This window comes from Hordeum vulgare, chromosome 7H, assembly GCF_904849725.1.
Source record: "Hordeum vulgare subsp. vulgare chromosome 7H, MorexV3_pseudomolecules_assembly, whole genome shotgun sequence".
Classification (NCBI taxonomy): Eukaryota; Viridiplantae; Streptophyta; class Magnoliopsida; order Poales; family Poaceae; genus Hordeum; species Hordeum vulgare.
In genome coordinates, this window is record NC_058524.1 from 146988638 (window position 1) to 147060726 (window position 72089).

A 72089-nucleotide genomic window follows, 5' to 3' on the forward strand; every position below is an offset into this window, starting at 1 on the left:
AAGCTACCACTTTCTTTTCTTGCATTTGAACTGCACCAAGACCTTGAAGAGAGGCATCACAGAACACTTGGTAAGCTTGGAGTCAACAGGAGGAGTCAAGACTAGAGTCGAAGTGAGCTTCTCTTTGAGTGTGTCGAAGGCCAACTGACACTCTGGAGACCAGACAAACTTCACAATCTTCTGAAGAAGGTTGGATAGAGGCATAGCAATCCTGGAGAAGTTCTCGATGAACCTTCCGCTATAGCTTGCAAGACCGAGAAAGCTTTGAAGCTGCTTCACGTTCCGAGGAGGTTCCCACTCAACAATGGCCTGCACCTTTGTAGAGTCAACTTTGATGCCCTCGGCAGAGATGATGTGCCCAAGGTACACAACTTCCTTCAACCAGAACTCAAATTTGGAAAACTTAGCATAGAACTTATGCTCTCTTAGCTTATCAAGCACAAGCCGGAGATGTTCTTCATGCTCTTCCTCAGTTTCAGAAAAGACCAGAATGTCATCAAGATAAAGGAAGACAAATTCATTCTTGAATGGGGAGAAGATATAATTCATCATCCGGGCGCAGGTCGGAGGAGAATTGGCGAGACCAAAAGACATCACTGTGTACTCATAAGAGCCAAAGCTTGTGCTGGAAGCAGTCTTGGGAATGTCTTCCTCGCGAATGTGGATCTGATGATAGCCCATCCGGAGATCAAGCTTAGGGAAAATCTTGGCCCCTTTCAATTGCTCGAAACTTGTAATGACTAAAATGCGGCACTTTCCTTATTTGGGGGCGAGGCCTCAAAAGGGGAAAGGGTCGCATCTAAGCGTATCACAAGCAGGATAACATGGCCATTACATAAATAGAGAGATGAGTATAAGATTCGGCTTACACTCGCCACATGCTAGATTACAGTCCACACAAGCATTCATTATTCATACATAAGACAAGCTCCATCTGCGGACAAGATAAACGACAAAATCATGCTATCCCGCCTAACTAGTCCTACGGTGATGACCAAGTGCCTCTAATCCTCGGAATACGTCACATACAGTCTTCTACTGTCTTCGTCGAACTCCCACCTCAGCGGGGTATCCTCACGGACGTTTGCATCTGGAGTACTTGTACCTGTGGGTGGTTTTAGTAAACTATGAGCCACGATGACTCATCAATCTCATGACCTTCGTAGCGAGTCTAACTAAGTTAATGTGTGAGGTAGGGTTAAGTGTTTGAGTTTGCAGCACCCTAAGAATATATGGTGGCTAACTTACAAAGAACAAAAACAAATTATAATGGTCTACGTAAGACGGTCGAGATCTAAGAATGATCACTTAGTGATCCTCAACACCTACTTACGTCATTCGTAACCCCCACCGTGTTCTCAATCATAGAAGGAGCTATGAAAGAAACAATCACGGTTATGCACACAATTGGCAGGTTTTATTGAAGTTATATGTTGTCTAGAACCGGATGTTAACAAAATCTCCATGTTTGCCACATAACCGCGGGCACGGCATTCTAAAAGATTTAACCCTGCATGGGTGCTCCAACTAATCCATCATAGATTACCACATGCCGCATAGTAATCCTCGACAACGAATCTCGCGATCACGTCAGATTCCCTAGAGGAAAACCTCAACTCTGAGAAGACCCAAAGTCTCACCGGAATCCCAATGCGCAAGATATATCGCTAAGGCAAGTCAAGTCCAGCAAGACCTCCCGCGTGTCGACGATCCTGATAGGAGCCGCGTATCTCGTTCTCAGCACACGACGGATGAGTCAAACTACTATTTAAACCAAACCTCGAGTTGCCCCGCGGTGGACCCATAGTATGCTCATTTTGGACCAACACTCATGAGGAGCACTGGCACGGGTTGTTGATTAATTCCTCAGGGTAGCTATTCCCCATGCTTTTTTATTTAGTTGTTAGCAAATTAACACCAAAGTAGGGTCCTGCCAGACAAGCCTTAACACTAAAGGATTTATCAAGGGGGTCCCGATAACAACCCCGAACGTGTTAGGAGCGCTCAGTTATGGAACAAAACACTGATAACCGAAACGAAGGCGGCAACAGTGGAACAAATCACCCGACAAAAGGCTAGGCCTTCCGCTATGTACCAAGTATATAGGTGCATTAATTAAATAGCAATAAATAGGATGATATCAAATACCCATGTTTGTTGGAAATATGCCCTTGAGGCAGTAATAAATTAATTATTATTATATTTATTTGTGCATGATAATCGTTTATTATCCATGCTAAAATTTTATTGATCGGAAACATAAATACATGTGTGGATACAAAACACTGTCCCTAGTAAGCCTCTAGTTGACTAGCTCGTTGATCAGAGATGGTTAAGGTTTCCTAACCATAGACAAGTGTTGTCACTTGATAACTTGATCACATCATTAGGAGAATGATGTGATGGACAAGACCCAAACTGTAAACGTAGCGTATGATCGTGTGAGTTTATTGCTACTATTTTCTGCATGTCAATGTATGTGTTCCTATGACCATGAGATTATGCAACTCCCGGATACCGGAGGAATACCTTGTGGGTTGTCAAACGTCGCAACGTAACTGGGTGACTATAAAGTTGCTCTACAGGTATCTCCAAACATGTCTGTTGGGTTGGCATGGATCAAGGCTGGGATTTGTCACTCCGTGTAACAGAGAGGTATCTCGGGGCCCACTCGGTAATACAACATCACAACAAGCCTTGCAAGCAATGTTACTAAGGAGTTGGTTATGGGATCTTGTATTACTGAACGAGTAAATAGACTTGCCGGTAACGAGATTGAACTAGATATTGAGATACCGTTGATTGAATCTCGGGCAAGTAACATACCGAAGGACAAAGGGAACATCATACGGGATTAACTGAATCCTTGACATAGAGGTTCAACCGATAGAGATCTTCGTTGAATATGTGGGAACCAATATGGACATCCAGGTCCCGCTATTGGTTATTGACCAGAGAGTGTCTCAGGTCATGTCTGCATTGTTCTCGAACCCGCAGGATCTGCACACTTAAGGTTCGGTGATGTTTCGGTATAGTTGAGTTATATGTGTTGGTGACCGAATTTTTGTTCGGAGTCCTGGATGAGATCCCGGACGTCACGAGGAGTTTCGAAATGGTCCGGAAACGAAGATTGATATATAGGAAGTTGGTATTTGGATTTCGGAAGGTTTTCACGCATTGCCGGTAGTGTACACGGAGTGACGAATGTGTTCCGGGGGCCCACTGGGTGGGCCCACCAAGCACCTGCTGGGGAACGTCGCATGGGAAACAAAAATTTTCTACGCGCACGAAGACCTATCATGGTGATGTCCATCTACGAGAGGGGATGAGTGATCTACGTACCCTTGTAGATCGTACAACAGAAGCGTTAGAGAACGCGGTTGATGTAGTGGAACGTCCTCACGTCCCTCGATCCGCCCCGCGAACAATCCCGCGATCAGTCCCACGATCTAGTACCGAACGGACGGCACCTCCGCGTTCAGCACACGTACAGCTCGACGATGATCTCGGCCTTCTTGATCCAGCAAGAGAGACGGAGAGGTAGAAGAGTTCTCCGGCAGCGTGACGGCGCTCCGGAGGTTGGTGATGATCTCGTCTCAGCAGGGCTCCGCCCGAGCTCTGCAAAAACGCGATCTAGAGGAAAAACTATGGAGGTATGTGGTCGGGCAGCCATGAGAAAGTCGTCTCAAATCTGCCCTAAAAGCCCCATATATATAGGAGGAGGGAGGGGGACCTTGCCTTGGGGTCCAAGGGACCCTCAAGGGGTCGGCCGAGCCAAGGGGGGGAGGACTCCCCCCCCCCAAACCGAGTTGGACTTGGTTTGGTGGGAGGAGTCCCCCTCCCTTCCCACTTCCTCCCTCTTTTTTTTCTTTTCCTTTGATTTCCTTCTCTTGGCGCATAGGCCCCCTTGGGGCTGTCCCACCAGCCCACTAAGGGCTGGTGTGTCTCCCCAAAGCCTATGGGCTTCCCCGGTAACTCCGAAAACCTTCCGGTAATCAAACGAGGTCATTCTATATATCAATCTTCGTTTCCGGACCATTCCAGAAACCCTCGTGACGTCCGTGATCTCATCCCGGACTCCGAACAACATTCGGTAACCAACCATATAACTCAAATACGCATAAAACAACGTCGAACCTTAAGTGTGCAGACCCTGCGGGTTCGAGAACTATGTAGACATGACCCGAGAGACTCCTCGGTCAATATCCAATAGCGGGACCTGGATGCCCATATTGGATCCTACATATTCTACGAATATCTTATCGTTTGAACCTCAGTGCCAAGGATTCGTATAATCCCGTATGTCATTCCCTTTGTCCTTCGGTATGTTACTTGCCCGAGATTCGATCGTCAGTATCCGCATACCTATTTCAATCTCGTATACCGTCAAGTCTCTTTACTCATTCCGTAATACAAGATCCCGCAACTGACACTAAGTTACATTGCTTGCAAGGCTTGTGTGTGATGTTGTATTACCGAGTGGGCCCCGAGATACCTCTCCGTCACACGGAGTGACAAATCCCAGTCTTGATCCATACTAAATCAACTAACACCTTCGGAGATACCTGTAGAGCATCTTTATAGTCACCCAGTTACGTTGCGACGTTTGATACACACAAAGCATTCCTCCGGTGTCAGTGAGTTATATGATCTCATGGTCATAGGAATAAATACTTGACACGCAAAAAACAGTAGCAACAAAATGACACGATCAACATGCTACGTCTATTAGTTTGGGTCTAGTCCATCACATGATTCTCCCAATGACGTGATCCAGTTATGAAGCAACAACACCTTGTTCATAATCAGAAGACACTGACTATCATCGATCAACTGGCTAGCCAACTAGAGGCATGCTAGGGACGGTGTTTTGTCTATGTATCCACACATGTAAATGAGTCTTCATTCAATACAATTATAGCATGGATAATAAACTATTATCTTGATACAGGAATTATAATAATAACTATACATTTATTATTGCCTCTAGGGCATAATTCCAACAGTCTCCCACTTGCACTAGAGTCAATAATCTAGCCCTCACATCACCATGTGAATTACATTGTAATAAATCTAACACCCATACAGTTCTGGTGTCGATCATGTTTTGGCCGTGGAAGAGGTTTAGTCAGCGGGTCTGCTACATTCAGATCCGTGTGCACTTTGCATATATTTACGTCCTCCTCCTCGACGTAGTCGCGGATGAGGTTGAAGCGTCGTTTGATGTGTCTGGTCTTCTTGTGAAACCTTGGTTCCTTTGCTAAGGCAATGGCACCAGTGTTGTCACAGAACAAGGTTATTGGATCCAGTGCACTTGGCACCACTCCAAGATCCGTCATGAACTGCTTCATCCAGACACCCTCCTTAGCCGCCTCCGAGGCAGCCATGTACTCCGCTTCACATGTAGAATCTGCTACGATGCTTTGCTTGGAATTGCACCAGCTTACTGCACCCCCATTAAGAATAAATACGTATCCGGTTTGCGACTTAGAGTCGTCCGGATCTGTGTCAAAGCTTGCATCGACGTAACCTTTTACGGCGAGCTCTTCGTCACCTCCATACACGAGAAACATCTCCTTAGTCCTTTTCAGGTACTTCAGGATATTCTTGACCGCCGTCCAGTGATCCACTCCTGGATTACTCTGGAACCTACCTGCCATACTTATGGCCAGGCTAACATCCGGTCTAGTGCACAACATTGCATACATGATAGAGCCTATGGCTGAAGCATAGGGGACGGAGCGCATATGCTCTCTATCTGCATCAGTTGCTGGGCACTGAGTCTTACTCAACCTCGTACCTTGTAACACTGGCAAGAACCCTTTCTTGGACTGTTCCATTTTGAACCTCTTCAAAACTTTATCAAGGTATGTGCTTTGTGAAAGTCCTATCAGGCACTTTGATCTATCCCTATAGATCTTAATGCCTAGAATGTAAGCAGCTTCTCCTAGGTCCTTCATAGAGAAACTTTTATTCAAGTAACCTTTTATGCTTTCCAAAAGCTCTACGTTGTTTCCAATCAGTAATATGTCATCCACATATAATATCAGAAACGCCACAGAGCTCCCACTCACTTTCTTGTAAATACAAGATTCTCCAACCACTTGTATAAACCCAAATGCTTTGATCACCTCATCAAAGCGTTTGTTCCAACTCCGAGATGCTTGCACTAGTCCATAAATGGATCGCTGGAGCTTGCACACCTTGTGAGCATTTTTAGGATCGACAAAACCTTCGGGTTGCATCATATACAACTCTTCCTTAAGGAAACCGTGAAGGAACGCCGTTTTGACATCCATCTGCCAGATTTCATAATCGAAAAATGCAGCTATTGCTAACATGATTCTGACGGACTTAAGCATCGCTACGGGTGAGAAGGTCTCATCGTAGTCAACTCCTGGAACTTGTGAAAAACCCTTTGCCACAAGTCGAGCTTTATAAATGGTCACATTACCGTCAGCGTCCGTCTTCTTCTTAAAGATCCATTTGTTCTGAATAGCCTTGCGGCCCTCAGGTAGTATCTCCAAAGTCCACACTTTGTTCTCATACATGGATCCTATCTCGGATTTCATGGCTTCTAGCCATTTGTTGGAATCTGGGCCCACCATTGCTTCTTCATAATTTGCAGGTTCATTGTTGTCTAACAACATGATTGATAAGACGGGATTACCGTACCACTCTGGAGCAGCGCGTGATCTCGTCGACCTGCGTGGTTCAACAGAAACTTGAACTGGAGTTTCATGATCATCATCATTAACTTCCTCCTCAACCGGCGTCGCAACGACAGAGGTTTCCCCTTGCCCTGCGCCACCATCCAGAGGGATGAGAGATTCGACAACCTCGTCAAGTTCTATCTTCCTCCCACTCAATTCTCTCGAGAGAAACTTCTTCTCGAGAAAAGTTCCGTTCTTAGCAACAAACACTTTGCCCTCGGATTTGAGATAGAAGGTGTACCCAACTGTCTCTTTTGGGTAACCTATGAAGACGCACTTTTCCGCTTTGGGTTCCAGCTTTTCAGGCTGAAGCTTTTTGACATAAGCATCACATCCCCAAACTTTAAGAAACGAAAACTTTGGCCTTTTGCCATACCACAGTTCGTATGGTGTCGTCTCAACGGATTTCGATGGTGCCCTATTTAAAGTGAATGCAACTGTTTCTAATGCATAACCCCAAAATGATAACGGCAAATCAGTAAGAGACATCATAGATCGCACCATCTCTAACAAAGTACGATTACGACATTCGGACACACCATTACGCTGTGGTGTTCCAGGCGGTGTTAACTGCGAAACAATTCCACATTGTCTTAAGTGAGTACCAAACTCGAAACTCAGATATTCACCCCCACGATCAGACCGTAGGAACTTGATCTTCTTGTTACGATGATTTTCCACTTCACTCTGAAATTGCTTGAACTTTTCAAATGTTTCAGACTTGTGTTTCATCAAGTAGACATAACCATATCTACTTAAATCGTCAGTGAAGGTGAGAAAATAACGATATCCGCCGCGTGCCTCCACGCTCATTGGACCACACACATCGGTATGTATGATTTCCAACAAGTCACTTGCACGCTCCATGGTTCCGGAGAACGGAGTCTTAGTCATCTTGCCCATGAGGCATGGTTCGCACGTGTCAAGTGAATCAAAGTCAAGTGACTCCAAAAGTCCATCAGCATGGAGTTTCTTCATGCGCTTTACACCAATATGACCCAAGCGGCAGTGCCACAAAAATATGGCGCTATCATTGTTTACTCTAACTCTTTTGGTCTCAATGTTATGTATATGCGTATCGCTATCAAGATTCAATATGAACAATCCTCTCACATTCGGTGCATGACCATAGAAGATGTTACTCATAGAAATAGAACAACCATTATTCTCAGACTTAAAAGAGTAACCGTCTCGCAATAAACAAGATCCAGATATAATGTTCATGCTCAACGCAGGCACTAAATAACAATGATTTAAGTTCATCACTAATCCCGATGGTAGTTGAAGTGACACTGTGCCGACGACGATTGCATCAACCTTGGAACCGTTTCCTACGCGCATCGTCACTTCGTCTTTCGCCAGCCTTCGTCTATTCCGCAGTTCCTGCTTCGAGTTGCAAATGTGAGCAATAGAACCGGTATCAAATACCCAGGCACTACTACGAGAGCCGGTTAAGTACACATCAATAACATGTATATCAAATATACCTGATTTTTCTTTGCCCGCCTTCTTATCTGCCAGATACTTGGGGCAATTGCGCTTCCAGTGACCCATACCCTTGCAATAGAAGCACTCTGTTTCAGGCTTAGGTCCAGCTTTGGGTTTCTTCGGCGGATTGGCAACAGGCTTGCCGCTCTTCTTCGAATTGCCCTTCTTGCCTTTGCCGTTTCTCTTGAAACTAGTGGTCTTGCTCACCATCAACACTTGATGCTCTTTACGGAGTTCAGACTCTGCGACTTTCAGCATCGCAAACAACTCGCCGGGAGACTTGTTCATCCCTTGCATGTTGTAGTTCAACACAAAGCCTTTATAGCTTGGCGGCAGTGATTGAAGGATTCTGTCAGTGATAGCTTCTTGCGGGAGTTCAATCCCCAGTTCAGCTAGACGGTTTGAGTACCCAGACATTTTGAGCACATGTTCACTGACAGACGAGTTTTCCTCCATCTTGCAAGCATAGAATTTATCGGAGGTCTCATACCTCTCGATTCGGGCGTTCTTCTGAAAGATAAACTTCAACTCCTGGAACATCTCAAATGCTCCATGATGCTCAAAGCAACGTTGAAGTCCCGGTTCTAAGCCATACAAGACTGCACATTGAACTATTGAGTAGTCCTCCTTACGTGCTAACCAAGCGTTCTTAACATCCTGATCAGCCGTAGTGGGTGGTTCATCTCCTAGCGCAGCATTAAGGACATAATCCTTCCTTCCAGCTTGTAAGATTAGCTTAAGATTACGAGCCCAGTCTACAAAGTTGCTTCCATCATCTTTCAACTTAGCTTTCTCTAGGAACGTATTAAAATTCAGGATGACACTTGCGTGAGCCATGATCTACAACACAAATATATTCAAAGTGGACTTAGACTATGTTCAAGATAATTAGAGTTCAACTTAATCAAATTATATGCTAAACTCCCACTCAAAAAGTACATCTCTCTAGTCATTTGAGTGGTTCATGATCCACTTACACTATCCCAAGTCCGATCATCACGTGAGTTGAGTATAGTTTCAGTGGTAAGCATCCCTATGCTAATCATATCAACTATATGATTCATGATCGACCTTTCGGTCTCATGTGTTTCGAGGCCATGTCTGCACATGCTAGGCTCGTCAAGCTTAACCCGAGTGTTCCGCGTGCGCAACTGTTTTGCACCCGTTGTATGTGAACGTTGAGTCTATCACACCCGATCATCACGTGGTGTCTCGAAACGACGAACTGTAGCAACGGTGCACAGTCAGGGAGAACACAATTTCGTCTTGAAAATTTAGTGAGAGATCACCTCATAATGCTACCGTCGTTCTAAGCAAAATAAGGTGCAAAAAAGGATTAACATCACATGCAATTCATTAGTGACATGATATGGCCATCATCACGTGCTTCTTGATCTCCATCACCAAAGCACCGGCACGATCTTCTTGTCACCGGCGCCACACCATGATCATCCATCAACGTATTGCCATCGGGTTTGTCGTGCTACTTATGCTATTACTACTAAAGCTACATCCTAGCAAAATAGTAAACGCATCTGCAAGCACAAACGTTAGTATAAAGACAACCCTATGGCTCCTGCCGGTTGTCGTACCATCGACATGCAAGTCGATATTTCTATTACAACATGATCATCTCATACATCCAATATATCACATCACATCGTTGGCCATATCACATCACAATCATACCCTGCAAAAACAAGTTAGACGTCCTCTAATTTTGTTGTTGCATGTTTTACGTGGCGACCAAGGGTATCTAGTTGGATCGCATCTTACTTACGCAAACACCACAACGGAGATATATGAGTTGCTATTTAACCTCATCCAAGGTCCTCCTCGGTCAAATCCGATTCAACTAAAGTTGGAGAAACCGTCACTTGCCAGTCATCTTTGAGCAAAGGGGGTTACTCGTAACGATGAAACCAGTCTCTCGTAAGCGTACGAGTAATGTCGGTCCAAGCCGCTTCAATCCAACAATACTGCGGAGTCAAGAAAAGACTAAGGAGGGCAGCAAAACGCACATCACCGCCCACAAAACCTTTTGTGTTCTACTCGAGAAGACATCTACGCATGAACCTAGCTCATGATGCCACTGCTGGGGAACGTCGCATGGGAAACAAAAAATTTCTACGCGCACGAAGACCTATCATGGTGATGTCCATCTACGAGAGGGGATGAGTGATCTACGTACCCTTGTAGATCGTACAGCAGAAGCGTTAGAGAACGCGGTTGATGTAGTGGAACGTCCTCACGTCCCTCGATCCGCCCCGCGAACAATCCCGCGATCAGTCCCACGATCTAGTACCGAACGGACGGCACCTCCGCGTTCAGCACACGTACAGCTCGACGATGATCTCGGCCTTCTTGATCGACGGAGAGGTAGAAGAGTTCTCCGGCAGCGTGACAGCGCTCCGGAGGTTGGTGATGATCTCGTCTCAGCAGGGCTCCGCCCGAGCTCCGCAGAAACGCGATCTAGAGGAAAAACTATGGAGGTATGTGGTCGGGCAGCCGTGAGAAAGTCGTCTCAAATCTGCCCTAAAAGCCCCATATATATAGGAGGAGGGAGGGGGACCTTGCCTTGGGGTCCAAGGGACCCTCAAGGGGTCGGCCGAGCCAAAGGGGGGAGGACTCCCCCCCCAAAACCGAGTTGGACTTGGTTTGGTGGGAGGAGTCCCCCTCCCTTCCCACTTCCTCCCTCTTTTTTTTTTCTTTTCCTTTGATTTCCTTCTCTTGGCGCATAGGCCCCCTTGGGGCTGTCCCACCAGCCCACTAAGGGCTGGTGTGTCTCCCCAAAGCCTATGGGCTTCCCCGGGGTGGGTTGCCCCCCGGTGAACTCCCGGAACCCATTCGTCATTCCCGGTAACTCCGAAAACCTTCCGGTAATCAAATGAGGTCATCCTATATATCAATCTTCGTTTCCGGACCATTCCGGAAACCCTCGTGACGTCCGTGATCTCATCCGGGACTCCGAACAACATTCGGTAACCAACCATATAACTCAAATACGCATAAAACAACGTCGAACCTTAAGTGTGCAGACCCTGCGGGTTCGAGAACTATGTAGACATGACCCGAGAGACTCCTCGGTCAATATCCAATAGCGGGACCTGGATGCCCATATTGGATCCTACATATTCTACGAATATCTTATCGTTTGAACCTCAGTGCCAAGGATTCGTATAATCCCGTATGTCATTCCCTTTGTCCTTCGGTATGTTACTTGCCCGAGATTCGATCGTCAGTATCCGCATACCTATTTCAATCTCGTATACCGTCAAGTCTCTTTACTCGTTCCGTAATACAAGATCCCGCAACTTACACTAAGTTACATTGCTTGCAAGGCTTGTGTGTGATGTTGTATTACCGAGTGGGCCCCGAGATACCTCTCCGTCACACGGAGTGACAAATCCCAGTCTTGATCCATACTAAATCAACTAACACCTTCGGAGATACCTGTAGAGCATCTTTATAGTCACCCAGTTACGTTGCGACGTTTGATACACACAAAGCATTCCTCCGGTGTCAGTGAGTTATATGATCTCATGGTCATAGGAATAAATACTTGACACGCAGAAAACAGTAGCAACAAAATGACACGATCAACATGCTACGTCTATTAGTTTGGGTCTAGTCCATCACGTGATTCTCCCAATGACGTGATCCAGTTATCAAGCAACAACACCTTGTTCATAATCAGAAGACACTGACTATCATCGATCAACTGGCTAGCCAACTAGAGGCATGCTAGGGACGGTGTTTTGTCTATGTATCCACACATGTAAATGAGTCTTCATTCAATACAATTATAGCATGGATAATAAACTATTATCTTGATACAGGAATTATAATAATAACTATACATTTATTATTGCCTCTAGGGCATAATTCCAACAACACCAAGGGGTCCACGTGGGTTTATTGGATGCGCAATAAGGCATAATGGGCTGACAAAGTCATCCAAGGAAAGCCCATGAGGAAAAAGGTGGAAAATCCAAAAGATGTGGGAAATTAAGGAAGGAGTCCTAATCCAAGTGGGATTGGAGGAGGACTTCTCCCTCCTCCACTTCGGCCGACCCAAGAGCTCCTCCCTTGTGGCGCAAGGCCTGCCCCCTCCCTCCTCCTATATATACTAGAGGTTTAGGGCTGTTTGAGACAACTTTGCCATGTGCAACCCTAAACCTCTACTTCGTAGTTCTTCCTCTAGATCGGTTTTCTACGGAGCTCGGGCGGAGCCCTGCAGGAATAGATCGCGACCACCACCGGAGTGCCGTCGCACTGCCGGGGAACTCATCTACATCCCTGTCTCTCTTTCTGGATCAAGAAGGCAGAGATCTTCATCAAGCTGTACGTGTGCGAAATACGGAGGTGCCGTCCGTTCGGCACTTGATCGGGACGGATCACGAGACGGTTTGTGGGACGGATCGTGGGACGGATCGTGAAGACATATGACTACATCAACTGTGTTTATTAACGCTTCCTCTTAGCGATCTAGAAGGGTATGTGGATCTGATCTCCCTCTCGTAAATGATCATCACCATGATAGGTCTTCGTGTGCGTAGGAATTTTTTTGTTTCCCATGCTACGTTCCCCAACAGTGGCATCATGAGCTAGGTTCATGTGTAGATGTAATCTCGAGTAGAACACAAAAGTTTTTGTGGGCGTTGATGTTCAATTTGCTGCCCTCCTTAGTCTTTTCTTGATTCAGTAGTATTGTTGGATTGAAGCGGCCCGGACCAACCTTACTCGTACGCTTACGAGAGACCGGTTTCCTCGACTAAGATGCAACTTGTTGCATAAAGATGACTGGCGGGTGTCTGTTTCTTCAACTTTAGTTGAATCGGATTTGACCGAGGCGGTCCTTAGAGAAAGGTTAAATAGCAATTTGCATATCACCGTTGTGGCTTTGCGTAAGTAAGATGCGATCATACTAGATACCCATAGAAGCCACGTAAAACATGCAACAACAAATTATAGGACGTCTAACTTGTTTTTGCAGGGTGTGCATGTGATGTGATATGGCCAAAGACATGATGTGATATATTGGATGTATGAGATGATCATGTTGTAATAGTTAAATATCGACTTGCACGTCAATGCTACGGCAACCGACAGGAGCCATAGGGTTGTCTTTAAACTAATGTTTGTGCTTGCAGATGCATTTACTATATTGCTAGGTTGTAGCTTTAGTAGTAATAGCATAGATAGCATGACAACCTCGATGACGGCATGTTGATGGATATCATGGTGTGGCACCGGTGACGATGAAGATCATGCCTGTGCATTGGTGATGGAGATCAAGAAGCACAAGATGATGGCCATATCATGTCACTTATGAATTGCATGTGATGTTAATCCTTTTTATGCACCTTATTTTGCTTACAATGACGGTGGCATTATAAGGTGATCCCTCACTAAAATTTCAAGATAAAATTGTGTTCTCCCCGACTGTGCGCCGTTGCGACAATTCGTCGTTTTGAGACACCACGTGATGATCGAGTTTGATAGACTCAACGTTCACATACAACGGGTGCAAAACAGTTGCACACGCGGAACACTCGGGTTAAACTTGACGAGCCTAGCATGTACAGATATGGACTCGGAACACAAGAGACCGAAAGGTCGAGCATGAATCATATAGTTGATATGATCAACATGGATAAGTTCACCACTGAAACTATACTCAACTCACGTGATGATCGGACTTGAGTTAGTGGATTTGGATCATGCACCACTCGAATGACTAGAGGGATTTCTATTTGAGTGGGAGTTATTAGTAATATGATTAGATAAACTCAATTATCATGAACATAGTCAAAAGGTCTTTGCAAATAATGTTGTAGCTTGCGCTGTAGCTCTACTAATTTTTATATGTTCCTAGAGAAAATTTAGTTCAAAGATGATAGTAGCAATTATGCGGACTAGGTCCGTAAAATGAGCATTGTCCTCATTGATGTGCAGAAGTCTTATGTCCTTAATACACCGCTCGGTGTGTTGATCCTCGAGCGTCGTGTGTGGATATTGCGAACATCTGACATACACGTTTTTGATGACTACGTGATAGTTTAGTGCGTAAATGCTTAACGACTTCGAACTGAGGCGTCGAACATTTTGAAACGTCACGGAACATATGAGATGTTCCAAGAGATGAAATTGGGATTTCATGATCGTGCCCTTGTTAAGAGGAATGAGACCTCCGACAAGATTCTTTGTCTACAAAGTAAGGGAGAAAAGCTGAATCGTTGAGCATGTGCTCAGATTGTCTAAGTGCTACAATCGCTTGAATCGAGTGGGAGTTGATCTTCCAAATGAGATAGTGATGGTTCTCCAAACACAATGCCACCAAGCTACTAGAGCTTCGTGATGAACTATAACATATCAAGGATGCATATGCTGATCCTTGAGCTATTCGCAATGTTTGACACTGCGAAAGTAGAAATCAAGTAGGAGCATCAATTGTTGATGGTTAGTTGATACGTCTCCGTCGTATCTACTTTTCTAAACTTCTTTGCCCTTGTTTTGGACTCTAATTTGCATGATTTGAATGGAACTAACCTGGACTAACGCTGTTTTCAGCAGAATTGCCATGGTGTTGTTTTTGTGCAGAAATAAAAGTTCTCGGAATGTCCTAAAATTTACGGGGACTTTTTTTGGAATAAAAGAAAAATACATGCGCAAAGATCCACCGGAGGGGGCGTGCCAGTGGGCCACAAGCCCACAGGTCGCGGCCACCCACCTAGGCCGCACCGTGAGGGCTTGTGGGGCCCACGTGGCACCACCGCCCCCAAACTCAACTCTATATCTTCCATCTCGCCTGGAAAAAAATCAGAGAGAAGGTTTCATCGCGTTTTACGATATGGAGGCGCCGCCACCTGCTGTTCTTCATCTGGATGGCAGATCTGGAGTCCGTTCGGGGCTCCGGAGAGGGGAAATCGTCGCCATCGTCATCATCAACCTTCCTGCATCGACAATTCCATGACGCTCTTCATCGTTCGTGAGTAATCTCATCGTAGGCTTGCTGGTTGGTGATGAGTTGGATGAGATCTATCATGTAATCAAGTTAGTTTTTGACGGGGATTGATCCCTAGTATCCACTATGTTCTAGATTGATGTTGCTACTACTTGGCTATGCTTAATGCTTGTCACTAGGGCTCGAGTGCCATGATTTCAGATCTGAACCTATTATGTTGTCGCCAACATATCTATGTTTTAGATCCTATCTTGCAAGTTGTAGTCACCTACTATGTGTTATGACCCGGCAACCCCGGAGTGACAATAGCCGGAACCACTCCCGGAGATGACCATAGTATGAGGAGTTCATGTATTCACCGCGTGTTAATGCGTTGGTCCAGTTCTTTATTAAAAGGAGAACCTTAATATCCCGTAGTTTCCATTAGGACCCCGCTGCCACGGGAGGGATGGACAATAGATGTCATGCAAGTTCTTTTCCCTAAGCACGTATGACTACATACGGAATACATGCGTACATTAGATTGACGAACGGGAGCTAGTTACTTATCTCTCCGTGTTATAGCTGTTACATGATGAATCACATCCATCAAACTCATCCATCACCGATCCACTGCCTACGAGTCTTTTACTACTGGTCCTTCCTACGTTACTTTTTCTAGGCTTGTCCCTTGCTGCAAAAGGGACTGGGCCACTCTACTGTTACTCTGTTGCTACTGCTGTTACTCTGCTGCTGCTGCTACTGCTGTTCCTTGCTACTTCGATGTTACTTGTTGCAAGATCTTTTCCGACACTGTTGTCGGGGAAGAATAGTTACTCACCCACGTGCAACCTACTGGCGCCATTGATACAATAGTTAGGAATAGTCTGCCATCAACAGATCGTTTCTGGCACCGTTGCTATCATACTACTTTGCTACTGATACTTTGCTTGCAGACACTAATCTTTCAGGTGTGGTTGAATCTGACAAACTCAGCTGCTAATACTTGAGAATATTCTTTTGCTTCCGCTTTGGCGAACCAACAAATTTGGGTTGAATACTCTACCCTCAAAAACTATTGCGATCCCCTACACTTGAGGGTCATCATTAGTAAAACCATTAGTTTCAAGAAAGGGCAAGAGTAAGAAGGGATACTTTATGAAAGGGCAAAACAGTTGCTGCTCTAGTGAAGAAACGCAGGGTTGAACCCAAACCCGAGACTAAGTGCTTCTGTTATGAGGGAAACGGTCACTGAGGCAGGACTACCCTAGATACTTGGTAGATGAGAAGGCTGGCAAAGTCGACAAAAGTATATTGGATGTACTTGATATTGATGTGTACCTTACTAGTATTCCTAGTAGCACCAGGGTATTAGATACCGGTTCAGTTTCTAAGTGTTAGTAACTCGAAGTTATAGCTACGGATTAAAAGGATACTAGCAAGGGTGAGGTGACGATGTGTGTTGGAAGTAATTCCAAGGTTGATGTGATCAAACATCGCACGCTCCCTCTACCATCGGGATTAGTGTTAAACCTAAATAATTTTATTTGGTGTTTGCGTTGAGCATGGACATGATTAGATCGTGTGTATTGCAATAAGATTATTCATTTAAAGAGAATAATGGTTATTCTATTTGCTTGAATAAATACCTTCAATGGTTTATTGAATCTCGATCGTAGTGCTAGACATGTTCATAATATTGATGCCAAAAGATACAAAGTAGTAATGATAGTACCACTTACTTGTGGCACTGCCACTTGAGTCATATTGGTATAAAATGCATGAAGAAGCTCAATGCTTTTGGATCTTTGTACTCACTCATTTTTGAAACATTTGAGACATGCAAATCATACCTATTGGTATAAACGCATGAAGAAACTCCATGTAGATGGATCGTTTGGACTCACTTGATTGTGAATCACTTGAGACATGCAAATCATACCACATGGGAAAGATGACTGAAGGCCTCGTTTTCCAGTGAGATGGAACAAGAAAGTAACTTGTTGGAAGTAATACATTTTTTATGTGTGCAGTCCAATGAGTGCTGAGGCACGCAGTGGATATCGTTATGTTCTTACTTCACTAACGATTTGAGTAGATACAAGAGTATTTACTTGATGAATCACAAGTTTGAAATATTTAAAAGTTCAAGGCTATTTCAGAGTGAAGATCGTAGTGACAAGAGGATAAACTGTCTACGATATGATCATAGAGATGAATATCTGAGTTGCGAGTTTTGGTACACAGTTAAGACAATGTGGAAATTATTTCGCAATTCATGCCACCTAGAACACCATAGTGTGATGGTGTGTCCGAACATCATAACTGCGCCCTATTGGATATATCGCATACTATGATGTCTCTTATCGAGATACCACTATCATTTTGGGTTAGGCATTAGAGACAACCACATTCACTTTAAATAGGGCACCACGTAATTCCGTTGAGATGTCGCCGTATGAACTATGGTTTGGAGAAACCTAAGCTGCCGTTTCTTGAAAGTTTGGGGCTATGACGCTTATGCGGAAAAGTTTCAGTCTGTTAACTCGAACCCAAAGCGGATAAATGCATCTTCATAGGATATCCAAAATAGTTGGGTACATCTCCTATATCAGATCCGGAAGCAAAGTTTTTGTTTCTAGAAACGGGTCCTTTCTCGAGGAAAGGTTTCTCTCGAGAGAATTGAGTGGGAGGGTGGCAGAACTTGATGAGGTTATTGAACCGTCACTTCAACTAGTGTGTAGCAGGGCGCAGGAAGTTGTTCCTGTGGCGCCTACGCCAATTGAAGTGGAAACTGATGATAGTGATCATTAAGCTTCAGATCAAGTTACTACAAACCTCGTAGGTCGACAAGGTCGCGTACTGCTATAGAGTAGTATGCTAACCCTGTCTTGGAGGTCATTGTTGTTGAAGAACAATGAACCTACAAGCTATGGAGAAGCGATGGTGGGCCCGGAGTCCGGCAAATTGCTGGAGGCCATGAAATCCGAGAGAGGATTCGTGTATAAAAACAAAGTATAGGCTTTGGAAGAACTACTTGATGATCGTGAGACTATTAAGTACATATGGATCTTTAAAAGGAAGCCATACGATGATGGTGAAAAGTCACCATTAAGAAAGCTCGACTTGTCGCAAAAATGTTTCCGACAAGTTCAAAGAGTTGACTATGATGAGACTTTCTCACTCGTAGGGATGCTAAAAGTCTGTTGGAATTATGTTAGCAGTTGCTGCATTATTTACGAAATATTCACATAGGATGTCAAAACATTATTTCCTCGACGGTTCCCTTGAGGAAAGATTGTATGTGATACGACCAGAAGGTTTTGTCGATCCTAAGGATGCTAACAAGTATGCAAGCTCCAGCGATCCCTCTATGGACTAGAGCAAGCATATCGGAGTTGGAATATACCCTTTGATGAGATGATCAAAGTTTTTGGTTTTATACAAAGTTTATGAGAAACTTGTATTTCCAAGGAAGTTAGTGGGAGCACTATAGAATTTCTGATGAGTATATGTGGTTGACATATTGTTGATCGGAAATGATGTAGAATTTCCGGAAAGCATATAGGGTTGTTTGAAAAGTTGTTTTCATAGGAAAACCTGGATTGAGCTACTTGAACATTGAGCATCAAGATCTTTAGAGATAGATCAAGACGCTTGATTGAACTTTCAATGAAATGCATGCCTTGACAAGTTTTTGAAGGAGTTCAAAATAGATCGGCAAAGAAGGAGTTCTTGGCTGTTTGTAAGGTGTGAATTTGAGTAGGACTCAAAGCCTGACCACGACAGAAGAAAGAGAAAGGACAAAGGTCGTCCCCTATGCATTAGCCATAGGCTCTATAGTATGCTATGTTGTCTACCGCACCTGATGGGTGCCTTGCCATGAATTTGTCGAGGGGTACGAAAGTGATCCAGGAATGGATTACTGGACAACGGTCAAAAGTTATCCTTAGTAACTAGTGGACTAAGGAAATTTTTCTCGATTATGGAGGTAAAGGGTTACCCCGATGCAAGCTTTGACACTAATCTAGAAAACTCTAAGTAGTAAACCGGATTCGTATAATGGACCAGTCATTTAGAATAGTTCCAAATGGCACATAGTAGCAGCATCTAAAAGATAACATAGATATTTTTAAAGCACACATAGATATGAAAGGTTCAGACTCGTTGATTAAAACCTCTCTCACAAGCAAGGCGTGATCAAACCCTAGAACTGTATGGGTGTTGGATTCGTTAAAATCACATAGTGATGTGAACTAGATTATTGACTCTAGTGAAAGTGGGAGACTGTTGGAAATATGCCCTAGAGGCAATAATAAAATAGTTATTATTATATTTCTTTGTTCATGATAATCGTTTATTATCCATGCTATAATCGTATTGATTGGAAATACAAATACATGTGTGGATACAAAACACTGTCCCTAGTTAGCCTCTAGTTGACTAGCTCGTTGATCAAAGATGGTTAAGGTTTCCTAACCATAGACAAGTGTTGTCACTTGATAACGGGATCACATCATTAGGAGAATGACGTGATGGACAAGGCCCAAATTATAAACGTAGCCTATGATCGTGTCAGTTTATTGCTATTGTTTTCTACATGTCAATGCATCTGTTCCTATGACCATGAGATCATGCAACTCCCGGATACCAGAGGAATACCTTGGGGTTATCAAACGTCGCAACATAACTGGGTGACTATAAAGGTGCTCTACAAGTATCTCCAAAGGTGTCTGTTGGGTTGGCATGGATCAAGACTGAGATTTGTCACTCCGTGTAACGGAGAGGTATCTCGGGGCCCACTCGATAATACTACATCACAACAAGCCTTGCAAGTAATGTGACTAAGGAGTTAGTTACGGGATCTTGTATTGCGGAACGAGTAAAGAGATTTGCCGGTAACGAGATTGAACTAGGTATGGAGATACCAACGATCGAATCTCGGGCAAGTAACATACCGAAGGAGAAAGGGAACAACATACGTGATTAACTGAATCCTTGACATAGAGGTGCAACCGATAGAGATCTTAGTACAATATGTGGGAACCAATATGGACATCCAGGTCTCGCTATTGGTTATTGACCAGAGAGTGTCTCAGGTCATGTCTGCATAGTTCTCGAACCCGCATGGTGTGCACACTTAAGGTTCAGTGACATTTCGGTATAGTTGAGTTATATGTGTTGGTGACCGAAGTTTTGTTCAGAGTCCCGAATGAGATCCCGGACTTCTCGAGGAGTTCTGGAATGGTCCGGAATCGAAGATTGATATATAGGAAGTTGGTATTTAGATTCCGTAAGGTTTTCGGGCATTGCCGGCAATGTACCGGGAGTGATGAATGGGTTCCGGGGGCCCACTGGGTGGGCCCACCACGCCCCAAGATGTCCACGTGGGTTTATTGGATGCGCAGTAAGGCGTAATGGTCTGACAAAGTCATCCAAGGAAAGCCCATGAGGAAAAAGTGGAAAATCCAAAAGTGGTGGGAAATTAAGGAAGGAGTCCAAATCCAAGTGGGATTGGAGGAGGACTCCTCCCTCCTCCAATTCGGTCGACCCAAGGGCTCCTCCATTGTGGTGCAAGGCCTCCCCCCTCCCTCCTCCTATATATACTAGAGGTTTAGGGCTGTTTGAGACAACTTTGCCACGTGCAACCCTAAACCTCTACTTCATAGTTCTTCCTCTAGATCGGTTTTCTCCGGAGCTCGGGCGGAGCCCTATAGGAAGAGATCACCACCACCGCCGGAGCATCGTCGCGCTGCCGGGGAACTCATCTACATCCCCATGTCTCTTGCTGGATCAAGAAGGCGGAGATCGTCATCGAGCTGTTCGTGTGCGGAATGCGGAGGTGCCGTCCGTTTGACACTTGATTGGGACGGATCACGAGACGGTTCGTGGGACGGATCGTGGGACGGTTCGTGAGACGGATCGTAAAGACGTGCCACTACATCGACCATGTTTATTAACGCTTCAGCTTAGTGATCTGCAAGGGTATGTGGATCTGATCTCCCTCTCGTAGATGATCATCACCATGATAGGTCTTTGTGTGCGTAGATTTTTTTTTGTTTCACATGCTATGTTCCCCAACAATGTTATCACATGGACCAGCTGGCACCTGCAACTAGCAATGCTAATAAATTAGTGGTTGAGCAAGCCTAACTTAGCTAAACAATATTTGCTAGGAGGGGAGGTGTTTGAGGTTTCATGGCCTATATATCATGTGGTAGGCAGCGGAGATGTAACGAAAGAAACGTAGCACTAAGTATAACAAAGCTAGAAACAGTGTCAAGGTCACGATCATCTTGCCTGTGATTTCTTCAAAGTGGAACTGTTCCTGATCTTCCTGCACGAACTCACCAGACTCTTCGAACCCGTTCGGCCCTAGAAGATACCCAAAAGAAACAAACATTCTATAAACACTAGCAACGGATGATGCAACATACAACATGATGCATGTATGCACATCTCCAAACATGCACACAAAACAACCCTACTCGGATAAACAAGTGCCACCTCACCACAAAGTGACTTTTACAATTCTGCTCAAAACTGAATTCGAGTACCACCATTGGATTCCTAGGGATTTTCTACCCCAAATCCATATATCATAGTGCCATATTTGCATGCAGAAAAAACACCGCAAATAGCAAAAGAAATATTGCACAAAATCAAACTATACTATAGTCAGGAACAGGAGTTGTTCCTCAAGCTGCCAAATTTGGCATATGCCAGAATAGGCAAATTCCATTTTAGAAATATTCCAGATTTGACAATTCATCAAAACAAACAAAGAAAAAAACAATCACACATGCAAACAACAGGGGAGCGTCCCACTGGTCATACTCATGAGGGTTCCCTAGAGCATGATAGGTGGGCCCTGGACCCACCTGTCAGTGGCACACTACAACACAAAATAATCACAGAGTAAAATGGGAGTAGTGGGGGTCAAACCGACTACCTCTCCATAACAACACTGCCCCTTACCACTTGGCTACACCACAATAGTTGTTCTACTAGAGGCAATAATCCAGATGTGTTATCTCTACTACTCAACAAGAAGAGGGAAAAATCAAAACAAAAAAGGGCGCCAGGGGGACTCGAACCCACGACCTTGCGGGCAGACGCACACTCTTGTGCCAGTCGGGCTACGGTAGGATTCGTCTCTAATAGGTGGGGAGGCTAGCTTAGGAATAAAGGAAAGGGGGCGCTCTTCTCTGCTTTGCAGGGAACACGGACGACGGCTCGCCGGTGCACGCGCACAATACACCGCACAGGGAAAACACAGTGGGGGAGGGCTTGCGCGCTAAAGCAGAGGCACCCTTGGCACACACACAAGCATGCAAGCCAGTAGATGCTCGCGAGGGTCAGCATCTGCAGTCGCCGGTGAAGTCTGCAACTTCTGCTACTACGTGACGCAACGAAGAGGGAACGACGGCGATGACAGTCTGCAGGAAAGAGAAGGGGAGCGGAATGATGCAACTTCTCACCTAGGTTCAGAGACCAAACACACGCGGGAGTGGAAGGGCTCGACGTCGAGGTGCTGCAGAAGAAGGTTCGCCGGAGAGGAAGAATAGCTGCTCGTCGTCACGCGTTGTGGAAGCAGCTCCTGGCGCCGATCCCTTCAGAATGGAACGCCCCTGACGTATGCTTTCTCCTAGTGCTGTCGGGGAAGACGGGGCCGAAGGATCACGCCAGCATCGACCTCTTGCAGGGGGCGATCATGGAGTGGCGGTGGATCTGGTGGCCCTCCTGACGGCACGAGAGGGGACGAGAGGGGGAAGAATGGGTTGCGGAGGAACCCTAGGCGCTGGCATGACCAAATAGGCCGCATCCCGAGGTAGAGGGTCGTCGATCAAGGAGGATCACGATCTGGCAGGTCGTCCCCAGCGCCGTACGAAGGTGACGTCGTGAGGAGGGAGACGAGGGACGCGCTACCGGGCTTGGGCCGCAACTAAAAGAGTTGGCCAATCCCTCTCTTTTAAAAAGAAAAGTACTAGCGAAAAAAACAACAAAATAAGCTGTCTTTGAAATAATGTGAGAGGCGGAATAAAAGGGATAAAACAAAAAAGGAAAAAGTATTTGGGCTTCTAGCTCCAATTTATAAAAATAAATTGGGCATTTCTGAAGATTAAAATTTAAATTTCTTTTATTTTAAAATGAGGCTCTGTTTTGAATAAAAAATCAAAAGAGAAAAAATAAAATAAAACCAGAGGGGCTTCCTCCAAAAATATGAAATGGATTTTTAGGAAAAGATGAACATTTTTTATAAGGGAAAAACAGAAGCTTTTAATTCCGCGACAAAAATAAAATAGGGAGGATAGGAGGGGTTTTATCCTATGGTGCAACTAGCGGGTTTTGAAAGGCACTTATTGCACCCACACCTCAACAAACACCAAGCGCATCCTCTAACACTTGCACATCACATCAAGAAGTTGACCCATACCAGCACAAACAAAAACAAAAGGAAAAATGCAATGCAGGAAGGCATGATGCACATAAAATGATGACAGAAGATGGGTTCACACCACATATCATTAACATGCCAAGGTTGCCATACAAGGAAAGATTACAAAGGGGGGGTGGGAGAATTGCATTGGGGCTGTCACACGTTGGTAGGCATAGGAATATTGACGCCTTTGCATTCATGTATGCCGAATTTCTTCAGGACATCCTTGATGTATTTGTCTTGAGAGATGAAGATGCGATTGCGTTGTTGACGAATTTGCAGACCTAAGAACAATTTCAGTTCTTCCATCATGGACGTTTTATATTCTTCACCCATCATGTAGGTAAATTCATCACTATAACGTTTGTGAGTACAACAAAAAATAATGTCGTCGAGATATATTATGCACACGAATAGTTCATTGTCATAGGATTTTGTGAGAAGAGTAGGATCAAGTGAACCGAGTTTGAAGCCTTTCTTCATGAGGAATTCCTTTAATGTGTCATACCACGCCCGAGGGGCTTGCTTGAGGCCATAGAGTGCCTTTTTGAGTGTGAAGCCTTTGTTAGGATGCTTTGGGTCTTCAAAACCTCGGGGCTGAGCAACATATACTTCTTCCTCAAGCTTACCATTGAGGAATGCACTTTTCACATCCATTTGATATAGAGTAATATTATGATGGTTATCATAAGCAGGCAAAATTCGAATAGCTTCAAGTCTAGCAACATGTGTAAAAGTTTCATCGAAGTCAATTCCTTCAACCTGTGTGTAGCCTTGGGCTACAAGGCATGCCTTGTTTCTCACAACCTGACCATCCTCATCTTGCTTGTTTCGGTAGATCCACTTGCTATCGATGATATTGTGCCTGCGAGGATCTGGTCTTTTGACGAGTTCCCATACGTCATTTAGCTTGAATAGAAGAAGTTCATCTTGCATGGCTTGAATCCACTCAGGTTCCATGAAGGCTTCAACAACTTTTGAGGGTTCTATTATAAATACAAAATAGGAATGCCCACAAAAGTTAACTAAATGTGCAACTTTTGAGCAAGTGAGAGGACCTGCACATTGATGTCGTTGATGATTTTGTTAATTTCCACTTCACTTGCAATCCTTGGATGTGTTGGTTGAAGACTTTTGTTGAACTGAGGAATTTAGTCTGTAACTTTTTCTTCAGGAGCTCCTGCTTGAATTTCATCATTGTTGGGGATGATTTCTTCAACAAGGGGTTGTTCCTCGGTAGGAATGATATCTTCACTAGCCTTGTGCTTAATAGCTTCCTCAGGAGTCAATTTATGTGGCACAGGAGGCAGTTGCTGTCTTTGCGAGCCATTAGTTTCATCGAACCGCACATCTACACTTTCAACAACCTTGTTGTGATAGGTGTTGAAGATTCTGTAGGTGTGCGAATCCTTTCTGTAACCAAGCATAAAACCCTCATGTGTTTTAGGTGCAACTTTGAGCTATGGTGATGATCTCTCATGTAGCATCTTGCACCAAAGACTTTGAAATAACTTACATTGGGTTTCTTGTCAATGAGGACTTCGTATGTGGTCTTCTTGAGGAATTTGTGAAGATATACCCTGTTGATGATGTGTCATGCAGTGTTGATTGCCTCGGGCCAGAAGCGACGAGGAGTCTGATATTCTTCAAGCATAGTCTGTGCCATTTCAAGCACAGTCCTATTCTTGCGTTCAATGACACCATTCTGTTGAGGAGTATAAGGAGCAGACAATTCATGAGTAATACCAAGTTCATCACGACCAGTATTTTTGAATTTTGTCCCATTATCACTCCTGATGTGTTTGATCTTGACGTCGAAGTTTGTTGACACCCTTGAGGAAAATCATTTCAAGACTTCCTGCACTTCATTTTTGTAAGCAATAATGTGTACCCAAGTATAACGAGAATAGTCATCAACGATGACAAAGCCATATAGAGATGCTGCATTGGTTAGAGTAGCATAATGAGTAGGTCCAAAGAGGTCCATATGAAGCAATTCAAACGGACGAGTAGTAGTCATGATAGTCTTTGAGGGTGTTTGGATCTGGTCATTTTTCCAGACTCACAAGCACCACACAGATGGTCCTTGAGGAATTTGACAGTTTCAATGCCAATGACATGCTTCTTCTTTGCCAGTGTGTGCAAATTCCTCATGCGTGCATGACCAAGTCGTCGATGCCATAGCCAACCTTCTGATATTTTTCTTAGTAAACACGTTGCTGATTGAGGATCTGTTGGAAAGTCAAGAATATACAAGTCTCCTCTCCTAAAGCCTTCGAAGACTTTGGATTTGTTAGATTCCATGATGACTACACATCTATATTTTCCAAAGATGACAATCATATCAAGATCACAAAGCATTGAGACTAACATCAGGTTAAACCCAAGGGATTCGACAAGCATAACTTTGTCCATGTGCCGATCCTTAGAGATAGCCACTTTACCGAGTCCCAATACCTTGCTTTTACCATTGTCAGCGTACGTGATATGCTTCAGTGGGATATTCATCAATAAGGTTTTATCACGAGTCATGTGATTTCTGCATCCACTGTCAAGAACCCTCTGTGTGTTCTTTTGGCTTGATCATCCTGCAGATGAATTAGTACAGCTTACCATCTCATATGCTTGAGATTTGAAGAATATGATGTCAACTTCATCAGACTTGAATTTCATCACAAACAGTAATTTGAGGTTATAATGAGGACGTGTGAAATGGTATATCATTTTATCGTGTTTTAGCTTGCGTCCTATCAAGCAATTTCCTCAGGTCTCCAGCAAATTCTTCACATGATGTTTTTGATCTGGAGACTTGCCTTGTAGAAGTGATTAGTTTGATTTCTTCACCACCCACATCTGAAGGGGTGGCAACGAATTCATCATCCTACGAGCACCATAGGAGAATGGATGCATTGAAGCTAATACACTTCTTTTCATAGTAGAGGGGTTAGAGTACTCAAATGAATAGGCAGAGAAATTATTTGAGGACTTATGAACATAATGATTTGAGGAATAGTGCTCATATTCATGTCCCTTGTAGTTTCCCTACATATCACAAGCATTAGTGCGAGTACGAGCACAATTTTGACCATTTGAGGAATTTGATCCACTTAAGACTTTGGTCCACCTGAGGAATTTGATCTGGGGTTCTGGTTCTTCACTGGTGGTGTCATGAGAACATTCACCTGAAGATTTTCCAAGCAACTTTTGGGAACCCATATTTTCCTCATGGGAGGTCCATTCCTACAGTTAGTTCCAATATATTGAGAAAATACTTCACCAGATTGATTTTTGAAAAGTTTATAGTTGGAGTCAAATGACTCATCAATGGGAGGTCCTTTAGCAGCAACCAATGAGGTTTTGGGGTACTGCTCAGGTTTCCAGTATGATCCATCAACATTCAGTTTCCTCTCGAAGGCAATGCCCTCTTTCCTCGGGTTCCTGTTCAAAATCTGCTTTTTGAGCACATCGCAAAGGGTTTGATGCCCTTTGAGACTTTTGTATATGAGTGTCACATACAATTCCTTCAATCATGTATTTTCGTCAGTAGAATTTGTGGTTTCCTCAAGTGAAGAATTTGATACCACACGAACAATTGAAGAATTTGTAGCGATAGAATCATTTGAGGTTTCAGGTGAAGAATTAGCAGTTTCACGATCAATGCATTTTAGACATGGTGGAATGAATTCTTCCTGAGCAGTACTGATCTGTTGAGCTAGTAATGAATCATTTTCCTTTCAAAGATCGTCATGGGACATTTTCAACTTCTCAAGATCAAGTTTTCTTTGAAGAAATTCATAGGAAAGCTTTTCACGATCAGCCAAGAGTGTACCATATCGATCTTGAAGACTATGAAATCCAGACTGAACACTTTGAATGTATTTAGTGAGGATTTGAGTATGATTCATTTCATCATCCAACAGATCATCGCTTTTGTCTAGTAGTTTTTGAAGCTTTTCAATACCACTTCGTTTCTTAGTGGCAATGTTTGCAAGATTATAGTAATTGGGTTTTTGATAATCATCAGGTTCACAGTCACTAGAATCCGAGGAGGATGTGTGGTTTGTACCTTTGAACCTTTTGCCATGAAGCAATAGGTGGGAGCAAAGTCATTGTCCTATTCATCAGTGTTGTTGATGTTGTCATTTTCTTCAAGGTTGAAGATCGACTTGCTGACGAATGCAGGAGCAAGTATAATACTTGCCTCACCAGATTCTGACTCTACTTCAGAACCCGCCACTTCATCACATTCCTCAGATTCTTCTTCTGAATCCATTTCCTTGCCAATGAGTGCCCGAGCCTTTCTGAAACTTGTCTTCTTGTGCGATGAGGACTTTGAAGATTTCTTATTTTTCTTCAAGTTGTCACAACTTTCATCCTTGTATTTCTTATTTCTTGATTACTTCACCCAGTGAGACCAGTCAACAATGTAGTGACCATATTTCTTGCATTTGTGACAGGTTCTTTTCTTGTAGTCCTCAAATCAAGATTCTGATTTCCTCATATATTTTCTTGAATACTTTTCGAACTGGCCACGCTTTGTGAACTTCTGGAATTTCCTCACGAGCATAGCAAGTTCCCACCCAAGTTCTTCAGGATCACCAAGACGACAGTCCGATTCTTCTTCTTCAGATGAGGAAACAACCTTTGCCTTCAGCGCATGAGGTCTTGAATAGCTTGGTACATATAGGTCTCTCTTTTCTTCCTGTTGGAATTCATGAATATCGAGTCACTCAAGTATATCAGAAAGATCAAGCATCTTGTAGTCTCTTCCTTCTTGGATCATCAGAACCAGTGTGTCAAATGATGGACCAAGAGATCATAGCAGTTTCTTCACAACTTCATGGTTAGTGATGTCTCTGGCTCCGAGAACTTGCAATTCATTTGAGATTTCAGTGAGGCGATCAAAGGTGTCTTGCCAACTTTCATTATCAAGCCTCTTTAAATGGTTGAAGAGATTGCAAAGAACATCGACACGAGAGTCATGCTGTGTTGAGACTCCCTCATTGACTTTGGACAACCTATCCCAGATAATCTTAGTTGTGCCCAAAGCACTGACTCTGCCGTATTGACCTTTGCTCAGGTGGCCATAGATGATATTCTTCGCTTGCAAGTCGAGTTGCTTGAACTTCTTCACATCAGCGGCATAGATAGTAGCAGTGATGGAGGGAACTCCATTTTCCACAATGTACCAGAGATCATTGTCAATTGCTTGAACATGCATTTGCACCTTGGTCTTCCAGTAGGGGAAGTCCTTTCCTTCGAAGGTAGGATAACCTGCAGTAACCTTGATCATACCTGCAGTCGACACAACTAAAACTCCAGGCGGTTAAATCAAAACCAAACAGAACAAGGGAGTATCTTGCTTTGATACCAATTTAAAATGCGTTATATCGACTAGAGGGGGTGGGGTGAATAGGCGATTTTTACAATTTCATCAATGTGGAAAATCCTAGTGACGAAAATCCTCAATCGTGAACTGAATGGAACAGAAATAGTACTTAGTCAGAAGTGCAAAAACGTCTACAACAAAGTACTTAGTGTGAATTAAGAGAATCGGTTTGCACAGGTCACGAGTACAAGATAAGCAGGTGAAGAATAACTCAGATGAAGAATTTGAGGTGAGGAATTCAGAGAAAGCCTTCAGTCAAATTATTCAAAGAGTACATATGTAAGTCTTCAACATGCAATTGAGGAAATAAAAGTTGTTGAGGAAATAGAACCAGTAGCTCGATGAAGACAGTTGTTGATGACCCAGTTCCAACCGTTGTGACAGTTGTAAATCTGGTTTGGAGCGGCTTGGTACTGAAACCAAAAGAGACACAGTCCCGGGTCACACAGTCTCCACCGTATTCACCTTGAGCTAAGGACACACAGTCCTCGCCCAACACTCATGGTAAGTTTTCAGGGCAGACTTCCAAACCCTCACAAACACGGTCACTCGACGATCCACAATTGACTGCTGGATGCTCTAGACCATGACGCCTAACCATCTGGAGGATGCATAGTCCTCAAAAGGAACAAGCGTTGGTTCCACACATAAATAACTTCTTTAGTGATGCTCAATCACTTAGGTTTTGCTTTGGGTTTGGGTGTTTGGGGGTATTTCCTCACGTGATAATTTTCGCTCAACGGCTTTGAGGAATTGGGTTGCTCTAAATGACAAGTGTCAGTTTCTCTTGGAGCAGCCGACCCGCTAGTGGTTGTGGGGGGCGGCTATTTATAGCCTGGGAGCATCCCGACATGATTTGACATAAATGCCCTTAATGATATGACCATTGGGTGGATAAGATTTGGAACAAGTGGCATGTGGCACGGCAACGGTCGGAACTTTCAACTGTGAAAGTTCTAATGTCCCTTATATTCCTCACTTTGAGGATTTGGTAGGTGTAGGTTTGGGTGGAGCACCATGAGGAAATTATTTCCATAGTTTTACGTCGACCAGCTTTGATAGTACGGTGTTCCTATGGCTCAAGAATGAAAAACTGAAACATAAAGAGTAAATCTTCAAGCTTCAAAGTCTTCAGAGTATTTTCTTCGGGACGTACCGAATTCCTCATCTTCAATATCTGCATGAGGAATATCAATTTCTTCTTAATTTCTTCGTGATCAAAGTATTCAAGGAATGACCAAAGTCTTCACTTGAGGACATACATTTTTCGGGGTCGATATTCTTCGAATAACTCAAACTCCTCAGCGAATTATAGAGCATGTGTACACTTACAAACATATCAGTCTCTTAACCTATACGTATTCAATCCACCAAAATCACTAAGGGGCACTAGATGCACTTACACAACCTTATATGTGCGACCACGATACCCCTTATGGGATGAGACTTTGTTGATTACTTTGGTCGATACTAGCAGAGAGCCCGCATTACTAGTGGCGAGAGTGGCGTGGGCACTCTCGTGATGGGGTCATGCCACCTTGGGCGACCATGAGCTATTTTCATAGGCACCGGCCACACCGTTGGCCCCTTCATGGGCGGTACGATCTAGAACGAGGCTCATATGATGTACATCATGAGGGATGGGTACCAATCGAGTGGACTCTTTGTTTAGTGTCGTGAGGGGAAAGGCATTGTTGGGGTGCTTACCTCGGGTATGTAACATATCGCGAGTCGTGGATGACACGAAAGTTCCCCGAGTCGTGTGGGTACAACTTACAACCTGTGCAGAGTGTAGAACTATTTGAATAGTCGTGTCGACGGTCAAGGACAGTTTTGTAATCCTGCTTAAACTATGTTGAGTTGTTTCTGCATAAACCAAGTGTGAGTGTGAGAGAGTATGTGAGAAAGATGATGATATGAGAAATATGGTACTTGAGCCAAGTCGGACTACTTGGTGAGGAAAATGAATGTGGGACATTCAAACACTGTTTATGATGATATATGTACTAGGTATATATGGATACCTACGACATATCGATGCATGCTTTTACAAGTTTGATCATGTCATTGCACTCAAAACTAGCTTTCCGCAAAACCTACCTACTTAGTGTTATGTCATGCATTATTATTACCTTGTTCCACATCATGGGTTGCTTGTGAGTACATTCAAAGTACTCATTGGCTTGAAACTGGTTATTTAATTGGCCATGCATGGAAGAGCAGGAATATGGTGAAGAGTTTGTAGGAGACGAACATGCGAACTAGGACGCTTCCCAGTCAGAATGCCTGTATGTTTAAGGCAGATGGCTCGGGTTCACGCTTTCGATCAAGATTTCTGCTGCTAGTTATTTTTGGTGTGTCAGCCTTTGAGGCCCTATCTATGTAAGACTTGACCTTAATGGTCTTTATTTGTATCAGACGGTATGTATGCATGTAAGACTTTTCTTATCCAGTTTCTCAGTGTTCAGTGAGCATTGATCTCTGGGATCACCGTACAGATGCACTCGGTGATCACGACGTATAAATCGGGGTCCCCACACTTAAATGGTCTATCATCATGGCATTATTTTTCAATTGATCCTTGACATAGTTATTGAAGTGCTCTTGCTTAACAACGTAATTATCAAATTCATACAAGCATTGATCAGGAGTCTCAGCATAAGGGATATCATTTTCACTAAAGGAACAAAGAGAGTCTACCTCTACTACGTGTGTCGGGGTATCAAGTCCATGCATTTCTTCAATCGGTGGTAATTTCTTGACATACTCAATTTTAATACCTTTCTCATTCATAGATCTTTTTGCTTCATGCATATCTTCAGGGTTGAGGAATAGAATAACTCTCTTCTTTTCAATGGGTTCTCGTAGGGGTTGAGGGAGTGTCGAATCATCGACATTTTACAATATATTATTTAATATCTCTTCAGCTTGTACACCAGTTCTTTCACTAAAATCAAAACCAACACAACTATGTAGGAAATCCCTACAAGAATCTGTTAGTCCATTATAAAAGATATCAAGAATTTTATTCTTCTTAAGAGGACAATCACGCAAAGCTCTAAGTAACATGAGAAGCCTCCCCCAAGCTTGAGGGAGATTCTCTTCTTTAATTTGCACAAATTTAAATATTTCTTCTAAAGCACATTGTTTCTTCTGAGCAGGAAAATATTTTTCAGAAAAGTAATAAAACATATCCCAGGGACTAAACATATAACCAGGAGCAAGAGAAAGGAACCATTCCTTAGGCTCACCTTTCAGCGAGAAAGGAAAAACCTTAAGGATATAATGGTAGCATATCTTTTGATCATTGGTAAACAAGGCAGGAAAAACCTTTTGATTTTATAGGACTCGAAGTAGGGTTGGAGGAGCCACGTGGGCCACACAAGCCATCAGGGCGCATCCTGGGGGGGGGGGGGGTGCACCCCGTTGGCTCGTGGCCCCTTGGGAACCTCCCCGCGGTAGACCTTTGCTCCATAATAAATCATAAATCACAGAAATAGTTTACAAAAAGTTTTGTCCAATTCCCAGAACTTTTATTTCTGCACAAAAATAACACCAAGGTAGTTCTGTTGAAAACAACGTCAATCCGGGCAAGTTTCATTGAAATCATGCAAATTAGAGGTCAAAACGAGAGGAAAAGTGTTTGAAAATGTAGCTACATTGGAGACGTATTAGCGCGTGCGGGAGGAACACTGTGCGGCGGACTGCTAGGTCCGATCGGACAGTCGGGGCAAGTGGAGGTGGCTAGTTGCAACACATGCAAAGCCGTAATGATGGCGCTGAAGCAATCAACTGAATAAGTGTTGAAAGGGCGTGGATGTCGCCTACAGGGGGTGGGGTGAATAGGCGCTTTTAAAATAATTACGGTTTAGGCCTGAACAAATGCGTAATTAAAGTACCATTTAATATTTCAAGCATAAAACTTAAAACAACTAGGCTCACCTATGTGCACCAACAACTTATGCTAAGCAAGATAAACAACTAAGTGATAGCAAGATATATAACAAGAAACAATATGGCTATCACAAAGTAAAGTGCATAAGTAAAAGGCTCGGGTAAGAGATAACCGAGGCACACGGAGATGGCGATGTATCCCGAAGTTCACACCCTTGCGGATGCTAATCTCCATTTGGAGCGGTGTGGATGCACAATGCTCCCAAAGATGCCACTAAGGCCACAGTAATCTCCTCATGCCCTCGCACAATGCAAGATGTCGTGATTCCACTAAGGGACCTTTGAGGGAAGTCACCGAACCCGTACAAACATGGTTGGGGCAATCTCCACAACTTAATTGGAGGCTCCCAACAACACCACAAAGCTTCACCACAATGGAATATGGCTTCGAGGTAACCTCAAATGCTCGGGGCAATCTCCACAACCTAATTCATGATCCCGACGCTTGCGCGGAGCTTGACACCACAATGATTGAGCTTCGAGGCACCACCAAGCTTCTAGGATGCCAAAGCACCTAAGAAGAACAAGTATTGGGGTACCAAGCACCCAAGAGTAATAAGCTTCTCAAACTTCATTTCCACTGTTGGGGAACGTTGCATGGGAAACAAAAAATTTCCTACGCGCACGAAGACCTATCTTGCTGATGTCCATCTACGAGAGGAGATTTGGATCTATGTACCCTTGTAGATCGCACAGCAGGAAGCGTTAAGAAACGTTGTTGATGTAGTGGAACGTTCTCACGTCCCTCGATCCGCCCCGCGAACCGTCCCACGAACTATCCCGCAATCCGTCCCACGATCCGCTCCGATCTAGTGCCGAACGGACGGCACCTCCGCGTTCAGCACACATACAACTCGACGATGATCTCGACCTTCTTGATCCAGCAAGCAAGATGGAGAAGTAGATGAGTTCTCCGGCAGCGTGATGGCGCTCCGGTGGTGATGAAGGATCTACTCTTGCAGGGCTCCGCCCGAGCTCCGCAGAAATACGATCTAGAGGTAAAACTATGGTGCCTAGATATGAGTTGCACCTGGCAAAGTTGTCTCAAATCAGCCCTAAATCACCAGTATATATAGCAGGGAGGGGGAGGGACTTGCCTTGAGGGCCAAGCCCCCAAGATGCGCTGGCCAAGAGGAGGAGGAGGAGTCCTACTCATATCCTAGTCCAACTAAGATTGGAAAGTGGAGTCCTTCCCTTCCTTCCCACCTTTTTTTTCTTTCTTTGGTTTTTTCTCTATGGCACATAGGCCTTATTGGGCTGTCCCACCAGCCCACTGAGGGCTGGTGCGCCACCCATAAGTCCTTTGGGCTTCCTCCGGGAGGGTTGTCCCCCCCTCCTGGTGAACTTCCGGAACCCATTCGTCACTCCCGGTACATTCCCGGTGATGCCCGAAAACTTTCCGGTAACCAAATGAAGTCATCCTATATATCAATCTTCATCTCTGGACCATTCCGGAAACCCTCGTGACGTCCGTGATCTCATCCGGGACTCCGAACAACATTTGGTAACGACGCATATAACTCAACTATACTAAAACATCGCCGAACCTTAAGTGTGTAGACACTGCGGGTTCGAGAACTATGTAGACATGCCCCGAGGTACTCCTCGGTCAATATCCAATAGCGGGACCTGGATGCCCATATTGGATCCTACATATTCTCCGAAGATCTTATCGGTTGAACCTCAGTGTCAAGGATTCATATAATCCCGTATGTCATTCCCTTTGTCCTTCGGTATGTTACTTGCCCAAGATTCGATCGTCGGTATCCGCATACCTATTTCAATCTCGTTACCGGAAAGTCTCTTTACTCGTTCCGTAATACAAGATCCCGTGAATTACACTTAGTCACATTGCTTGCAAGGCTTGTGTGTGATGTTGTATTACCGAGTGGGCTCCGAGATACCTCTCCGTCCCACGGAGTGACAAATCCCAGTCTTGATCCATACTACCTCAATGGACACCTTCGGAGATACTTGTAGAGCACCTTTATAGTCACCTAGTTACGTTGTGACGTTTGATACACACAAGGCACTCCTCCGGTGCCAGTGTGTTCTATGATCTCATGGTCATAGGAACAAATACTTGACACGCAGAAAACTATAGCAATAAAACGACACGATCAATATGCTACGTTCATAGTTTGGGTCTAGTCCATCACATGATTCTCCTAATGATGTGATCCAATTATCAAGCAACAACACTTTGCACATAGCCAGAAAACCTTGACTATCCTAGATCAACCGGCTAGCCAACTAGAGGCTTGCTAGGGACATTGTTGTGTCTATGTATCCACACATGTATCTATGTTTTCATTCAATACAATTATAGCATGGATAATAAACGATTATCTTTAAACTGGAAATATAATAATAACTTTTATCATTGCCGCTAGGGCATATTTCCAACAGTCTCCCACTTGCACTAGAGTGAATAATCTAGTCCTCACATCGCCATTCGATTTACATTGTAATAAATCGAACACCCATACAGTTCTGGTGTTGATCATGTTTCGCCCATGGAAGAGCTTTAGTCAGCGGGTCTGCTACATTCAGATCTGTATGCACTTTACAAATATTCACGTCCTCTCCTTCGACGTAGTCGCGGATGAGGTTGAAGCATCATTTGAAGTGTCTGGTCTTCTTGTGAAACCTTGGTTCCTTTGCTAAGGCAATGGCACCAGTGTTGTCACATAACAGAGTCAATGGATCTAGTGCGCTCGACCCAACTCCAAGATTTGTCATGAACTGCTTCATCCAGACACCCTCCTTTGCGGCCTCCGAGGCAGCCATGTACTACGCTTCACATGTAGAATCTGCTACAACGCTCTACCTGGAACTGCACCAGCTTACTGCACCCCCATTAAGAATAAATACGTATCAGGTTTGCGACTAAGAGTCATCCGGATCGGTGTCAAAACTTGCGTCGACGTAACCTTTTACGGCGAGCTCTTTGTCACCTCCATACACGAGAAACATTTCCTTAGTCTTTTTCAGGTACTTCACAATATTCTTGACCGCCGTCCAGTGATCCGCTCCTGGATTACTCTGAAACCTGCCTGCCATACTGCTAACGGCAGTCCCCGGCAACGACACTAGAAGAATGTTGTTGACGAGTCCCTGACTTGATGCTTTCACGACAAGAGATGTAACATCCCAAAATTATAAATTTTGGAATGTTAATATAATTATTAGATTGATTGTTTGTTTGTTTGCCTGAGTGATTGAAACTTGTGTGAAATTTGAAACTTTTTGAAACTTTTGAACGAGAGGGAATAAAGTGACTTTCCCTTCTCCGGTGAATTCAAATTCAAGCTTTTAAAAGCAAAGAGAGAAGATGAAATGACTTCTTCAACTATAAAGGATTGCATTGAATTCTTTTGCATTTCCATTTCTTTTTCCTCGCGCGAGAAATGTCCGGAGAAAACTCTCTTGCACGCAAGAGAGAGAGAGCGGAGGAAAATGACACTCCAAAAGTGTGGGCAATTTTTGAAATGTTGGAGCCAAGAAAACCCAAAGTTCTTTTGCAAAAATAATTGCAAAAAGAAATAAAGCAAATTGGGAATTTCTGAAAAAACATTTTTTTAAAAAGTTTTTATTTTGGCTTTAAAAAAATGTTATTCGGGTAGAGATTATTTTTTTGATATTTTTGATATATAATACCATATATAGATATTTTGATTTATTTCTTTTTTTTAACTTTTATATTTCTGTTTCGGAAAAGGTTTAATAAAAGGAAGGTTATTTTTTTTTTCTTAACAGCCGCCCCCGAGCGTTTTTTTTCTTAGCTGGGCCGAATCCCACTACCCGGGATCCCAGATCCCTTAAGAATCGGCCACCGACCCCTGCCTTTCCCTCCCTCCTCCCACTGCCCGTGGCCCCCACCCTGGCCGAGCCAAATCCCCACGTCGGTCTCCTTCTTCTCTCCTTCCTATTCTCTACACCGAGCCGAGCTGCACAAGAACCAGGGATTTCCTTCCCGTATCCTACCTCTCCTCCTTCCTTAGTACCCCTCCCCCATGGCCTATATAAAGCCCTCCGCCGCCGCGACCCCGTTCCCGTCCTTACTTCGCCCCGCCGCCGCCCAAAGCCGCCACACCACCGCCGCCCCCTTGCCACCCCGCCACCCCTCCACCCCCTGCTGCACCTCCCCCTCCACGAGCAGCAGCACTGCACCACCCTTCGGCACCCCCACATGAGCAGCACCCTCTCCCCCACTGCCCCCGGAACCCTTCCTTCGGAGGAGGAGCACCCCGCCGCCGCCTCCCCATCTCCCTCACTGCCCCGAAGCTCCCTCTCCCCCTCGCCGGCGACGTCATCTTCTTCCCCGCCGGAGCAACACCTCCACAGCCACGGTACTCTCTCCCTCCCCTCTCTGTTCCTTTCTCTTTTGTTTTATAACCGTTGGATCTAAGAAGTAAGGCCTAGATTAGATCACTAGTTACCTGTTCGGTTTATCTTAGAAAACCAGTGGGTTTTATTTTCACTTATCAATTAGCCAACACTTTTGTTAGAGCTCGGCCGTTTGCCCATAGCGCAGCAACAAACACCCCTCTCAGCCAATAACATCTTGCCACGTGTACCCTCTGCTAGTTTACTAGTAGCTACAGTTTTTCTGTCAAAAATTACAAAAACAGCAAGTTTCAATCTTGTTTGGCCACAACTTTTGATCCCGAAGTCCAATGACATTGATTCTTTTTCCAGTAGCTAACAAATTCCTTTAGTTTTTACAAACATATAATTTGTCTATGTTTGAATTTTTCAAATACAAGTTTGATCTTAAGTATCAGTGGTAAAAATTTCAGATTTGTTTGAGTATTTTAACTCATTATTTCCTGTGAAACAATTTCTGTTTCACCGCTTTTAAGATTTCGGCTAATTCATTTTCTACTTTTGTTTTAAAATATTTTCTTTATTATTTTAGAAATATTATTATTGTTTGTTTATGTTAGTTAACAGTAGTTTTGCAACAATTTTTTATTTTATTTTTATTTGTTTTCATTAAATCAATTCTAGCTCCGTAGTAACGTGCAATTGTTTTCACCGTTGTTTCAAATCCCGTTCGGGAATACTTTCAAAAGGATTTGTGAAAAATACTTTATTTTATCTTAGTTCAACTTATATCTTAGTTCCTTCTTATTATTTTCTGTTAGACAAAAACTATTTAGTGTTTGACGTAGTAGAAGACTCCCTAGTCTTATTTGAAGTTTCTTCGGAATTCCTATTCGCTCTCTCTCTTGTTTTGATTGCTAGAATGATTGCTAGTATGAGTGCATATGTGAATGATATGTTTGCTATATAGATTTCATCGGAGAGTGACGAGTAGTCTATCAAGTTATTTTCTCGAGGAATTATTCTTCGTCAACATCACAGGCAAGTCACTTTGATCATACTATCACCTATGTTTTGTGCATCATAGTTCTACCATCCTATGCCCAATTGCATGCTCCTTAGGTACTTGGAAATTTTAGTATAGATTGTAGTATCATGTGGTAGGCACACAACAACCCCGATACTTGGCCCGGGACGACAAATTTCATATTGCTATGCTTGAGTAGACGGGATTTTGGTTGAGTGCATAACACGAGTGATGCGAGGTTGATTAAATAATCAAGACCGATTAAGTCAAGATTTTCAAGACCTCGGACGCAATGCAACTCTGGGTGAAGGACGGTTGATCGGCTCCTTGGAAAACCTAGTGGATGCCCGGGATGCTGGAGAGGCCATGACATCCTGCGGAAAGCTTCACCCAGGCTCGAAGAGACGGACGGATATTTTCAAGACCCAAGGTTTACCTGCACAGCCACAAGTCATTATGGGCTCTGGCTTGGTTGGACAACGCGGCGACTCTGGACAGGCGGTGCTAGCAGATGTAGACGAACGGTAGGAATGGATGGGCACCGACAGGGATTCAGAGGGACCCGTTGAAAGACCATGTTTTGATCATCCGGTCTTCAAACACCTCGAAGTGCGAGGACATACACGGAGGCGATCAAATCTTGTGGGGAACGTGTGCAAAACTCTGCAGAGTACTCAAACCTAATCGATTAGCCGTGTCCACGGTCATGGACGACTTGAGCCAAAGGAACTGAAGTTATCTGGATTTCTCAACACCATTATAAATATTTTATGAGGGTAATTATTGACAACTCGGGTACGAGAACTAGTTGGCGGAACTATCTCGTTAACAACGAACCTTGTAGTAATATTTTTGCTTTTAGCCCTCTCTTGATGTAGGAGAAAACTTGCTTTTCGCTAAAAAAACTTATAGCCCCACCTGCCATATAGGCATATAGTATAGATGATTACTTTTCACCCCTCCCTTATGTGACTTGCCGGCATATTCAATATGCTGACCTACACGGCTGCAACGTCTTATGTTGTAGACATTTTTCTTCGACGAGTAAGAGTATGATTCAGGGTTACGGTCTACACTCAACTTGCCGTTGGTGTTTATTGGGACTCCAATCCCTTGACTGCTTCCGCTCAGATATTTAAGGTATATATCAGTTTTACGCTATTTACATGTGATTGCACTTTGATATATACATTGATGTACTGTGTGTGCCAGCATACTGATCCAGGGATGGCACAGAAACACAGAGGCTTGACTCGTCTTGAGTCGGGTCGCTACAACAGAGCCAAAACTGCTCCCAGTTTCTCAACAATTAGCAATTGTCTTGCAATGGCCCACGAGCGCGTGGGTTCACGACAGTTTTCGAGCGTAGAGTATTCGACCCAAATTTGTTGGTATGGCAATCAGGAGGTGAGAGAATACTCTTGAGTATTAGCAACTGAATGTGTCAGATTCAACCACACCTAAAAGATTAGTATCTGCAAGCAAAGTATCAGCAGCAAAGTAGGATGATAACAACAGTGTCAGAAACAATCTGTTGACGGTAGACTATTCCTAACTGTCGTATCAATGGCGCCAGAAGTTGCCCGTTGACGGAAATTGTCTTTTCCCGTCAACACCGAGCGAACCCGAATTGTAGCAGGTAGCAGCAGTGTAACGAGTAACGGTAGTAGCAAGGAACAACAGTAGTGACAGCAATAGCAAGTAGCAATAGTAGCAAGTAGCAGCAGTAGCAAGCGACAGTAGTAATAGCAGTAGCAAGTAGCAACAGTAGTAACATCAGTAGCAAGTAGCAACAGGAGTAACAGCAGAAGAGCAAAACAAGTAACAGCAGCAGAGCAAAACAAGTAACAGCAGCACTGGGACAAACTCGTAGGCAATGGGTCGGTGATTCGTTTGGATGACATTCATCATGCAACAGTTATAACACAGAGAGATATGTGGCTAGCTCCGTGATGTTTGTTGTGTATCCCTCGCAATGGCGCCAGAAATACTTCTGCTACTGCAAAAACATCTCTGGCAATGGAGCCGGAAATTGTCGTGTCGACGGCACCAGGAATCCTTCAGCTGCGGCTACGCCTTAAGGGACTTCCTAGGAAAGTATGCAAAGGATTTCCCCCGTGGCCTTGGACCCTTACGTTGGTGTTCCCTCGAAGCGGAAAGGGTGATGTAGCACAGCGGTGGTAAGTATTTCCCTTAGTTTGAGAACCAAGGTATCAATCCGGTGGAGGAGTATCTCAAGATCCTGCACAAACACAAAATTTGCTCCCAACGCTATGAAGGGGTTTTCAATCCCTTATAGATTGTTTGCCAAGTGAGAACTGAAAGCAACAAAGTAACAAAGCAAAGTAAAAGCGGAGATCTAAACTATGGATGTGAATAGACCCGGGGGCCGTAGTGTTTACTAGTGGCTCCTCTCAAGAAAGCTAGTAGACGGTGGGTGAACAAATTACTGTCGAGCAATTGATAGAACCGCGCAAAGTCGTGACGATATCTATGCAATGATTATATCTATATGCATCACGTCCAAAACAAGTAGACCGATACTTTCTGCATTTACTACTATTACTCCACACGTCGACCGCTATCCAGCATGCATCTAGTGTACGAAGTCCATAAGAAGAGAGTAACGCCTTAAGCAAGATGACATGATGTAGAGAGATAATCTCAAACCAATGATAAAAACCCCATCTTGTTACCCTTGATGGCAAATACTTGATGTGTGCCTTGCTGCCCCTACTGTCGTTGGGAAAGGTCACCACATGGCAGAACCCAAAACCAAGCACTTCTCCCATTGCAAGAATCATAGATCTAGTTGGCCGAAGAAAACCCAAGACTCGGGGAGACTTACAAGGATATCAAATCATGCATATAAGAAATCAGCAAAGACTGAAATATATATCATAGATAATCTGATCACAAATCCACAATTCATCGGATCTCGAAAACACACCGCCAAAGAAGATTACATCGGATAGATCTCCATGAAGATCATGGAGAACTTTGTATTGAAGATCCAAGAGAGAGAAGAAGCCATCTAGCTACTAACTACGGACCCGTAGGTCTGAAGTGAACTACTCACGAGTCATTGGAGGGGGGATGGTGATGATGAAGAAGCCCTCCAACTCCAAAGTCCCCTCCGACAGGGTGCCGGGAAGGGTCTACAGATGAGATATCGCGAAAACGGAAGCTTGCGGGGGCGGAAAAGTGTTTTCGAGGCTCCCATGATTTTTTGCGGAATATTTGGGAATTTATAGGCCAAAGACCTAGGTTAGGTGGCGGCCAGGGAGGCCACAAGCCTGCCCACCACCGCCTCCCCCTTGTGGCGGAGTGGGGGCTTGTGGGCTCCCTGGAGCCCACCTGGCTTGGCCCAAAAGCCCCCTGGTCTTCTTCCGTTCGGGAAAAAATCATTTCGGGTTTTTTCTTCCGTTTGGACTCCGTTCCAAAATCAGATCTGAAAAGAGTCAAAAACACGGAAAAAACAGGAACTGACACTTGGCACTGAATTAATAAGTTAGTCCCAAAAAAAGATATAAAAGGTACATAAAACAACCAAAGAAGACAAGATAACATCGTGAAACCATCAAAAATTATATATACGTTTGAGACGTATCAAGCATCCCCAAGCTTAACTCCTGCTCGTCCTTGAGTAGGGAAGTGATAAAGAATGAATTTTTGATGCTTTCATGGTACCTAGCATAGGTGTCCTTTGTAATTCCTCTTATATGACGTGAATGTTAAGATCCATTAGGTTCAAAAGAATAGGTTGCTATTGACGTGGAAACAGTAATAATTCAAGCAAACTAGCAAAGTAATCATGAACTTTCAAAATAACAAGGCCAAAAGAAAGTTATCCCTACAAAAGCATATAGTCTGCTATGCTCTATCATCATTGCACAACGAATTTAAATCATGCACAACCCCGGTATTGGCCAAGTAATTATTGCACACCTTTTCTTTCTCAAACCTTTTCAACTCTTAGGCAATACATGAGCGTGAGCCATGGTTATAGCACAATAGATGGTGTGGAATGTAGTGGAGGTTGCAAGACAAAAAAGGAGAAGATAGTCACATTAACTAGGCATATCAATGAGCTGTGGAGATGCTCATCAATAGGTATCAATGTGAATGAGTAGGGATTGCCATACAAATTATGCACTAGAGCTACGAGTATGTGAAAGCTCTTAAAGAAAACTAGTGGGTGTGCATCCAACTTGCTTGCTCACGAAGACCTAAGGTAATTTTGAGGAAGCCTATCATTGGAATATACAAGCCAAGTTATATAATGAAAATTTCCCACTAGCTATATGGTGGTGACAAAACAAGAGACTCTCAATCATGAAGATCATGGTGCTTAATATGCACAAGTGTGGAAAAAGTGGTAGCATTGTCCCTTCTCTCTTTTTCTCTCATTTTTGTTATTTTTTGGTGGGCTCTTTGGACTCTTTTTTTGGTGGGCTTTTTGGCCTATTTTATTTCCTCACATGGGACAATGCTCCATTAATGATGATCATCACAATTTCAACTCAAAACTTAGAGCAACTATGACTCTATATGGAATGCCTTCGGTAGTGTACCGTGGCAATGATCTAGCATGGCATAGACATCAATGGAAACATCATGCTAGCTATCTTACGATCATGCAATGGCAATTTAGACGTGGTGGCACATGTCATGATGGTAGTTGCATGGAAATATATCTCGGAATGACTTTGAAAAAGCCATAGTAGGTAGGTATGGTGGCTGTTTTGAGGGAGGCTAATGGTGGGTTTTGTGCACCGGTAAAAGTTGCACGTCACTAAGAAGATAGTGATGGTGGAAGGTGAAAGTGCATCTAAACCATGGACTCAACATTAGTCATGAAGAACTCAAATACTTGTTGCAAAAGTTTTATTAGTAATCGAAACAAAGCATTCAACGCATACTCCTAGGGGAAGGGTTGGTAGGTATAAACCATCGCGCGATCCCGACCGCCACGCAAAGGATGACAATCAGTATACTAATCATGCTCAGATTTCATCACATAGCGGGTCACCATACGTGCATGCTACGGGAATCACCAACTTCAACACAACTATTTCTAGATCCACAACACCTAACTAGCATGACTTCAATATTACCATAACCACAACTCAAAACTAATTGAGATGAATCAAACTTCTCTAACTATTCAATGCACATGAAGGTGGAAGTTTTCGTATCCCTTCGGATAACTACCCCAATTGAGACTACTTTCAAAGCATAGATCAACTACCAAGCCACGCACCGCTGTGCTCTAAAAGATATAAGTGAAGCACATAGAGCAAAAGTATCTAGCTCAAAAGATATAAGTAAATCACATGTGAGCTGAATTGTCTACCAAAAGATATAAGTGAAGCTCGACAAAATCATGGTGTGTGCTTGTCTATCTCTCTAGGTGTGCAGCAAGGATGATTGTGACACAACAAAAATAAAAGGCTCCTACGATACAAGATGCTCCAAGCAAAAACACATAACATGTGGTGAATAAAAATATAGCCCCAAGTAACGTTACCGATGGATTGAAGACGAGAGAGGGGATGCCTTCCCGGGGCATCCCCAAGCTTAGGATTTTACGGCACCCTTGAATCTCTTTGGGTGCCTTGGGCATCCCCAAGCTTGAGCTCTTGCCACTCTTTATCTCTTTGTCCATAAGAACTTCACCCAAAACTTGAAAACTTCACAACACGAAACTTAAAAAGAAACTCATGATAACATTAGTACAAGAAAGCAAACCACCACTTCCTTAGGTATTGTAGAAACCTTAAATTCTAGTTGTGATGATGTTGGGTTACTGTATTTTCAATCTTCCATGGCTAATACCCCCCGATACTGTCCATAGTTTCATCAAAATAAGAAACCTACACAACAAAAACAGAATCTGTTAACAGCAGACCAATCTGTAGCAATCTGTATGTTTCGTATACCTGTGGTACTTCGAAAATTCTGAAAAATTACGACAGTCTGAAGAATTTGTGGAGAAATCAACATAAAAAAGAATCAACTCAAAATCTCTTACAGAAAAAAATGAAAGTTTATGTCTTTTCCAGCATAACCAAACGATCATCCCCAAGACTAATCATAACAGTTTTGCTTGGCACAAACGCAAAAAGAAACACAAAAACACAATCATAACAGAATTATGAAAGTGTGGAAAACACAAAACAGAAAGAAAAATGATAGATTCGTTGGGTTGCCTCCCAATAAGCGCTTTTGTTTAATGCCCTTAGCTAGGTGAAAGGTGATGAAATCACGTATAGTCATCTTTGATGCTCAAACCATAGGTAGCCCTCATCATAGATTCGTAAGGAAATCTTATTTTCTTTCTAGGAAAGTGCTCCATGCCCTTCTTTAAAGGAAATTGAAATCTAATATTCCCTTCCTTCATATCGATGATAGCACCAATAGTCCTTAGGAAAGGTCTACCAAGAATAATGGGACATGAATGATTGCAATCTATGTCAAGTACAATGAAATCCACGGGTACATAGTTCTTATTTGCAACAATAAGAACATCATCGATCCTCCCCATGGGTTTCTAGACAGTAGAACCCGCAAGATCCAAATTAAGAGAACACTCTTCAATCTCATGAAAACCAAGAATATCACATAAAGACTTTGGAATCGCGGAAACACTAGCACCCAAATCACACAAAGCATTGCACTCATAGTTTTTGATCTAGATTTTGATAGTAGGTTACCACTCATCATGAAGTTTTCTAGGTATAGAGACTTCTAGATCGAGCTTCTCTTCAAGAGATTTCATCATAGCATCTAAGATATGCGCGGTAAAGGCTTTGCTTTGGCTATAAGCATGTGGAGAGTTTGCAATGGATTGCATCAAACAAATGCCTTCAAACAAGGAGCAATTATCATAATTGAATTCCATGAAATCCAAAGTGGAAGTTTCATTACTACCCAAAATTTTGACTTCTTCTACCCCACTCTCCACACATTTATCATCAAGATAGGTGGACTCCGAATCATTGGGGTGTTTTCAACCAAAGAGGATTCATATCCAGCCCCTCCATAAGTAGGTTTGACACGCGAAAACAAATATTCATGAGGAAACACACCAAGCACTTTAAGATCTTCGTGATTTGCATCACTAGAATGCACCCTTTTAAACCATTCATGTCTAGCGCGAATTTGGGCGGTTCTTTCTTTTGCTCTCATTCATGGAGATACGCATAGCTTTCAAAGTTTCATCCAAGTTGACCTTGTGAGGAGCGCATCTAACTTTCAAAGCATCAATATCACAAGACATCCTATCAACGCTCTTAGCCAAATCGTCTATTTTGAGTAGTTTTTCCTCTATGGACGCATTGAAAATCTTTTGAGAGTTGATGAACTCTTTGATATTACTCTCTAAATCAGAGAGTAATTTGTTGTGATTTCCATAAGTGTTGCCGTAGGAATTGCCATAATTGTTAGAGGAGTTACTAGGAAAAGGCCTAGGAACATAGTTTCCTCTAAAAGCATTGTTGTTGCCAAAATTGTTCCTACCAACAAAATTCACGTCCAAACTAGGGTTGCTACTCTCAATCAAATAAGATAGTGGCATGTCCTTAGGATCTACGGTAGTGTTTCTACTAGCAACCAAATTCATCAACTCGTCCATCTTAGCACTAAGCGAGTTAATCTCTTCTATATCGTGCACCTTTTTGCTAGTAGGCGACCTTTCAGTGTGCCACTGAGAGTAGTTGGTCATGATATTGTCTAGGAGTTTTGTAGCGTCTCCTAACGTGATTTCCATGAACGTTCCACCCGAGGAAGAGTCCAAGATATTGCGAGAAGCGAAATTCAAGCCAGCCTAAAAGATTTGTATAATCATCCACAAACTCAAGCCATGAGCGGGACAATTTCCAATCATAAGCTTCATCCTCTCCCAAGATTGTGCAACGTGTTCATGATCAAGTTGCTTGAAATTCATGATATCGTTGCGTAAGGAGATGATCTTAGCCGGCGGAAAATACTTGGATATGTAAGCATCTTTGCACTTATCCCAAGAATTGATACTATTTTTAGGCAAAGAAGAAAACCAAGTTTTTGCGCGATCTCGCAACGAGAAAGGAAAAAAGTTTCAACTTAATCACGTCATTATCCACATCTCTTTTCTTTTGCATATCACAAAGCTCAATGAAGGTATTGGGATGGGATGCGGCATCTTCACTAAGAAGGCCAGAGAATTGCTCTTTCATAACAAGATTCAACAAAGCTGTGTTGATTTCATACAATTCCGCACTAGTGGCGGGAGCAATCGGAGTACTAATAAAATCACTATTATTAGTGCTCGAGAAGTTGCAAAGTTTGGTGTTTTCAGACATGATAACTTCAACAACCAAACAAGCACACAAGAAAGCAAGAAAACCGGCAAAGGCAAAAGAAAACGGCGAAGGCGAAAGACGATTGAAAATGGCAAATGTGAAGTGGGGGAGAGGAAAACGAGAGGCAACTGGCAACAAAAGTAAATGCAAGAGAAGAGTTTGTGAGACCTAATTGGATAGATCTTGATTTCTCCTCCCCGGCAACGGTGCCAGAAATACTTCTGATGTTTGCTGTGTATCCCTGGCAATGGCGCCAGAAATACTTCTGCTACTGCAAAAAGATCTTCGGCAACGGCGCCGGAAATTGTCGTGTCGACGGCACCAGGAATCCTTCAGCTGCGGCTACGCCTTAAGGGACTTCCTAGGCAAGTATGCAAATGATTTCCCCCGTGGCCTTGGAGCCTTGCGTTGGTGTTCCCTCGAAGCGGAAAGGGTGATGTAGCACATTGGTGGTAAGTATTTCCCTCAGTTTGAGAACCAAGGTATCAATCCGGTGGAGGTGTATCTCAAGATCCTGCACAAACACAAAACTTGCTCCCAACGCTATGAAGGGGTTTTCAATCCCTTCTAGATTGTTTGCCAAGTGAGAACTGAAAGCAACAAAGTAACAAAGCAAAGTAAAAGCGGAGATGTAAACGATGGATGTGAATAGACCCGAGGGCCGTAGTGTTTACTAGTGGCTTCTCTCATGAAAGCAAGTAGACGGTGGGTGAACAAATTACTCTCGAGCAATTGATAGAACCGCGCAAAGTCGTGACGATATCTATGCAATGATTATATCTATAGGCATCACGTCCAAAACAACTAGACCGATACTTTCTGCATCTACTACTATTACTCCACACGTCGACCGCTATCCAGCATGCATCTAGTGTATTAAGTCCATAAGAACAGAGTAACGCCTTAAGCAAGATGACATGATGTAGAGGGATAATCTCAAACCAATGATAAAAACCCCATCCTGTTACCCTTGATGGAAACTACTTGATGTTTGCCTTGCTGCCCCTACTGTCACTGGGGAAGGTCACCACATGGCAGAACCCAAAACCAAGCACTTCTCCCATTGCAAGAATCATAGATCTAGTTGGCCAAACAAAACCCAAGACTCGGAGAGACTTACAAGGATATCAAATCATGCATATAAGAAATCAACAAAGACTGAAATATATATCATAGATAATCTGATCACAAATCCACAATTCATCGGATCTCGACAAACACACCGCCAAAGAAGATTACATCAGATAGATCTCCATGAAGATCATGGAGAACTTTGTATTGAAGATCCAAGAGAGAGAAGAAGCCATCTAGCTACTTACTATGGACCCATAGGTCTGAAGTGAACTACTCACGAGTCATTGGAGGGGTGATGATGATGATGAAGAAGCCCTCCAACTCCAAATTCCCCACTGACAGGGTGCCGGGAAGGGTCTCCAGATGAGATCTCGCGGAAACGGAAGCTTGCGGCGGCGGAAAAGTATTTTCAAGGCTCCCCTGATTTTTTGCGGAATATTTGGGAATTTATAGGCTAAAGACCTAGGTCAGGGGGCGGCCAGGGAGGCCACATGCCTTCCCACCGCCGCCTCCCCCTGGTGGCGGAGTGGGGGCTTGTGGGCTCCCTGGAGCCCACCTGGCTTGGCCCAAAAGCCCCCTGGTCTTCTTCCGTTCGGGAAAAATCATTTCGGGGTTTTTCTTCCGTTTGGACTCCGTCCCAAAATCAGATCTGAAAAGAGTCAAAAACACGGGAAAAACAGGAACTGGCACTTGGCACTGAATTAATAAATTAGTCCCAAAAAAAGATATAAAAGGTACATAAAACAACCAAAGAAGACAAGATAACAGCGCGAAACCATAAAAAATTATAGATACGTTTGAGACGTATCACTCCCGTTCGTCAATGTGAGTAGGCATGCATTCCGTGTGTAGTCATACGTGCTTAGGGAAAAGAACTTGCATGACATCTATTGTCCATCCCTCACGTGGCAGCGGGGTCCAAAAGGATGCCACGGGATATTAAGGTTCTCCTTTTAATAAAGAACTGGAACAACGCATTAGCACTTGGTGAACACATGAACTCCTCAAACTATGGTCATCACCGGGAGTGGTTCTGCTTATTGTCACTCCGGGGTTGCCGGGTCATAACACATAGTAGGTAACTACAACTTGCAAGATCGGATCTAAAATACACATATATTGGTGACAACCTAATAATTTCAGATCTGAAATCATGGCACTCGGGCCCTAGTGACAAGCATTAAGCATGGCAAAGTAGTAGCAACATCAATCTCAGAACATAGTGGATACTGGGGATCAATCCCCGTCAAAACTAACTCGATTACATGATAGATCTCATCCTACTCATCACCGCCCAGCGAGCCTACGAATAGATTACTCACGAACGATGAAGAGCTTCATGGAATTGGACAGGGAAGAAGGTTGATGATGACGATGGCGATGATCTCCTTGATCCGGAGCCCAAAATGGACTCCAGATCTGCCCTCCAATGAAGAACGGGATGTGGCGGCCCCTCCGTATCGCAAACGCGACGAAATCTTCTCTTCTGATTTTTTCTGGGCGAAAGTGAATTTATAGAGCTGAGTTTGGGGCCGGCGGAGCCACGTGGCCCCCACAAGCTTGGTTGCCGCGGCCAGGGGGGGGTGGCCGCGGCAACAGGGCTTGTGGCCCACTGGCCCATCCCCTCCAGTGGATTTTTGTGCAGGTATTTTTCATATTTTCCAAAAAAATTCTCCGTAAATTTTCAGGACGTTCCGAGAACTTTAATTTCTGCACAAAAACAACACCATGGCAATTCTGCTGAAAACAGCGTCAGTCCGGGTTAGTTCCATTCAAATCATGCAAATTAGAGTCCAAAACAAGGGCAAAAGTGTTTGGAAAAGTAGATACGATGGAGACGTATCAACTCCCCCAAGCTTAAAACCTTGCTTGTCCTCAAGCAAGTCAGTTGACAAACTGAAAGAGAAAGAAAAATTTGACAAACTCTATTTGATCTTGTTGTTGCAACTATGTCTAACTCGTAACCAGAATTTCAGCAAGATCACAAGTTAATCACATAAGCAAGTGACACAAAGGTCTCACGGTAAACTAATATCAATGGCATAATCAGCTAGCGAGCAAATAATAATGAGTTTCAGATACCAACAATTCAATCAAAACAAGCATGAAGCAATATGAATAGGTGGTATCTCGCTAGCTCTTTCTGAGACTGCAAAACATGAATGCACAGCAACGAAGATCCAGTCATAGTCATACTCAATGTCAATCAAAAGAAAAGCATAAAAATGACAGAGGTGCTCTCTAATTGGTGCTTATATAAGAAGAGGATGGCTCAACAGGAAAATAAATAGACAGGCCCTTCGTAGAGGGAAGCATTGATTTGCAAAGGTGTCAGAGCTCAAGCTTTGAAAACAGAGATAATAATTTTGGGTGGCATGCTTTCATTGTCAACGCAATGACCAAGAGTTCTGAGTATCTTCCACGCTACTCATGCTATAGGCGGTTCCCAAACAGAAAAGTAAAGTTTTAACTCCCCCACCACCAATCAATCACACTCCACGGCTAGCCGAATCCTCGGGTACCGTCCATACTAACATCAATCCGGGGGGAGTCTTGTTTTACAGTTATGTTTTCGATTTAAGCATGGAACTGGGCATTCCAATTACCGGCCCCTTTCTCGTGAATGACAGTGAATAAACACATGTCGAGGATAACACGCCTAACATAGAAGATACCAATAGCCCCTGTCACCACATGAGCGGTTCGGGCATGCAAAATAGATTATTTCTTAAAGGTTTAGAGAATGGCACATGCAAATTTACTTGGAACGGCAGGTAAATACCGCAAATATGTAGGTATGGTGGACTCTCATGGAAAAACTTTTGGGTTTATGGAAGTGGATGCACAAGCAGTATTCCGCTTAGTACAAGTGAAGGCTAGCAAAAGACGGGGAAGCGACCAACTATTGAGCGACAACAGTCATGAAGATGCAATGAGTTTGACTAACATGGAGTGCAAGCATGAACTGGATATAAATCACCATGAACACGAACATCATAGAGGCTATGTTGATTTTGTTTCAACTACATGCATGAACATGCGCCAAGTCAAGCCACTTGAATCATTCAAAGGAGAATACCATCCTATCATACTACATCATAGTCATCCCAAAATCTATGTTGGCATTCAAGACAAACCATTATAAGCTCCTAGCTAAATAAGCATGGCATCAGAAACTATGATCTCTAAGTTGTCATTGCAAACATGGTTCTCTCACAACAAAGCTGAATCTGGGACGACAAGCTAGTCATATTTACATAAACAAAATAGATAGAGTTCATACCAGCTTTTCCAGTCTCAGTCACTTCATCATATATCATCATTATTGCCTTTCACTTTCACGATCGAACGATGTGAACAATAATAAGCTTGCTCGTGCAATGGACTAAGCTGAATCTGCAGGCAAACACAAAGGAGAAGACAAAGTAATATGGCTATTTGAAAGCTAAACAGGTATGCATGCAAGAGACACTAAACATTGTAACCAATATGTTCTACCTTGACCCAAAGAAAAAGAAAACTATTTACACGGGAAAACTCCCAACAAGCAAAAGAAGAAAGGAAAATCTTTTTGGGTTTTCTCAAAAGGACACACAACAAGAAAACGAGAAAATGAAAATAAACTAGCATGGATAATACAGTGGCAAAGTGTAGACACCGGCTAACAAAGTGAAAGCATAAGCATGAATGTAAAGTCGGTGAGAACACGTACTCCCCCAAGCTTTGGCTTTTGGCCTAGCTTGGTCTACTCCCAAGGACGGTCGTGTCGAAATCCAAAATCATAATCGGTGTTATACGGGAGCGCTGCAGCCACTGCTTGGATAGCTGCCTCACGAAGACGAGCAGTCGTTGCCTCCCTCTCATACTCCTCTGCTTCTCCTATGGTTATGTAGTATCTCCGTTTTACCTGAAAATCAAAGAAAGCAGGAGCAGGAAGGGTAATATGGAAGACAAGCCGCCGGTTAAATATCAATCGGTATAGGAGGGATTCATCATCCCTCTCAAGAAACTGGTAGCGAGTCAAAGCGACGCGGTCAAGGAAAGCTGTATGGAGCGGGGGATCTCCTGTGCGGATTGGTACTCCAAGAAAATTTGCTATGCGAGTGGCATAGATGCCGCCAAAGAAATCTCCCTCAATAGCGTTCTTATTCAGCCTCCTTGCTATAATATCTCCCATGTTGAAGCTTTTGTCACCCGTAACTGCGCTCTTACGGATAGTAAGGTCGGATGCATCTACCTATGAAGAGGGGAAAGTAGTGCAAGGCAGGGAAATGAATGCTTCCTATGGTAGCTTGCGCGATGTCTCTAGTTTCTCCAACAGATATACTAGAGAAAAAATCTCTAACCGAAGATTTAGCAGGATCTTTAAGATTACCCCCATCGGGTATTTTGCAACTCCTATTAAAATCCTCCAAATCCATAGCATAGGATTTATCATACAAATCAAACAGTATGGATGAGTCACGGCCAATTGAAAATTTAAATCTACGCACGAAAGAGGCAGTGAGCATAGCATACTGTTCACATTTATCTGAGAGGAATTCTTCTAATCCGGCATTGCGGACAAGTGTATCAAACTCATCCTTGAAGCCTGCTTCGATCATGAACTCATCGGAAGGCCATTCACATGGTTGTACCGGTGCGTCCCTTAGTTGATAAGGATCGGGCTCCCGAAAAGAAAGACGGGGACCCTTCTTACTTGAGGAACCACCATGAAACTTCCTCCTGAACATAATTTCTCTTTGCTGAAATTTTGAAGTTCAAGAGAAAAGTGAATAAAGACCAACCATACCTTGTAGCAACTACTCCTACTAGTGCCTAGAGACCGTATCACGCGCTAAAACTACTTGGGACCGGCTAAAATCAACATTTCAAGCTCAAGAACAGGGCCACTGATACGTCTTAAACGTATCTATAATTTTTGATGGTTTCACGTTGTTATCTTGTCTTCCTTGGTTGTTTTATGTACCTTTTATATCTTTTTTGGGACTAACTTACTAATTCAGTGCCAAGTGCTTGTTCCTGTTTTTTCCGTGCTTTTGACTCTTTTCAGATCTGATTTTGGAACGGAGTCCAAACGGAAGAAAAACCCCGAAATGATTTTTTCCCGAACGGAAGCAGACCATGGGGCTTTTGGGACAAGCCAGGTGGGCTCCAGGGAGCCCACAAGCCCCCACTCCGCCACTAGGGGGAGGCAGCGGTGGGTAGGCTTGTGGCCTCCCTGGCCGCCCCCTGACCTAGGTCTCTGGCCTATCAATTCCCAAATATTCCGCAAAAAATCAGGGGAGCCTCGAAAATACTTTTCCGCCGCCGCAAGCTTCCGTTTCCGCGAGATCTCATCTGGAGACCCTTCCCAGCGCCCTGCCGGAGGGGACTTTGGAGTTGGAGGGCTTCTTCTTCATCATCATCGCCCCTCCAATGACTCGTGAGTAGTTCACTTTAGACCTACGGGTCCGTAGTTAGTAACTAGATGGCTTCTTCTCTCTCTTGGATCTTCAATACAAAGTTCTCCATGATCTTCATGGAGATCTATACGATATAATCTTCTTTGGCGGTGTGTTTTTCGAGATCTGATGAATTGTGGATTTGTGATCAGATTATCTATGATATATATTTGAGTCTTTGCTGATTTCTTATATGCATGATTTGATATCCTTGTAACTCTCTCCGAGTCTTGGGTTTTGTTTGGCCAACTAGATTTATGATTCTTGCAATGGGAGAAGTGCTTGGTTTTGGGTTCTACCATGTGGTGACCTTTCCCAGTGACAGTAGGGGCAGCAAGGCACACATCAAATAGTTGCCATCAAGGGTAAAAAGATGGGGTTTTTATCATTCGTTTGAGATTATCCCTCTACATCATGTCATCTTGCTTAAGGCGTTACTCTGTTCTTATGGACTTAATACACTAGATGCATGCTGGATAGTGGTCGACGTGTGGAGTAATAGTAGTAGATGCAGAAAGTATCGGTCTACTTGTTTCGAACGTGATGCCTATAGAAATAATCATTGCATAGATATCGTCACGACTTTGCGCGGTTCTATCAATTTCTCGACAGTAATTTGTTCACCCACCGTCTACTTTCTTTCATGAGAGAAGCCACTAGTAAACACTACGGCCCCCTGGGTCTATTCACATCCATCGTTTACACCTCCGCTTTTACTTTGCTTTGTTACTTTGTTGCTTTCAGTTCTCATTTGGCAAACAATCTATAGGGGATTGACAACCCCTTCATAGCGTTGGGTGCAAGCTCTTGTGTTTGTGCAGGATCTTGAGATACTCTTCCGCCGGATTGATACCTTGGTTCTCAAACTAAGGGAAATACTTACTGTCGCTATGCTACATCACCCTTTCCGCTTCCAGGGAACACCAACGCAAGGCTCCAAGGCCACGGGGGAAATCCTTTGCATACTTGCCTAGGAAGTCCCTTAAGGCATAGCCGTAGCTGAAGGATTCCTGGTGTCGTCGACACAACTATTTCCTGGCACCATTGCAAGGGATACACAGCAAACATAAGAAGTATTTCTGGCGCCGTTGCCGGCGAGGAGAAATCAAGATCTATCCAAGTAGGTCTCACAAACTCTTCTCTTGCATTTACTTTTGTTGCCAGTTGCCTCTCGTTTTCCTCTCCCCCACTTCACATTTGCCGTATTCATTCGCCTTTCGCCTTCGCCGTTTCCTTTTGCCTTTTGCCTTTTTCATTCGCCATTTTCTCTCGCTTGCTTTCTGTTCGCTTGTGTGCCATGTGCCTTCAATATGCTTGCATCTTCGCTTGCTGAAAATCTAGTGATATGGATCCTCATCCACTTGCTAGTCTCTTTAAGAGACCCACTCGTGTGGAACAAATTGCTAGTGAGTTGAGAGCAATTGACTACTTCTTCGGAGTTTTGCATAAGATGCGTGAATCTGAAAATTGTGAGGAAGAAATTCATGAAGGGATTCACGAGGGCTCCTTGGATGAAAAGCATGATTGCAATGGTTTCACTATAAATTCTATTAGTGATAATCATGCTAAAATTATGCAAAATCCTAAGCTTGGGGATGCTAGTTTTGCTTTGTCCACTGCTTGTTGCAATAATCATGATTGGGGTGATGATCTTTCTTATGATCTTGAAAATTTGTTTAAACTTCATGATGAATATTTTATTTGCAATAATATTGAAAGTGGGTTTGGAGAAGTCATGACTTTAGTTGATGACAATCCCACTATTTTTTAAGAGCGTCAACTTTGCATGCATGTGGATCATGAAAAGAATATCCTTTGTGATAGTTACATTGTTTAATTCGAATATGATCCCACATGTAATTGCTATGAGAGAGGAAAATATTGTGGTAGAAACTTTCATGTTACCAAATTACCTCTCGTTTTGTGGAGATTGCTATTGTCTCTTTCTTCTTCCTTGCATATGGCAACTATTGGTTGTGTTGACAATCTGTTTTCCTATAAAATGCCTATGCATAGGAAGTATGTTAGACTTAGATGTGATTTTCACATGCTTTAGGATGCTCTCGTTGTGCTTCAATTCTTGTCTTTTGTGAGAGCATCATGGAATGCCTAGCTAATGGCGTTAAACAAAAGCGCTTGTTGGGAGGCAACCCAATGAATCTATCCTTTTTCTTTCTGTTTTGTGTTTTTCACACTTACATAATTCTGTTATGATTGTGTTTTTCGTGTTTCTTTTTGAGTTTGTGCCAAGCAAAACCGTTATGATTAGTCTTGGGGATGATCGTTTGGTCATGCTGGAAAATACAGAAACTTTCTGCTCACGAAAAGAATTTTCATCTTTTTTCTGTAAGAGCTTTTGAGTTGATTCTTTTTGTTTCTGATTGCTACGCAAATTCTTCAGACTGTCGAAATTTTTCAGAATTATTGAATTACCAAAGGTATACGAAATATACAGATTTCTACAGACTGGTCTGCTGTTAATAGATTCTGTTTTTGTTGTGTTGGTTGCTTATTTTGATGAAACTATGGATAGTATCGGGGGGTATTAGCCATGGAAGATTGAAAGTATAGTAACCCAACATCCGCACAAGTAGAATTTAAGTTTTCTATAGTAAATAAGGAAGTGGTGGTTTGCTTTCTTGTACTAATGTTATCACGAGTTTCTGTTTAAGTTTTGTGTTGTGAAGTTTTCAAGTTTTGGGTGAAGTTCTCATGGATAAAGAGATAAAAGAGTGGCAAGAGATCAAGCTTGGGGATGCCCAAGGCACCCCAAGAGATTCAAGGATGCCATAAAAGCCTAAGCTTGGGGATGCTCCGGGAAGGCATCCCCTCTCTCGTCTTCAATCCATCGGTAACGTTACTTGGGGCTATATTTTTATTCACCACATGTTATGTGTTTTTGCTTGGAGCGTCTTGTATCGTAGGAGTCTTTTGTTTATGTTGTGACACAATCATCCTTGCTGCACACCTAGAGAGACAGAAATGCACACACCATGATTTTGTCGAGCTTCACTTATATCTTTTGGTAGACAATTCAGCTCACATGTGCTTCACTTATATCTTTTGAGCTAGATACTTTTGCTCTGTGTGCTTCACTTATATCTTTTAGAGCACAGCGGTGCGTGGCTTGGTAGTTGATTTATGCTTTGAAAGTAGTCTCAAAAGGGTTAGTTATCCAAAGGGATATGAAAACTTCCACCTTCATGTGCATTGAATAGTTAGAGAAGTTTGATTCATCTCAATTAGTTTTGAGTTGTGGTTATGGTAATATTGAAGTCATGCTAGTAAGGTGTTGTGGATCTAGAAATACTTGTGTTGAAGTTAGTGATTCCTGTAGCATGCACGTATGGTGAACCGCTATGTGATGAAATCTGAGCATGATTAGTATATTGATTGTCATCCTTTGCGTGGCGGTCGGGATCGCGCGATGGTTTATACCTACCAACCCTTCCCCTAGGAGTATGCGTTGAATGCTTTGTTTCGATTACTAATAAAACTTTTGCAACAAGTATATGAGTTCTTCATGACTAATGTTGAGTCCATAGTTTAGATGCACTTTCACTTTCCACCATCACTATCTTCTTAGTACCGTGCAACTTTCACCGGTGCACAAAACCCACCATTAGCCTCCCTCGAAACAGCCACCATACCTACCTACTATGGCTTTTTCAAAGTCATTTCGAGATATATTGCCATGCAACTACCACCATGACATGTGCCACCACGTCTACATTGCCATTGCATGATCGTAATATAGCTAGCATGATGTTTCCATTGATGTCTATGCCATGCTAGATCATTGCCACGGTACACTACCGAAGGCATTCCATATAGAGTCATAGTTTCTCTAAGTTTTGAGTTGAAAGTGTGATGATCATCATTAATGGAGCATTGTCCCATGTGAGGAAATAAAAGAGGCCAGAGAAGCCCATAAAAAAGAGAGGCCAAGGAGCCCACCAAAAAAATGAGATAAAAAGAGAGATGGGACAATGCTACCACTTTTTCCACACTTGTGCATATTAAGCACCATGATCTTCATGATTGAGAGTCTCTCGTTTTGTCACCACCATATAGCTAGTGGGAAATTTTCATTATATAACTTGGATTGTATATTCCAATGATAGGCTTCCTCAAAATTGCCTTAGGTCTTCGTGAGCAAGCAAGTTGGATGCACACCCACTAGTTTTCTTTAAGAGCTTTCACATACTCATAGCTCTAGTGCATCATTTGTATGGCAATCCCTAGTCATTCACATTGATATCTATTGATGAGCATCTCCACAGCTCATTGATATGCCTAGTTAATGTGACTATCTTCTCCTTTTTGTCTTGCAACCTCCACTACATTCCACACCATCTATAGTGCTATAACCATGGCTCACGCTCATGTATTGCGTGAGAGTTGAAAATGTTTGAGAAAGTAAAGGTGTGAAACAATTACTTGGCCAACACCGGGGTTGTGCATGATTTAAATTCGTTGTGCAATGATGATACAGCATAGCCAGACTATATGCTTTTGTAGGGATAACTTTCTTTTGGCCTAATTATTTTGAAAGTTCATGATTACTATGCTAGTTTGCTTGAATTATTATTGTTTCCACGTCAATAGCAAACTATTGTTTTGAATCTAATGGATCTGAACATTCACGTCACATAAGAGGAATTACAAAGGACACCTATGCTAGGTAGTATGAAAGCATCAAAAATTCATTCTTATCACTTCCCTACTCGAGGACGAGCAGGAGTTAAGCTTGGGGATGCTTGATACGTCTCAAACGTATCTACAATTTTTGTTGGTTTCACGTTGTTATCTTGTCATCTTTGGTTGTTTTATGTACCTTTTATATATTTTTTGGGACTAACTTATTAATTCAGTGCCAAGTGCCAGTTCCTGTTTTTTTCGTGTTTTTGACTCTTTTCAGATCTGATTTTGGAACGGAGCCCAAACGGAAGAAAAATCCCGAAATGATTTTTTCCCGAACGGAAGAAGACCAGGGCGCTTTTGGGCCAAGCCAGGTAGGCTCCAGGGAGCCCACAAGCCCCCACTCCGCAACTAGGGGGAGGCGGCGGTGGGCAGGCTTGTGGCCTCCGTGGCCGCCCCGTGACCTAGGTCTTTGGCCTATAAATTCCCAAATATTCCGCAAAAAATCAGTGGAGCCTTGAAAATACTTTTCCGCCGCCGCAAGCTTCCGTTTCCGCGAGATCTCATCTGGAGACCCTTCCTGGGGCCCTGCCGGAGGGGACTTTGGAGTTGGAGGGTTTCTTCATCATCATGATCGCCCCTCCAATGACTCGTGAGTAGTTCACTTCAGACCTACGGGTCCGTAGTTAGTAACTAGATGGATTCTTCTCTCTCTTGGATCTTCAATACAAAGTTCTCCATGATCTTCATGGAGATCTATCCGATGTAATCTTCTTTGGCGGTGTGTTTGTCGAGATCCGATGAATTGTGGATTTGTGATCATATTATCTATGATATATATTTGAGTCTTTGCTGATTTCTTATATGCATGATTTGATATCCTTGTAAGTCTCTCCGAGTCTTTGGTTTTGTTTGGCCAACTAGATCTATGATTCTTGCAATGGGAGAAGTGCTTTGTTTCGAGTTCTACCATGTGGTGACCTTTCATAGTGATAGTAGGGGCAGCAAGGCACACATCAAGTAGTTGCCATCCAGGGTAAAAAGATGGGGGTTTTATCATTGGTTTGAGATTATCCCTCTACATCATGTCATCTTGCTTAAGGCGTTACTCTGTTCTTATGGACTTAATACACTAGATGCATGCTGGATAGCGGTCGACGTGTGGAGTAATAGTAGTAGATGCAGAAAGTACCGGTCTACTTGTTTCAGACGTGATGCATATAGAAATAATGATTGCATAGATATCGTCACGACTTTGCGCGGTTCTATCAATTGCTCGACAGTAATTTGTTCACCCACCGTCTACTTGCTTTCATGAGAGAAGCCACTAGTAAACACTATGCCCCCTGGGTCTATTCACATCCATCATTTACAGCTCCACTTTTACTTTGCTTTGTTACTTTCTTGCTTTCAGTTCTCACTTGGCAAACAATCTATAAGGGATTGACAACCCCTTCATAGCGTTGGGTGCAAGTTTTTGTGTTTGTGCAGGATCTTGAGATACTCTTCCACCGGATTGATACCTTGGTTCTCAAACTGAGGGAAATACTTACCGTTGCTGTGCTACATCACCCTTTCCGCTTTGAGGGAACACCAACGCAAGGCTCCAAGGCCACGGGGGAAATTCTTTGCATACTTGCCTAGGAAGTCCCTTAAGGCGTAGCCGTAGATGAATGATTCCTGGTGCCGTCGACACAACTATTTCCTCGCGCCATTGCAAGGGATACACAGCAAACATCAGTCACCAAGGTAGCAAGAATACGCGAAGGATAAAGCACTAGAGCAAAAACTAATTGGACCAATGGAGGAGTCACTTACCAAGGAGTAATTTCCCCAAAACGGTTCGGAGAATGATACTTTGAGCAAGGAGATCGAAAATCACAGCCAAATGAGCAAGAAGACGGGTTTGAGCTGGAATGAGTGGAGAGGGGCCCTGTGGGCCCCACAAGCTTGCTTGGTGTGGCCAGGAGGGGTGGCCTCGGTGACAGGGCTTGTGGCCCACTGGGGTGGCCCCCAGGCCAACTCTCAGTCCCAGTATTTTTCAAATATTCCAGAAAAAATAATAGTAGATTTTCAGGACCATCGGAGAACTTTTATTTTCGGGGTATTTTTCTCCAGGACGCTAAAACAGAAAACAGGAAAAACTATACTAAACCAATCATTTTTATTCCAAGCAACATAAAGTGAAAGCTCAAAATAGAGGTATGTGACTCTTTGATTCATCCATTTCATGGTCAATGAAAGAAATCCGTCAATGGGGTTGATCAAATCCTCATGACAAAACTTTCTCGAATCGCAAGAGAGAACGGAGAATTTTCGAATAGCCAATAAGTCACCTCAATGGGGATATGAATCTCCCCAACAAACAAATCATACTTCATCTTGACACGAGGAATAGGGCATTCAAAGCTCCCAATAAGAATCGATGAAGTTTTTTCGATAGCATTGATGCAATGTACTTGATATCGTTTCTTCGGAAAGTGCACGGTATGCTCATTACCGTTGACATGGAAAGTGACATTGCCTTTGTTGCAATCTGTAACAGCCCTTGCAGCGTTTAAAAAGGGTCTTCTGAGGATGACAGTCATGGCATCGTCCTCGAGAATATCGAAGATAACAAAGTCTGTTAAGATGGTGGTGTTAGCAACCACAACAGGCACATCCTCGCAAATGCCGACAGGGAAAGAAGTTGATTTGTCGGCCATTTGCAGAGAGATTTCAGTGGGTGTCAACTTATCCAGTTCAAGTCTACGATAAAGAGAGAGAGGCATAACACTAACTCCGGCTCCAAGGTCACATAAGGCAGTTCTTATGTTGTTCCCTTTAATGGAGCAAGGTATAGTGGGCCCTCCGGGATCACCAAGTTTCTTAGGAGTTCCACCTTTGAAAGTGTAATTGGAAAGCATGGTGGAGATCTCAAGATCTGGTATCTTCCGTTTATTGGCCACAATATCTTTCATGTACTTGGCATACACAGACATTTTGAGCATATCAACTAACCGCATCTGCAGAAAGACGGGTCTTATCATTTCAATAAAGCGCTCAAAATCCTCATAATCCTTTTTCTTGGATGGCTTAGGAGGAAAGGGCATAGGTCTCTCAACCCATGGCTATCTTTCTTTACCATGCTTCCTAGCAGTGCAGTCATCCTTATCGTATCTCTTAGGTTGTGGGTTATCAGGTTTAACCGTAGGTTAAATCTCCACATCCTTATCATTGCTAGGTTGAGCATCATTTTGAACATCGCTGTCCATATTGTCACCAGGTTCATGTTCTTCACCAGATTGTGTTTCTGCATCAGACATAGAAATATCATTTGGTTCTTCAGGTGTGACAGTATTTGGTGAACCAACATGCAGGTTTCTATCATCCTTCTTCTTCTCCTTAGGATGACTGGCTGTATCTGTATTAATTCCTTAAGAATCTTGATCAGTTCTCTTAGGATGACCCTTAGGATACAAAGGTTCCTGAGTCATTTTGCCTCCTCTAATAATGACTCTCACAGAGTTGTCATTTAATTCATTGAGCAGGTCATTCTGAGCTTTAAGTACTTGTTCTACCCGAGTAGTAATCATAGAGGCATGTTTACTCAGAAGCTTTAGATCATTGACATTTTTGTCTACGGAAGCACTTAAATGACTAAGCATACGAGTACTTTGTTCCAAATGTCTGCTAACATAATCATTGAAACTCTGTTGTTTGACAACAAAGTTTTCAAATTCATCAAAGCATAGGCTAGCAGGTTTATCAAAAGGAATATCACTCTCATCAAACCTACGCAGAGAATTTACTTCCACTACCTGTATCGGGTTATCGAGACCATGGATCTCTTCGATAGGTGGTAGATTTTTGACATCTTCAGATCTAATGCCTTTCTCTTGCATAGATATTTTGGCTTCTTGCATATCTTCGGGACTGAGGAATAGAATACCTCTTTTCTTCGGAGTTGGCTTAGGAGGTGGTTTGGGAATAGTCCAAGCATTATCGTTGATCAAGATGTTATTCAGTAGAGTCTCAGCTTGTTCTACAGTTCGTTCCCTAAAAACACAACCGGCACAACTATCTAGGTGGTCTCTAGAATCATCGGTAAGTTCGTTATAGAAGATATCAAGTATCTCGTTCTTCTTAAGAGGGTGATCAGGCAAAGCATTCTGTAGCTGTACGAGCCTACCTCAAGCTTGTGGGAGACTCTCTTCTTTGAGTTGAGCAAAGTTGTATATTTCCTGCAAGGCAGCTTGCTTCTTATGGGCAGGGAAATATCTCTCACAGAAGTAATAGACCATATCCCGGGGACTACTCACACATCCAGGAGCAAGAGAAGTGAACCAGGCTTTAGCGTCATCCTTTAGAGAGAAAGGAAACATCTTAAGGATATACTAGTGGCGGATCTTCTCCTCACTGGTGAAAAGGGTGGCTATATCGTGTAGTTTGGTAAGATGGGCTACGACAGTCTCAGATTCATAACTGTGGAAAGGATCAGATTCGACTAGAGAGACTATCTCAGGATCGACAAAGAATTCATAATCCTTATCGGTGATAAAGATAGGTGACGTGGCAAACTTCGGGTCGTATTTCATCCTAGCTTTCAGAGATTTTTTCCTTCCACTTGAGAAGTAATTTCTCAGCGTCATAGGCATCCTTACACGCAAGAAAATCCTCAGCTATCTCTCCCTCCATAACGTAACCCTCAGGTATATCAGCCAATTCATATCTAGGAGAGCTAGATCTAGCAGGAGCAAAAGCAGGTTCTATCTCAATAGTATCGGCAGTTTCAGAAGCATCACGAGCATTGGCAGTAACTCTAGCAACATGAGCATCAAGGAATACCCCTAGTGGCACATCAGGCAAAGTAGTATCTCTAGCAGTATCAAGCATAGCATCATCAGGCAAGATAGCATCTCTAGTATCATCAGGCAAAGCAGTATCAGACATAACATCTCTAGTAGTATCAGGCATAGCATCTCTAGCAGTATCAGGCATAGCATCTCTAGCATCATCAGGCATAGTATCTCTATCAGTATCAGGCATAGCATCTCTAGCAGTATCAGGCATAGCATCATAAGTATCATCAAGCACATGCGACATATCAAGATTTCTAGTAGGAGGTGATGTCGCAAACTTACTCATAACTGGAGGTGAATCAAGTGCAGAGCTAGATGGCAGTTCCTTACCTCCCCTCGTAGTTGAGGGCAAGACTTTGGTTTTTGGATCTTTCAGATTCTTCATAGTGATCAGCGGATATAAATTCCAAGTGACTCAGAGAATATAGCAATACCTCCCCGGCAACGGCGGCAGAAAAATGCTGCTAACGGCAGTCCCCGGCAACGACACTAGAAGAATGTTCTTGACGAGTCCCTACCTTGATGCCTTCGCGACAACAGAGCCATACCTGCTCCCAGTTGCTCAACAATTAGCAATTGTCTTGCAATGGCGCACCAGCGCGTGGGTTCGCGGCAGTTTTCGAGGGTAGAGTATTCGACCCAAATTTGTTGGTACGCCAGTCAGGAGGTGAGAGAATACTCTCGAGTATTAGCAGCTGAATGTGTCAGATTCAACCACACCTGAAAGATTAGTATCTGCAAGAAAAGTATTAGCAGCAAAGTAGGATGATAACAATGGTGTCAGAAACGATCTCTTGACGGCAGACTATTTCTAACTGTCGTATCAATGGCGCCAGAAGTTGCCCGTTGACGGAAATTGTCTTTTCCCGTCAACACTGAGTGAACCAGAATTGTAGCAAGTAGCAACAGTGTAACAAGTAACGGCAGTAGCAAGGAACAACAGTAGTGACAACAATAGCAAGTAGCAACAGTAGCAAGTAGCAGCAGTAGCAAGCGACAGTAGTAACAACAGTAGCAAGTAGCAACAGTAGTAACGGCAGTAGCAAGTAGCAACAGTAGTAACAGCAGGAGAGCAAAACAAGTAACAGTAGCAGTGGGACAAACTTGTAGGCAATGGGTTGGTGATTCTTTAGATGACATTCATCATGCAACAGTAATAACACGGAGAGATATGTGGCTAGCTCCCGTTCGTCAATGTGATGTTGGCATGCATTCCGTGTGTAGTCATACGTGCTTAGGGAAAAGAACTTGCATGACATCTATTGTCCATCCCTCCCGTGGCAGCGGGGTCCAAAAGGATACTACGGGATATTAAGGTTCTCCTTTTAATAAAGAACCGGAACAACGCATTAGCACTTGGCGAACACATGAACTCCTCAAACTATGGTCATCACCGGGAGTGGTTCCGGTTATTGTCACTCCGGGGTTGTCGGGTCATAATACATAGTAGGTAACTACAACTTGCAAGATCGGATCTAAAACACACATATATTGGTGACAACATAATAATTTCAGATCTGAAATCATGGCACTCGGGCCCTAGTGACAATCATTAAGCATGGCAAAGTAGTAGCAACATCAATCTCAGAACATAGTGGATACTAGGGATCAATCCCTGTCAAAACTAACTCGATTACATGATAGATCTCATCCTACTCATCACCGCCGAGCGAGCCTACGAATAGATTACTCACGAACGATGAAGAGCTTCATGGAATTGGAGAGGGAAGAAGGTTGATGATGATGATGGCGACGATCTCCTTGATCCGAAGCCCAAAACGGACCCCAGATCTGCCCTCCAGATGAAGAACGGGATGTGGCGGCACCTCCGTATCGCAAACGCGACGAAATCTTCTCTTCTGATTTTCTTGGGCGAAAGTGAATTTATAGAGCTGAGTTTGGGGGCGGCAGATCCACGTGGGCCCCACAAGCTTGGTTGTTGCGGCCAGGGGGGTGGCCGCGGCAACAGGGCTTGTGGCCCACTGTCCCATCCCCTTCCGGTGGATTTTTGCGCATGTATTTTTCAAATTTCCAAAAAAATTCTCCGTAAATTTTCAGGACGTTCCGAGAACTTTCATTTCTGCATAAAAACAACACCATGGCAATTCTGCTGAAAACAGCGTCAGTCCGGGTTAGTTCCATTCAAATCATGCAAATTAGAGTCCAAAACAAGGGCAAAAGAGTTTGGAAAAGTAGATACGATGGAGACGTATCACATACTTATGGCCAAGCTGACGTGTGGTCTAGTGCATAACATTGCATACATGATAGAACCTACGGCTGAAGCATAGGGGACGGAACTCATTTGTTCTCTATCTTCCGCAGTTGCTGGGCACCGAGTCTTACTCAATTTTATACCTTGTAATACTGGCAAGATCCCTTTCTTGGAGTGATCCATTTTGAACTTCTTCAAAACTTTATCAAGGTATGTGCTTTGTGAAAGTCCTAGCAGGCGTTTTGATCTATCCCTATAGATCTTAATGCCTAGAATGTAAGCAGCTTCTCCTAGGTCCTTCATAGAGAAACTTTTATTCAAGTAATCCTTTATGCTCTCCAAAAGCTCCACGTTGTTTCCAATCAGCAATATGTCGTCCACATATAATATTAGAAACGCCACAGAGCTCCCACTCACTTTCTTGTAAATACAAGATTCACCAACCACTTGTATAAACCCAAATGCTTTGATCACCTCATCAAAGCGCTTATTCCAACTCCGAGATGCTTGCACCAGTCCATAAATGGATCGCTGGAGCTTGCATACTTTGTTAGCATTCTTTGGATCGACCAAACCTTCGGGTTGCATCATATACAACTCTTCCTTAAGAAAACCGTTAAGGAACACCCTTTTGACATCCATCTGCCAGATTTCATAATCGTAAAAGGTAGCTATTGCTAACATGATTCAGATAGACTTAAGCATCGTTACCGGTGAGAAAGTCTCATCGTAGTCAATTCCTTGAACTTGTGAAAAACCCTTTGCCACAAGTCGAGCTTTATAAACGGTCACATTACCGTATGCATCTGTCTTCTTCTTATAGATCCATTTGTTCTGATTAGCCTTGCGGCCTTCAGGTAGTACTTAGAAAGTCCACACTTTGTTCTCGTACATGGATCCTATCTCGGACTTCATGGCCTCCAGCCATTTGTTCGAATCCGGGCCCACCATTGCTTCTTCATAATTCGCAGGTTCATTGTTGTCCAACAACATAATCGTTAAGACAGGATTACCGTACCACTCAGGAGCAGTACGTGATTTTGTCGACCTGCGAGGTCTGATAGTAACTTGATCCAAAGTTTCATGATCATCATCATCAACTTGTTCCTCAACCGGCGCCCCAGCAACAGGGGTTTCCCCTTGCCTTGCGTCAACATCAAGAGGAATTAGAGGTTCGACAACCTCATCAAGTTCTATCTTCCTCCCACTCAATTCTTTCGAGAGAAACTCCTTCTCAAGAAAGGCTCCGTTTTTAGCAAGAAACACTTTGCCCTCGGATTTGATATAGAAGGTATACCCAACTGTCTCTTTTGGGTAACCTATGAAGATGCACTTTTCCACTTTGGGTTCCAGCTTTTCAAGATGAAGCTTTTTGACATAAGCTTCACATCCCCAAACTTTAAGAAACGACAACTTTGGTCTTTTGCCATACCACAGTTTGTATGGTGTCGTCTCAACGGATTTTGATGGTGCCCTCTTTAAAGTGAATGCAGCTGTCTCTAATGCATACGCCCAAAACGGTAACGACAAATTGGTAAGAGACATCATAGATCACACCATCTCTAATAAAGTACGATTACGACGTTCGGACACACCATTACGCTGTGGTATTCCGCGCGGTGTCAACTGTGAAACAATTCCACATTGTCTTAAGTGAGCACCAAACTTGTCACTCAAATATTCACCCCCACGATCAGACCATAGGAACGTGATCTTCTTGTTACGATGATTTTCGACTTCACTCTGAAATTGTTTGAACTTTTCAAACGTTTCAGACTTGTGCTTCATCAAGTAGACTTAACCATATCTACTCAAATAGTCAGTGAAGGTGAGAAAATAACGATATCCGCCGCGTGCCTCCACACTCATCGGACCACACACATCGGTTTGTATGATTTCCAACAAGTCACTTGCACGCTCCATTGTTCCGGAGAACGGAGTCTTAGTCATCTTGCCCATGAGGCATGGTTTGCACGTGTCAAGTGAATCAAAGTCAAGTGACTCCAAAAGTCCATCAGTATGGAGTTTCTTCATGCGCTTTACACCAATATGACCTAAGCGGCAGTGCCATAAAAATTGTTAATTCTAACTCTTTTGGTCTCAATGTTATGTATATGTGTATTATCGTTATCAAGATTCAATATGAACAATCCTCTCACATTGGGTGCATGACCATAAAATATATTACTCATAGAAATGGAACAATCATTATTCTCTGACTTAAACGAGTAACCGTCTCGCAATAAACAAGATCCAAATATAATGTTCATGCTTAACGCAGGCACTAAATAACATTTATTTAAGTTCATAACTAATCCTGATGGTAACTGAAGTGAAACTGTTCTGACGGCGATTGCATCAACCTTGGAACCATTTCCCACGCGCATCGTCACTTCATCCTTCGCCAACCTTCACTTATTCCGCAGTTCCTGTTTCGAGTTGCAAATATGAGCAACAGAACCAGTATCGAATACCCATGCACTACTACGAGAGCTGGTTAAGTACACATCAATAACATGTATATCAAATATACCTGATTTTTCCTTGGCCGCCTTCTTATCAGCCAGATACTTGGGGCAGTTGCACTTCTAGTGACCCATACCCTTGCAATAATAGCACTCCGTTTCAGGCTTAGGTCCAGCTTTGGGTTTCTTCGTCGGATTCACAACATGCCTGCCGCTCTTCTTTGAATTACCCTTCTTTCCTTTGCCGTTTCTCTTGAAACTAGTGGTCTTATTCACCATCAACACTTGATGCTCTTTACAGAGTTCTGACTCTGCGACTTTCAGCATCGCGAATAACTCGCCGGGTAACTTGTTCATCCCTTGCATGTTATAGTTCAACACAAAGCTCTTATAGCTTGGTGGCAGTGATTGAAGAATTCTGTGAGTGATAGCCTCTTGCGGGAGTTCAATCCCCAGCTCAGCTAGACGGTTTGAGTACCCAGACATTTTGAGCACATGTTCACTGACAAACGAATTCTCCTCCATCTTGCAAGCATAGAATTTATCGAGGTCTCATACCTCTCGATCCGAGCGTTCTTCTGAAAGATAAACTTCAACTCCTGGAACATCCCATATGCTCCATGGTGCTCAAAGCAATGTTGAAGTCCCGCCTCTAAGCCATACAAGACTGCACATTGAACTACTGAGTAGTCCTCCTTGCGTGTTAACCAAGCGTTCTTAGCATCTTGGTCAGCCGCGGCGGGTGGTTCATCTCCTAGCATAGCATTCAGGACATAATACTTCTTCCCAGCTTGTAGGAGAAACATAAGATTATGAGCCTAGTCTACAAAGTTGCTTCCATCATCTTTCAACTTAGCTTTCTCTAGAAACGTATTAAAATTCAGGGTGACTGTCGCGTGAGCAATTGATCTACAACACAAATATTTTCAAAGTGGACTTAGACTATGTTCAAGATAACTAGAGTTTAACTAATCAAATTACTTGCTCAACTCCCACTCAAAAAGTACATCTCTCTAGTCATTTGAGTGGTACATAATCCAATTTCACTAGCTAAAGTCCGATCATTACGTGAGTTGAGGATAGTTTCAGTGGTAAGCATCTCTATGCTAATCATATCAACTATACGATTCATGCTCGACCTTTCGGTCTCATGTGTTCCGAGGCCATGTCTGTACATGCTAGGCTCGTCAAGCTTAACCCGAGTGTTCCGCGTGTGCAACTGTTTTGCACCCGTTGTATGTGAACGTTGAGTCTATCACACCCGATCATCACGTGGTGTCTCGAAACGACGAACTATAGCAACGGTGCACAGTCGGGGAGAACATAATTTCGTCTTGAAATTTTAGTGAGAGATCATCTCATAATGCTACCGCCGTTCTAAGCAAAATAAGGAGCATAAAAGGATTAACATCACATGCAATTCATAATTGACATGATATGGCCATCATCATGTGCTTCTTGATCTCCATCACCAAAGCACCGACACGATCTTCTTGTCACCGGTGCCACACCATGATCTCCATCAATGTGTCGCCATCGGGGTTGTCGTGCTACTTATGCTATTACTACTAAAGCTACGTCCTAGCAATATAGTAAACGCATCTGCAAACACAAACGTTAGTTTAAAGACAACCCTATGGCTCCTGTCGGTTGCCGTACCATCAACGTGCAAGTCGATATTAACTATTACAACATGATCATCTCATACATCCAATATATCACATCACGTCATTGGGCATATCATATCACAAGCATACCCTAAAAAAACAAGTTAGACGTCCTCTAATTGTTGTTGCATGTTTTACGTGGCTGCTATGGGTGTCTTGTAGATCGCATCTTACTTATGCAAAAACCACAACACAGATGTGCAAATTGCTATTTAACCTCTTCAAGGACCACCTCAGTCAAAACCAATTCAACTAAAGTTGAATAAACCGACACCCGCGAGTCATCTTTATGCAACGAGGTTGCATGTCAATGATGAAACCAATCTTTCGTAAGCGTACGAATAATGTCGGTCCGGGCCGCTTCAATCCAACAATACCAACGAATCGAGAAAAGACTAAGGAGGGCAGCAAATCGAACATCACCATCCACAAAACCCTTTGTGTTCTACTCGATATTACATCTACGCATGGACCTAGCTCATGATGCCACTGTTGGGGAACGTCGCATGGGAAACATAAATTTTCCTACGCGCACGAAGACCTATCATGGTGATGTCCATCTACTAGAGGAGAATTGGATCTACGTACCCTTGTAGATCGCATAGGAGGAAGCGTTAAGAAACGCGGTTGATGTAGTGGAACATCCTCACGTCCCTCAATCCACCCCGCGAACCGTCCTGCGATCCGTCCCACGATCCGCTCCGATCTAGTGCCGAACGGACGGCACCTCCGCGTTCAACACACGTACAGCTCCACGATGATCTCAGCCTTCTTGATCCATCAAGAAAGACGGAGAAGCAGATGAGTTCTCCGGCAGCGTGACGGCTCTCCGGTGGTGGTGAAGGATCTACTCCTGCAGGGCTCCGCCCGAGCTCCGCAGAAATACGATCTAGAGGTAAAACTATGGTGTCTAGATATGAGTTGCACGTGGCAAAGTTGTCTCAAATCAGCCCTAAATCACCAATACATATAGGAGGGAGGGGGAGGGACTTGCCTTGAGGTCCAAGCCCTCAAGGTGCGCCGGCCAAGAGGAGGAGGAGGAGTCCTACTCCAATCCTAGTCCAACTAGGATTGGAAAGTGGAGTTCTTCCCTTCCTTCCCACCTTTTTTTTCTTTCTTTGGTTTTGTCTCTATGGCGCATAGGCCTTATTGGGCTGTCCCACCAGCCCACTAAGGGTTGGTGCGCCACCCATAAGTCCTTTGGGCTTCCTCCGGGGGGGTTGCCCCCCCTCCCGGTGAACTTTCGGAACCCATTCGTCACTCCCGGTACATTCCCGGTAATGCCCGAAAACTTTTTGGTAACCAAATGAAGTCATCCTATATATCAATCTTCGTCTACGGACCATTCCGGAAACCCTTGTAACGTCCGTGATCTCATCCGGGACTCCGTACAACATTCGGTAACCACGCATATAACTCAACTATACTAAAACATCGCCGAACCTTAAGTGTGCAGACCATGTGGGTTCGAGAACTATGTAGACATGCCCCGAGGTACTCCTCGGTCAATATCCAATAGCGGGACCTGGATGCCCATATTGGATCCTACATATTCTCCGAAGATCTTATCGGTTGAACCTCAGTGTCAAGGATTCATATAATCCCGTATGTCATTCCCTTTGTCCTTCGGTATGTTACTTGCCCGAGATTCGATCGTCGGTATCCGCATACCTATTTCAATCTCGTTACCGGCAAGTCTCTTTACTCGTTCCATAATACAAGATCTCGTGACTTACACTTAGTCACATTGCTTGCAAGGCTTGTCTGTGATGTTGTATTACCGAGTGGGCCCCGAGATACCTCTCCGTCCCACGGAGTGACAAATCCCAGTCTTGATCCATACTACCTCAACGGACACCTTCGGAGATACCTGTAGAGCACCTTTATAGTCACCTAGTTACGTTGTGACTTTTGATACACACAAGGCACTCCTGCGGTGCCAGCGAGTTCTACGATCTCATGGTCATAGGAACAAATACTTGACACGCAGAAAACTATAGCAATAAAACGACACGATCAATATGCGACGTTCATAGTTTGGGTCTAGTCCATTAGATGACTCTCCTAATGATGTGATACAGTTATCAAGTAGCAACACTTTGCGCATAGCTAGAAAACCTTGACTGTCCTTGATCAACCGACTAGACAACTAGAGGCTTGCTAGGGACATTGTTGTGTCTATGTATCCACACATGTATCTATGTTTTCATTCAATGCAATTATAGCATGGATAATAAACGATTATCTTTAAACAGAAAATATAATAATAACTTTTATCATTGCCTCTAGGGCATATTTCCAACATCCACGTATCACCGTGGAGAACTCAAACCTATGCCCCAAATGCAATGGCAAGAACACACGAAGTGGTCAAGTCCCTCACCATCAAATCCCTCCACAACAAGAAAAGTTATGGAGGAATATAAGAGGAAGAACAAGGAGCTCACAAGGAACTCCAAGATCAAGGTTCAAGGGGTTCCCCTCACATAGAGGAAAACGTGATTGGTGTAAATGTGGATCTAGATCTCCTCTCTCTTTGTTCCCTCAAGAACTAGGAAGAATAATTGGAGGGATTGAGAGTTAGCAAGCTCAAAGAAGGTCAACAATGGGGGAAGAACACTAGCTCAACGGATAGAAAACCATTGGAAAAGAAGATCCCATTTTATAGGGGGAAGGAATCTGCCCGTTACCCACCCCTTCAGCTCGAGCCAGAGCGGTATTACCGCTCCTGGGAGCGGTACTACCGATCATAACAGGTAGTACCGCTCAGACAAAGGGATGCCGAGCGAGAGACGATGCAGGGCAGCTAGTACCGCTTGGAGTGGTATTACCGCAAAAGTCCGACCAGAAAAGTGTTCACACGTTCGAGCAGCGGTACCAGCAGAGCACTACCGCTCTGAACGGTACCACCGCCGACCTGGGCGGTACTACCGGTGATAAGAGGTAGTACCGTTCATGAGAGCGGTACTATCGCTTGAAAGTTGAAACACAAAACCTGTCGAGAACTGCCATAACTTTCGCATACGAGCTCCGAATTGAGTAAATTCAAGCTTGTTAGATTTAGGATGAGAAGAACTATCCAACAGCAAGGATGCGAGTAGAGACTGAGACCAC